Below are 69,311 nucleotides of genomic sequence, written 5' to 3'. Positions count from 1 at the left end.
GATCGTATTCCTTGGGAAATGGAAACTTTGCAGGTCGGGTTGGTCTGGGAGCCACCAATGAGTTCTGAATCAACACAGGATACAACTCTGTATAAGTCATAGGAATAGTATCAAAGCGGCGAGGCCTCTTTTGTTGTTTCCTTAATGTTTTATTCAGCTTCTTTCCTTGCCACTGATAACCTTGGCTTTGTCGAGGGATAGGCAAAGATTGTTGATCAGGAATTTTTGAAAAGGAGGGTTGAGGAAGATCCATAGGAGACGGGCCATAGGCTTCCACTTGAGCAACCACTGGATGATACAACCTTTGGGCTATAGGAGCTTGCACTTCTGATGCAATGATCGGTGGAGAGATTTTTCCACCTTTCAGTAAGACTTCCAGAATTCCCATGATATGATTCATCTGCTCCCTCAACTGGCCAACTTCCGCTCTCAACAACTTTTGGTCTTGTTGAAGTTCTTCCATAGTCTTGAGGAATCAGCTTCTAGTCAATGTTTCGAGGAATCAACTTGACGATTGAGGGTGACTGAATGAAAGAGACAGTTGGAATGAGGTATAAGGACAACATGGATGTATGCATGATGCAAATGATATGCAATGGCATGCAATATTGGATGTAAAGCGTGATAACAAAATAACCTATAGGAAGGCTCCTTGAGTTAGGATAGTTCTAAGTTCTTTACCCAAAAAATCCCCTCACAAGGTTAGCTCTAAAGTTTTTGGATATAACGGTTCCTAGAGGCACCCAAGCATGATCAGAATTTCATCATGCGACAGGTAAACCGTCTTATAACGAACTTCATGAATATGCAACCTCTAGGCGAGGTTATTGTATCAATCAGACAAGGAGTGCACCTTGGGGATCGATACATAACTTCTTTAGATGGAACGGGTTCTAAAGGTCCTTGGAGTTAACGGCCAAATCAAATTTTCGCCATGCGACAGGCGAACCGTCTTATGACAAATCTCATGAATGGGCCTCCTCCAAGTGGGGTTTTCGTATTAGCCATTCAAGGTGTTCACCCTGGGGACTAGCACTACACAACCACCTCCTAACTTATGTTTTTTCTCTTGTTTTTCAAAAGCTCGGGTTGAGAGCTTCACTCAAGCATCATTCCCATTCCCACAGATGAATATATATATAGCAATATAAATACAAGTAATAAAGCAAGAGTAAAGAAACATAAATAATACAAGAGTAAACATAAATAACACATGAGCACAAGAATAAGCATAAAGAACATAATTATAAACATAAAGAACGTAAGAGTAAGCAAACAAAGGCAAACACTTAAACATAAACTAAACTAAACTAGGGTTGACTCTCTTAAGATTTCTACTTTTCCCCAGCAGAGTCGCCAATTCTGTAGCGCTAAAAAAAATACTCGAGGTGTCTACACACTCGAAAAAGAACAGAGTCGCCACCGATCTTTATTTAATCCAATAGGAAAGGGAAAATGTCGAATAAAACCCATGAATAAAAACAAATGAATAAGACGGTCATCGCAACCAAATTAGGGTTCGGGAGTCGGTTAAGCAAGGGGAAGGTATTAGCACCCCTCACCTCCATCGTACTCGATGGGACCCATTTAGTTAGTTTTATGAATGAGTGTTTGCGTGATGTTTGTGTTCTTTAATTTATTAATCAAGAAAAGAAAAGGGGTTTTTATTTTTTATTATTGTGAAGAAAAAGAAATGATTTTTTATTATTATGAAGAAAAAGAAAAGATTTTTTTTATTATTATGCTCGCCAAGACGTTTGTATCTTGTGCCTACGTATTCCCTAGTGCAATGGGAAAGTCAGAGCAATCGTAGTTCGGAATAAAAAACTACGAGTTTGTTGGTTAATTTTATGAAGGATGTTTAGTGTTTGGTTCAAAGGATCAAAGGTATTCAAGAGGTGTGCACCCCTTGTCACTTAATCCCTTTGATTTAATTAAGAAAGATTTTTATTTAAAGGATCAAAGGTATTCAAGAGGTGTGCACCCCTTGTCACTTAATCACTTTGATTTAATTAAGAAAGATTTTTGATCGTTTGATTTCAAAGGATCAAAGGTATTCAAGAGGTGTGCACCCCTTGTCACTTAATCACTTTGATTTAATTAAGAAAGATTTTTGATATTTGATTCAAAGGATCAAAGGTATTCAAGAGGTGTGCACCCCTTGTCACTTAATCACTTTGATTTAATTAAGAAAGATTTTATTAATATTTTATTCAAAGGATAAAAGGCATTCAAGAGGTGTGCACCCCTTGTCACTTAATCACTTTGATTTGATTAAGAGAGATTTTTAATATTGATTCAAAGGATCAAAGGTGTTCAAGAGGTGTGCACCCCTTGTCACTTAATCACTTTGATTTAATTAAGAAAGATTTGTTAATCGTTTGATTCAAAGGATCAAAGGTATTCAAGAGGTGTGCACCCCTTGTCACTTAATCACTTTGATTTAATTAAGAAAGATATTTTTAAGTTTGATTCAAAGGATCAAAGGTATTCAAGAGGTGTGCACTTCTTGTCACTCGATCACTTCGATTTGATTAAGGAAAAACTTCTTATTTTATGCTTTAATCCAAAAGAATCGAGGTATTCAAGAGGTGTACACTTCTTGTCACTCGATCTTTCGGTATGGTTTACAGAATTTTTGTAAAAAAGAAACTCGACGTTGGATCGAGAAATTATTTGTAACGACTTGGCGTTGGACCAAGGTTTATTGACTTTGAATTGAATGAATATAGAATTTTTGGTATTTTTAATAAGATAAGAAATAAAATTGAATCTAAAAAAAACGTGTTTTTGGTAATTTTATATCAACTATCAATTAGAAATTAAAAGCAAACATTAATAAGAAAATAAAAACAATTAAGAGAAACTAATAATAAAAAGGGAGGAACAAAATGGGCTTAAACAAGTCAAAATGGAGGTGTAAACAAATATTGGGCGCTGGCCCATGATGTAGACCCGAGAAATTGGTTCAAGAAAATCCAAGACAAGGGGGGTGTGTTATTGTAACAGGGGTGTAGCAAAAGTAAATCGGATTGGGCTATGTAAGACCCGACCCATGTTAACAAAACTAAACTAGTAACCCTAAACAAATGAAAAAAGGTGCGGCCTACCTCTCCGTTAATCTCTCTGCTATTACACTGAACATCTCTTTCTCTCAGTGTAAATGACAACAACAGAGATCTTCTCCATCTTGCATCTCTCGCTCTCGCACAAACAACAAAGACATCTCTTCACCTCTCTCGCGATTCTCGGTTTCACACTCAAGAGTAACACTTACGCAGAGAACAAAAGCATATTATTAAGAACAAGCACACATCAAACATTCAAAATGTAAACAGAGATTCAAATCATTTTGCAACTACATCTAGATACACAGTTCACAAAGTTAAAAAAAAGTACCAACTCTGATTGTTCTCAGAGGTGAAGATCCACGGTGAGCTCGATTCCTCTCTTGAGCTTCTGTGTGTTTAATTGTTGCTGTTGTTCGATGATGAATGATATGAAGATGATGAAGGTTCGATGATGGACTTGATGACGAACGTGAACGGAGTTTGTTGTTTGATGCTGAGTTCGTGATGTTGAATCGAAAAACGAAATGGGTGAGACCTTTCTGAGTTTTGTTTATCGTTCTTTAATCTCTCTTCTTCTTCTACATTCTGAAGGGTTATGAGTTTAGGAAAATGATGATGATTTTGTTTTGGGTTTCAATGAATTCATGTCTGGCTGTGTTTGACAAATGATTTTGGTGATTGATGAACTATGGTTTTCAGTTTTGTTCTTGCGGCTGTGTATTATGATTGAGAAATGATGAACAAAATCTTTTGGTTAGCTTTTGCGGCTAGGGTTTTTTATGTGGCTCTGCCGTCGGGTTTCTTGCAGCCTCCTCTTCTTTTATTCTCTCTGCTCTGTTATATAGTGCATAGGTTTGGAGCAATTCTAGGGTTGGATAGAATTCAAATTTGGTCCGGAATTATATGTGGGAAGTTTGCAGTGAACTTTTATGTAACAGTTTTGGTTTTTTCCAATTCCTTGCAAGCTTTCACTTTTCTGTTATTTGTCATCTTTTGAAGTTCATGCTCTTGCCCTTGTGTGAAAAATGCTGATTTACTGCAGTAACTTCTGTTTTGTCTTCTACTGTGAACCGAAATTTTTGTGATTTGTAGTAGAAAATGAACTTTGGCCTATGATTGATCTTTGAATGATGTATGAGGCTTTGTTATTGCTTATGAGCATGATTGAAAAGCAAATCTCCTTTGAAACGATTCTGATTCCTTACACAACCCTAATGATGAACTTGTAAACTCTTCTTGAAAATGTCTTATATGTTCACATACTTTGAATCACGCATTCTAAACATCTCTTTCTCTTGTTTCCTGTGCAGCGGCATTGGGCATTGATGGTAGAGCAAGAAGAAATTTGAATGAAGTTTGAGCGAAGTTTGAAGATTGGAGACATTTAAAAGAAGAGGATTGAAGACAAAAAGAGAATTTAACTTTGTGTAACTTTTTATGTAAAGAACTTTGTAAACTTTGAAACTTGTAATGAATTTTTGCAAATGAATCTCTATCTTGAATATTGCACACAAATAAAACTTGAATTGTGATGTACAAATTTTAATTGAATGTAATACAAATATGGCCTTGAAATAAGATTTGAATGAAATCTTGTGTAAGAACAAAGATTAATCACCGAGAAGTATAACCTGTAAATAATAATGACAATCTTGCCTTCTCAAAGAAGTCTAAATTTTCAATTCAATTCCTTTTTAAACCAAACTTGCATAGTGAGCAAATAATTAATAACAATGCCTTGATCATAATACACACCCCCAAACATTATCTTTGTACCATGACCCAAACTTGTAACTTAATTAATCAAAATACATCATGATTAAGAATTCCAAATTCTTGCATATGACGCTCAATGAAGAAGAAATGAACCGAGAAACTAAGAGGCACAGTAAAACCCATCAATGATTCTTTAAACCAAAGACTTCTTCTATGGACAGTTCTCATCATATAAATCACCGTCTTTGAAAGAACGACTATGGCACGAATTGAAATTAGAATTTAAGAACAATTTAAGTCAAGAGACCTGACCTATAATAATTCAATAACTTCTATTATCTTTTAAGTATAATTAACTTTCGATCTTTGAAGATAACTTGTAGACAAACATCATTTATGATAGTGTGCAAAAAGAAACGTCACAAAGTGTTCAACGTTGAAGGAGATCTTTGAAATCTGACTCGAGAATCGGTGAAACGTTCAAAACAAAAGGTGAACCCTTGCTATGCAAATGATGCGGATGGAACGCGAGATTTTAGGTCAAAAATTGGGGTGCGACAGAGACCAATTGGTTTAACTGAATTTGCATACCCGAGTTGTCGTCGGGCTAGGACCGGATTGTAGTTAATTCCTCCTTGTGTGCCAATGAGAGGTACGTTGGCGAACTCCCCACAACTATCAATGGTTTCTGTACCACAGCGAGCCAAGGTATACCAATGAATATCATTATTAGTAAGAGACATAAGTCTTCGAGGCCAACGTAAGCCTTCTCGGTTTTCCGTGAAAATAGGAGACTTAGGTAGGTGTGAAACAATCCATTTGTACAGAAGAGGTGCACAACATACAATGATTCCACCACCTTGGCGATTCCTATGATGGATAGAGAAATACGTGTCACCAAGCAAAGTCGGAACAGGATTTCCAATCAGAAAGATCTTTATGGCGTTGATATCAACAAAGTCGTTGACGTTGGGAAACAGAACCAACCCATAAATGAGCAAGGCTAATACAGCTTCAAAAGCTATCATGCTACCAGTGTCAATGAAAACAAAGGCTTTCTTTATTAGAAACTGCGAAGTCAAACCCGGAAAATTTCCTTTGGTAGTCCAATTACTTTCTATTTCAGATTTCTTCAAGTGGATACTTGCTGCAATGGCTGGTGATTTAGGAATGGCTTCCAAACCATTGAAAGGTATTTTGTCAGACACAGGAATACCCAAAAGATCGGCGTATTCTTCCAAGGTTGGTACCAACTGATAGTCTGGAAAGGTAAAACACCGGTAGACGGGATCATAAAACTGAACCAGAGTTTTGAGAAGTCCTTCATCAACATGAGTGTTCAAGATAGGCAAAAGCTTTCCATGGCTTTTCCTAAAATCAGAAGGATTTTGTACAGAAGATGCTAACTCTTTCAGCCTTTCCACATTAGGCATTTTGAAATCATACTTTTTGGTATGCCTTTTTACCCACTCCATAACTTAATCCTATAATGTTTGCAAAGAAAATTCTCTAAATTTTTTTGGAAAAATCATGTTTTTATGGAAAAAGATGGGTTTTTTAATGAATGTATGAATGCATGGATGCGTGGATGCCACATATTCAAACATGGTAAAGCAAACATGGTAGTTCAAACATGGTAACGCAAACATGGTACTACAAACATGGTAATTCAAACATAGTACACATAGGTTTAAAGGTCCAGCGTCACGAGCATGAGGTCAGAGAACCAAATATGGGATAGTACTAGGGTTTATCACCTGCAAAACATGTTCTACTGATACGTCAGAGTCTACATTTTTCTTTCGGATATTACCGGCTTGCACAACTGAACTTGTGAGCTAGAAATATTCTCAAGAAAAACTCGTCTGAGTGTGGTTCTCCGCATGACAACTATCCAAGTCTTCACCTGGATCGTTTCTGCACCACGTCCTAATAAGGCCAGGATGGGTTGGGGTTCTACAACCAACTCAGCTTCTACAGTTCAATGAAAGCAATAATGTCTTCGCAACTGAACTTGCTAAACATATACTACAAACAAGGAACCTCCACTGAGCGGAAGGATTCTCATGCTGACTTTTTAAGGACTGAACTCCTTGTATGCCATACATGACTATACCCTCCACCTAATTCTTATGTGTACTTAATCCGGGTTAGGATTTGTCCATAATGTATCACTTGTAACAGAATCACACAAGTAACAGAACCAAGGAACCACACATGTAACAAAAATAAAAACATAACAAATAGAAATAACCCTTTCTTTGGAAACAATAAAAAGATGGTCCCCAGTGAAGTCGCCATTTTTCTGTCGCGGGCGAAAAATCGTTTTTGTTTCCTCTTTTTTGTGGATGAGACACCTGATGCCTTCTTTGGGCTCGAGTGCTCAAAAAAAATGATTTTTCTTTTGTACCGACCAAACTTTTTATTATTTCCAAAGGAGGAAAAGGAAAAAAGCTGCAATAACCTAAAAGTGGGGGGAGAGATCTTTGGGTAAGAGGGTTGGTTATACGAAGGGAAGGTATTAGCACCCAACGTATCTATAGTACTCTATAGGTTTCTTTGTTATGTTTTATTCCATTCTTGTTGTGGTGGAGGTTCTTGTGAAATAGGTGGGACCTAAGGTGTTTGTTTGATTATGCTCGCAAAGATCATCGCGATCCTCTGCATACATATCCCCTAGAGGGAATCAGAGCATCTGTAGCTCGGGGTCTACGGGTGCTAAGGTTGGAATGGTTTTTTTGTTTTTGTTTTGCTCGCCAAGGATCGACCTTGTGCCTACGTATTCTCAAAGGGATGTTGAGAAAGTCAGAGCAATCGTAGTTCCCACTTATGCTAGTGGAAGCAAAGAAAAATAGACAAATGTCGTCTAAATGCTAGATGTATCTAATCTATATCATCACATACATCTGTTTGTTTTTGTTTGAAAATCTTTTCATTATAAGCCCGGGGCCATGCCACTTAGGGTGCTTAGAATGATAAAGATGTTTTTGTTTAACCAGCCTTGTGGCAAAAGTTTCAATGAAGTCAGCCTTGTGACAAAAACTTTGATTAATCAGCCAGCCTTGTGGCAAAAGTTTCAATGAAGTCAGCCTTGTGACAAAAACTTTGATTAATCATCCAGTACGGTGGTAAAACAGTTTAATTGATTTAGCCAGCCTTGTGGCAAAAAGAAATTTGATTGATTAGCCAGCCTTGTGGCAAAAAAGTTTGATTGATTGATTGTTTGTGATGATATATAAGAGATACTCCTAGTATAGAGATGAAAAATGTCTAATCTCCTAGGGTATTTTGATTTGGATATTGGGGATGCTTATAAGAAGCCCGTGGGTCCTTGTACGAAGCCCAAGAGGAGGCTATCCGAGGGTCCTTGCATTGTAAGCCCAAGAGGAGGCTATGGGAGGGACAATCCGGGGTCCTTGCATTGTAAGCCCAAGAGGAGGCTATGGGAGGGTCACTCGTTTGTACAAAGCCCAAGGGGAGGCATGGTATAGTTGGTTTGAGCTCTTAGAGCGATTTCACCGGGAAACCATACTCTATGTCCTAACCTAAACTAGTGGAGATTCTTTGCACGAAGCCCAATAGGAGGCTATGGGGAACCTAGTGTTGTACTAAGTTGAATAAGCATATATAACACAAACACACATATGAACAAGTACGAACAAATATGCACAAGTACATGAACAGTTATATGAACAGTTATATATGACAAAGTGTGCGTGTATAATGGAGTTTATGAAGGAAATATACCTGTAAGCATGCTCCATTTGTATACACAGGGCTCGGGACTCACACTCGGGGAGAGGTCCACTTGAATTTATTCAAAGCTATGTAAACAGGTATTTACAAAGGGGCTTGGGACTTATACCTATATGGAGGCCCATGGTATATTTTTGGGAAGATTTAAAGAAACCTTCGTTTTTGGTTTGTTATTAAAGTTAAAAATCAAACTGATCGAGATATGTACAAAACAGTGTATGTATAAAAAGGCGTACAATGAAATACCTAATTTCATGTACTGGGTATGTACAAAAGGGCTTGGGACTTATACCTACGTGGAGGCCCGTGTTTTATTTACAAAACATGGTTGACTGTTTATTTACAGACGCGTTGTTTGAAAAAACGGTTTGAAGATTTGTTTTGAAAGAGTTTTCTGTACAAAGAAAAACTGTATAAAGAAAAGGAAAGGGACTTATACTCTCTAATATTCGAGAGGCCCATGTTTTATTTTCATAAAACATGGTGGATGGTTTAAAAAAGAGTTGAAAGATTTGTTTGTTAAAAAAACTGTTTGGAAGTTTATTTGGAAAAAAGTTTTCTGTTAAAACAAAAACTGTACAAAGAAAGACGAAAGGGACTTATACTCTCTAATATTCGAGAGGCCCCACTGTTTTGGAAATGAGTTGAAATGATTTGAAGGTGAATTGGTTACTGTTGTGAAAACAGTTGATTGAGTTTTAGGCTTACCTCGAAGGATGAGAAAATTGGATTTCTGAGCTTGAGGTGTTACCTTGATCTTCAAGTGATATGCTTGAAATAAATTATTTCATGATCATCCTCTGTAGCAAATGGAAGACAGAAAAATAGACAAAGCCAGAAGACGACAAAGAAACATATCTCGAAACCTTAAATGAATTGTAATTATTCAAGTGATCTGCAACAGTAATAAAAAATCAGAACATGAAAATTCAAATGATTAATTACATAAAGGTTATATGATGATATCAAATTCAAAAGAAAATAATCTAAGAGAAGATATATATTTTTTTTTGTGTTTTTTGAATGGAATTAAGTTAATTAATAAGATAATTAAACAAATAATTATACAAATAATTAAACTTAACAAGAAAAATAATTCTTTTTTATGTCACAAATTAGATTATACAAGTATAAACCTAAATATAAAAAGAAAATATTTTTGGAGTTTTTGATTGGTTGAAAATTAATTAATAGCAAATATTCACACAATTACTAATTAATTAACAAAATAAATTAATTATGAAGAAAAAATAAAATATTTTCATGTAAAAAATTAATTAAATATTTTATCAACCTAAAAGTGAAATTAAAATGATTTTTGGATTTTTGAAAGTATTTTTAATTAATTATGCAAAGAAAAACAAATTAATTAAAGAAATATTTAAACCAGGATCCTGTGTGGCGAGGCTGATGGTTTATGGTGGATCTGCAAGGCTCAGAGGCGTTGGATGAGAGTTTAAGTGGGATCTGATGGCCCAGAGGAGAGGTACATGGCAAGTGGCATGGAAAGCGAAGCACGTGAACCTAGAACAAAACAAAACGCGCGCAGCATTTGAATGAGCCAATCATACGTCGCCACGCCATCATCTTCAAGCTTCCTCCGTCGTTTTAGCTCTGCAATTGTAGCTAAAGGTTTTAGCTACAGTTTTTTTCCGTGGGTAAAGGTCCTGCAAATCAAACATTAAGGAAAACGCAATATAAATGAATTATAAGACCATGGTTCGGCTTAAAATTGTCCCCTGAGTTCAAATATGCCCTTAGTTTTTCCAGATTTTGCCTAAAACGAAGAATCCCAAAATTGAGCTTAAGAACCCTAAAATGGTGGATGCTTCAAACGGCCATTAAACTCAAATTAAAGCTCCAGAAATGATCAGAGCACTTAACCAAACACAAATATGGAATTATATCTTGTTAAAGATGCAGGTATGATGGAATTCGTGCTAGTTTTTGTTTGAACCAACCGTGGCTTCTGGGTGAGTGTTCTTGAAGATTCAAAGCTTGGAAATGATCGGGTTAGGTTCAGTGATACATGAGGAAGGTGTTTGAGTGTTTATATCTCACTGAATTGGCCTTGAACCTAAAATTCGAGTTTCAAGTTTTTCTTGAAAAATTTTGAATTGGGAGAGGTGAACTTTGGCTTTGAATTGGTTCTGTTAAGATTCCAACAACTTCTAAATGGTATTTGGAAGAAGTTTGGATGACTCCTTTGGTTAGAACTTGAAAGATTGGCAATTTGGCATTCTAACCTCTTTGAAAACTTAAGAACTTGGTAAAAATGGAAGAAGTGAGAAAACAAGTTCTTGGACAAGTTTTGGAGTCCCTTGCAAATGAAGTGAGGCCTCTCTATTTATAGACAAAGAGTTATGCATTGGAGGGCAAGCAAGTGGAAACAATCATAATTGCATTTGTGGAAAAAGATGAAATGGAATATTTTTCAAATGATTACAAAGCTTAACCATGGTTAATGCTTCTTATCTTCTTCAAATCCTATCTCAAATGATAATATATATATTGCATTGATTACTTCTTGCATTATTGGTCATATAGTATAAGAACTTTGTGAGAAAATGGCTTGAAATTTCATGCATAATGACCTCTAATGACAAAATTCAAAACCATGGCTACACTCCATATTTTTTCATGCTCTTGGACATTTTGGAAAGCTCATGTTACACACTTCAAAACCCTAGTTGAAAGTTTCTTCAAGATCCTTAAGGAAGTGGGTGAAAAAGATCCATGAACTTTGAGAAAAATGAAGTTTTAAGTGGATTTTTCAAAAAGTACCAACTTTGAAGCACCATATCTCTTAAATGGTTGATCTTATGGAAAAAAATTATATGTGTCAAAGTTGTTTATTGGATCAAAATCTACAACTTTCATGTTGGAAGTTTTTTTCAGTTTGTAGGTGAAATTTTGAGAAATTCCCTTCCAAAGTTTGGAAAAAACCATGCAAAACACTTAGAAAATTTTCTAAGTATGGAAAGTCAAACTTTTGACTTTTTGATTCTTGATTGATTTTCTTGATTTTTCTTGATCAAATGACTTCTCATATCATATAAAAACTTCAAAAGTCATGGTTGACCAAAATTCCCCAAAAGTCAATGGTGATCTTGTACAGTTGACTTTTTCAGACGAATCGCGTTTCTGGAGATTTCAAATGAAACATGCTATCCTCACCATATGAATGGTATGAATGAATCACATTGAAGCATTAGAGGATATTGAGTCATGTTTTGAGTTGTGGCACCATGTCCTGATTAAAAAGTCAGTTGTTCAGTGAATTAGGTCAAAAACCCTAATTGTCGACCAGATGAAATTGATGACTGTAGGTCTTGAATTGAGATGCAATTTCCATGGGATATTGTCATAGGGATTATTTGAAGATGATTGAAACCTTTGATTGACTTCCTGGGGATTTTTAGGGTTTCCCAAATGTGATCCCTGATTTCAGTCCCTGATAGTTCAAAACCCTGATCTGAGGATTTGTCTGATCAATCTTTGTGTAGGAGATATTCTGAGCCAATGGATTAGGTCAAAGTGATGTACTTGGGGTCTTGAGGTCTTGTCCCAAGTCATTGGGTCAAATCCTGAGCAAAAGTCAAGAGTATGCTATCTTCAGTCAAAACCCTAATCTGGTTGGTTCAGAGCCTTTGAGCTTGTTGAAATGAATCTCTGAGGACCAAATGTTGATTGTTGATGAAGATGATTCATTTGAGATGAAGGGAGAACAAAACCCTAATTGATTGTTACTTGTACTGATGAGTGATTTCCTGATTAAATCCTGTTGAGTCACAAGTAACAAACACAAGCTATGCAGTTTGTTAGAGATGCAAATGATGCATATGCAAATGATATGAGGTGGTATCTTAGGTCAAAAATTGGGGTATGACAGGGTGCCCATTGTTAATGGAGAACTTTGAGTCATCTTGTCAGATTGCTTTTGATTGTTTTGTATAATAGTTCAAGAGGCACACAGTAGTTGTGAAGTTGTAAGTTTTTAATAGAGTGCATGCTTAACTTATAGGGATATTACTAAGCAGCCTGTACATGTAGGTAATCATGATTGTGCCTAAAATACCATGCCTAACCAATAGCATTTATTTCACCTTTTCTGTTTTTGCATGCACTTGAAAAACCAACCTTTCGGTTCACAAGAAAAGTTGTAAAAAAGTTTAAATTTGTCTTTTCTACGCTTTCAGTTTTAAAAACGCAGTTGAAAATATAAAATGAACAAAAGGTCTGGGAGGGATCGAACCCCAGACCTTGGAGAAGAGAGGAGACTAAGTGCAGGTGCTGGACCACTAGGGCAAACGATGTATTCATTTGTTCACACGCATTCCACTTATAATATATAAACAATGCATTGTTTTTTATATGCAGCAAAGAGTAACACCTCTCAATTAAAAAATCACTAACCCACTAGCAATAGAAACTAACTCAAAAGCCAAAGCCACTATCCCACTAACAAATAATAAAACTACCTCATACAATGTTTTAAAATGTTGTTCTATTGCACATTTTGCTACACCTAAACTCACATGTGTGCTCATGTTATTTAAGAACTTTTACTTCGCCTTTCATTTATAACAATATTGCTATTTCTATATTTTTTCATTCTACATCTATTTTGTTTTTTTTTCCCACTTTTAGAAGTTTGTTTTTTCCTTCATCCTTCTTATGGTTTTTCTTTTCTTTCACAATCTTTGCAATATTATATCATACTAAATTATACTCTTATAAAGTTATTTTTCAATTCTTATTTTCTTATTTTTTTAATTTATTATCGTTTGCTAATTTTGTACTATATTGATTTTTGTAGGTTTAAACTTTGAATCATCACAAAATGTATTTTATTGACAAACAAATTATTGAAAAGGATGTATTGTAATAAAGGTTTGATCTTATATTATACTAAATTATACTTTTATAAAGTTGTTTTTCGATTCTTATTTTCTTAATTTTTTAATGTATTATTGTTTGCTAATTTTTTTTTATATTGATTTTTGAAGGTTTAAACTTTAAATAATCCCAACATGTATTTTGTTGACAAACAAATGGTTGAAAAGGATGGGTCATAATAGAGATTTGGTTAAAAGATTTATTGAATGATTTATTATCATATGCGATGATTCTTAACTTTATTTTTTAATTATGTTTATTATTCATACATCTAAATTTTAACAATTTCCAATAATTCCCTTAAAAATGTGTCCATGTTTTCAAATAATTTTTTGATAGTTTGTTTAAATTTTATTTTAAAAGATGGTAATTATTAATTGGTGAGTTAAAGAATAGAAATTATTTTAAAATTGAAAAATATGTACTTGAACGAATGATTCTATATGAAAAATTAATTATTGGTAATAAGGTGTATATAAGTTTGTCATTGACACCTTCTCATTCATTATTTTCTTTTAAATTTTAAGGGAGACAATTTCTTTTACTCATTTTATTTGCAATGATTATTAACAAAAGTTAAAGATAAATTTTGAAGTAGGTTGGAGTTTATATTACAAATTATATTTTCTCACATCAACAATCATATGTTGTCATTTCAAGAGTCGTATCATAGAATAGTATGAAGTTAATGATATCTATCTATAAAAGTAAAGATACTATTACCTTTAAATATCGTTTACAAAGAAGTGTTTCAAAGTTTAAAATAAATTTTCTTAATCTTAATTTATTGATCTTTAACCTTACATCAAATGTGGTTGACCTATTATTTTTATTCTATTTTATATATTTATTTACTTCTCTTTTATTTTATTTATTTTTAAATTGAAATAATGTTAAATATTTTATGTAACAAATCTATTAAATTTATAAATAAATTATTTTTATAATATTTTTATCATTAATAATTATTTAATAAAACATTTCCGTGCATCGCACGGGTAGACGGCTAGTTTGAAAAAGTAATTTTCAGTGTTGATGTATTTGAAAATGTAAAATGAACAAAAGGTCTGGGAGGGGATCGAACCCCAGACCTTGGAAAGAGAGGAGACTAAGTGCAAGAGCTGAACCACTAGGGCAAACGATGTATTCATTTGTTCACATGCATTCCACTTATAATATATAAATAAGGCTTCGTTTTTAATAGAGTGAAGAACAAATTTCTTTATCTGATCTTTTTTAGGATTTAATTCATTCAGTAGAGTGCATGCTTAACTTATAGGGATATTACTGAGCAGCCTGTACATGTAGGTAATCATGATTGTATCTAAAAAACCATGCCTAACTAATAGCATTTATTTTACCTTTTCTGTTTTTGCATGCACTTGAAAAAACAATTTTTTGTATGCAACCAAAAATAACACCAACACCCCCATGATTCCTTATAAATAGAACTTCTTGTTGACCCACCAATAATATTAAGACAAGTATGATTTTTTTGCAATTCTTTAAATAAATTTTTCGTATCATTTACCATTGATGTATTTAACAACATATTTTTAATTGAAATGCTTTATAAAGTATTCTGATAAATTGATTTCCAGAACATTATGAGTCCATAAACTCCATTGTTATAACGAAACAAAATACAAACTATGAAAACAATATTTTCCTAATGCCCTAAACCCTAATCACCAAAACGAAGCCGCCTGGCTGAAATGAAATTGCTCCAATCGTATGGTGCCTCGTCTTCATCCGAAGAACCGAAGATTTCCATCTTGATTACTCTCCTTGTTCGTCTTCTTCTCCTCCTCTTCCTCTTGTTTCTTCTTCTTCTTTGAGCAGACACCTCGACTGCATGTAACTGAGTCACTACTGCTCCGTGACCACCTTGTGGAACACCTGCATCTCCTGTTTGAACCAAATGAACTTCAGTTTGAACAACTTCATCGGTCTGTTTTTCTCCAGCTTCTTGGGTTTGATCCATATTGCTTCTTATTCCGCTACTTTCAAATGTACGCAACTTGCTGCTTCTTCTTCTTCTGTGTGAAGATTGTGGAAAATATAAGATGGTGAAAAACTATTTATAATAGTTCTTACACTTAATGATTGTACATTGGAATGAATGAGAATTTGGAAAGTTGAAAGCTCTTTAATGACACACGTTCTCTTGGAAGCTGAAACATCCTTAGCAGCTATTGGCATAACATAATCACGTTGGAGAAGTAAATGTGTTATGGGAAACGTTTCATCAAGGAAGCATGTGCTAATATTGGTTGTTTTGCAACTGTTACTGTTTTCCATCATAAATTTAATTAAACTTAAATTCTATAACAATAATTAAAGTAAACTTTTATTAATTATCAAAGTAAAATTAACATTTTTAAAATTTAAATTATTTATAAAAATTATGTATAAGTAAATAAATTGTTAAAAGAAAAAGTTGCAAAAAAAAAAGCATCATAATATTGTTGACCAGAATACAAAACAACTAAAACTAAAAATAAAATGAACAAAAGGTCTGGGAGGGGATCGAACCCCAAACCTTGTAGTAGAGAGGAGACTAAGTGCAAGAGCTGAGCCACTAGGGCAAACGATGTATTCATTTATTGACACGCATTCCACTTATAATATATAAACAATGCTTCGTTTTTTATATGCAGCCAAGAGTAACACCAACACCCCGTTGATGTATTTGAAAAATAAAATGAACAAAAGGTCTGGGAGGGAATCGAACCCCAGACCTTGGAGAAGAGAGGAGACTAAGTGCAAGAGGTGAACCACTAGGGCAAACGATGTATTCATTTATTCACACGCATTCCACTTATAATATATAAATAAGGCTTCGTTTTTTATATGCAACCAAGAGTAACACCAACACCCCCAATAGAACTTGACTTGTTGACCCACCAATAATATTGAGACAAGTATCATTAGTTTTGGTCATAAGTATCATTAGTTTTGGTCATATAATTCATCTAAAACTTTAAAATGGACCCCACAAAAAATAAGTGTTTTTCAAAAATAGATAGATTTAGTCATTTGGTATATACTTGTTGAATTAGATGGTAGATGTTGGTCTAAAGTTCAACCTTCAATATTAGAGTTTTTTTTTGTATTTTTAAAAAATACAAATTGTAAGCAAGTAGATGATATTTATAGATTAAAACTTGTATTAAAATAAAAAATATACATATATTTTCAAATTAATAGATATATTTATTTTTTATTTATTTTTTAAATAAATCCAAATTAATATCATGAAATTTTTTGAAATATGAAAAATTAAAATTAACTATACACATAAAACAAATTTTAGATATATTAATAGATAAAATAGACAAATAAACTACATTACAAGTATTCTTTTAAAACCTGAAATATTCAATATGAGTGCTTATGTTTTACAAGTATTTCAGCACCCAACATAACATTCAGTTTACAAAAAAAAACTGAGTATTCTGCAGCAATTCATTCACGACGGATCCTTTCAATGTCCTCCTGCGGTATCACCCCTACGCTCAACATAAACCATGATTTGTTCAACAGGTGGGTAACGGATGGCAAAGCGAAGTTTGTCACCAACCTGCACTTCAGCATGCCTTATATAGTCAAACCAAGCCCCACACAAATAACACTCCTTCTTCTTCGAACTCTTCTTAATCTCACAGTCATAGGGTTCATTATTGTCACAGTCATAGAGCTCAATATTTGAAAAGTTTCGCAGCTGGCAGCTGTCGATGACGTTTGCTGGAAGTTGCTGCAAATTAAGTAGAAATCATTATCAGCTTCAATACAATTCAAACACAATTGAAATAATACAACAGATCAAATTTTTTCATTTCCTACCATAACATTACTCCGCGTCCTCTTCACATCAACTACTTCTCGCGTCCACATCTCTTCGTCCTGATCCACAATTATAGGGCTATACACCCTGACACTGAAACAAAATCACAATTAACATGAATCCCGGACTCCGACACGGGACATATCATCGGACACGAGGACTCCGCTAATACAGAAAATATAGGACACAGACACGGCAAGAACATATTTTATATATTAATATAACAATGCAATGTACGTGTCATACGCGTGTCGTGCGAGTATCCATGTCCGACGCGGCGACACGCCTTCTGAATGGCGTGTCGGCGCTTCATACGAACACAATGTATAAAAAGGTCAAACAATTGCTTATGCAGTTACTTCAACACAATTCCAGTACACATATGATTTACCTCTCGCTATCCGATGATATAGTTGTGTATTCATGCTCATCTCTTTGAATGTCGTGGAGGTCCGGAGACTCCATGTTCTTACCCTTATGTTTGTGGCTGCAAGCAACACCACCTTCAGCGCATCCTTCTCTTTTAAGATTCCCTTTCTCTACCTCACCACTTACCTCACATTTCCTTTTTCCTTTCTCCATGGTGCCTTTTTCCTTCCTAATGTTGGAAGTATCCTCATGCAGACTATGTTTCCTGGTAGTGAGTTCATCATATCAGGGTCCAATAAAACACTTAATGGTTACAATCATACCAGCATCCCACTCAACAAGTAATGGCAAGGAGAAATTGGTTTTCATGTTATTAAAAATCATAAGTTAAGTACCTTTGGGATGCAGATGATGGCATCTCTCCTTGACCGTCTTTACCTTTAACTTTGCTTTCTTTCTTGTTCCTGGCGACCTCCTCCAACATTTGCTTCAAAACAAAGCTCCTTGTGCGTTTCCCAGGTATTTTCCTTTCTTGGGAATCATCCTCATCGCAGCTTCCTTCTTTCACCCTGCATTTTAACAAACAACCACTTCAATATCCGGTATCACATTATAGAAACACATTACATGAAAACCCGATATTGGAGAAGAGGAAGAACAGTTTAAGATCAAGGAATTAAACAAATTTTTGGAACAAACCTTCCCCATCCAACCATGGTCGTGTGTGTCCGTGAATCTCGCGCAATGCCGTTGGCAGTAGCAGTATCGATTGAAGATGCAAATAAACCCTAATTTCACCCTTACTTTTTATGCAAACTGACTTTCCTCTGTTTTTATTCTTTTAATTTTCATTGTTTTGATGTTCCAAAACACACAAACAAAAAAAATAGTTTTTCATTAATGGCAAAGTGGATTTATTTTCTAAATTATTATCTTATTAATTTTTAATTAATTTTATTCACAAAGTTATTTTCTTATTAATTATTAATTTTCTAAATTATTAATTATTGATTATTTTCAAAAAGTTATTTTCTTATTAATTTTTTTCACACAAATAACCATCATCAGTTGATTCCCTGACATGGTTAACACCCAGTTGACCATCACCTGCTCATCCGTAACATGGTTAACACACAGTTGACCATCATATGTTGAATCCCTGACATGGTTAACACACAGTTGACCATCATTTATTCATCTGTAACATGGGTAACACACAGTTGACCATCATCTGTTGAATCCCTGACATGGTTAACACAAATTCGACCATCATATGTTGAATCCCCGACATGGTTAACAAACAGTCGACCATCATCGGTTCATCTGTAACATGGTTAACATACAGTCAACCATCATTTATTCATCTTTTACATGGTTAACACACAGTCGACCATCATCTGTTCATTTATAACATGGTTAACACCCAGTCGACCATCATCTGTTCATTTATAACATGGTTAACACACAGTCGACCATCATTTATTCATCTTTTACATGGTTAACACACAGTCGACCATCATCTGTTCATTTATAACATGGTTAACACACAGTCGACCATCATCTGTTCATCTGTAACATGGTTAACACCCAGTCGACCATCATCAGTTCATCTGTAACATGGTTAACACACAGTCGACCATCATTTATTCATCTGTAACATGGTTAACAAACAGTCGACCATCATCAGTTCATCTGTAACATGGTTAACACCCAGTCGACCATCATCAGTTCATCTGTAACATGGTTAACACAAAGTCGACCATCATATGTTGAATCCCTGACATGGTTAACACACAGTGAACCATCATCAGTTCATCTGTAACATGGTTAACACACAGTGAACCATCATCAGTTCATCTGTAACATGCTTAACACACAGTCGACCATCATCTGTTCATTTATAACATGGTTAACACACAGTCGACCATCATCTGTTCATTTATAACATGGTTAACACACAGTCGACCATCATCGGTTCATCTGTAACATGGTTAACATACAGTCGACCATCATTTATTCATCTTTTACATGGTTAACACACAGTCGACCATCATCTGTTCATTTATAACATGGTTAACACACAGTCGACCATCATCTGTTCATCTGTAACATGGTTAACACCCAGTCGACCATCATCAGTTCATCTGTAACATGGTTAACACACAGTTGACCATCATCAGTTGATTCCCTGACATGGTTAACACACAGTTGACCATCATCTGTTGAATCCCCGACATGGTTAACACACAGTCGACCATCATCTGTTCGTTTATAACATGGTTAACACACAGTCGACCATCATCTGTTCATTTATAACATGGTTAACACACAGTCGACCATCATCGGTTCATCTGTAACATGGTTAACATACAGTCGACCATCATTTATTCATCTTTTACATGGTTAACACACAGTCGACCATCATCAGTTCATCTGTAACATGCTTAACACACAGTCGACCATCATCTGTTCATCTGTAACATGGTTAACACCCAGTCGACCATCATCAGTTCATCTGTAACATGGTTAACACACAATCGACCATCATCAGTTGATTCCCTGACATGGTTAACACACAGTTGACCATCATCTGTTGAATCCCCGACATGGTTAACACCCAGTCGACCATCATCTATTCATCTGTAACATGGTTAACACACATTCGACCATCATCAGTTGATTCCCTGACATGGTTAACACACAATTGACCATCATCAGTTGATTCCCTAACATGGTTAACACACAGTCGACTATCATCTGTTCGTTTATAACATGGTTAACACACAGTCGACCATCATCGGTTCATCTGTAACATGGTTAACATACAGTCGACCATCATTTATTCATCTTTTACATGGTTAACACACAGTCGACCATCATCTGTTCATTTATAACATGGTTAATACCCAGTCGACCATCATCAGTTCATCTGTAACATGGTTAAGAAACAGTTGACCATCATCAGTTCATCTGTAACATGGTTAACACCCAGTCGACCATCATCAGTTCATCTGTAACATGGTTAACACACAGTCAAACATCATATGTTGAATCCCCGACATGGTTAACACCCAGTTGACCATCATCAGTTCATCTTTAACGTGGTTAACACACAGCCGACCATCATCAGTTCATCTGTAACATGGTTAACACACAGTCGACCATCATCTGTTCAATCCCCGACATGGTTAACATACAGTCGACCATCATTTATTCATCTGTAACATGGTTAACACACAGTTGACCATCATCAGTTGATTCCCTGAAATGCTTAACACTGTGTTGACCATCATTTGTTGAATCCCCGACATGGTTAACACACAGTCGACCATCATCTGTTCGTTTATAACATGGTTAACACACAGTCGACCATCATCTGTTCATTTATAACATGGTTAACACACAGTCGACCATCATCTGTTCATTTATAACATGGTTAACACACAGTCGACCATCATCTGTTCAATCCCCGACATGGTTAACATACAGTCGACCATCATTTATTCATCTGTAACATGGTTAACAAACAGTCGACCATCATCAGTTCATCTGTAACATGGTTAACACCCAGTCGACCATCATCAGTTCATCTGTAACATGGTGTACACAAAGTCGACCATCATATGTTGAATCCCTGACATGGTTAACACACAGTGAACCATCATCAGTTCATCTGTAACATGGTTAACACACAGTGAACCATCATCAGTTCATCTGTAACATGCTTAACACACAGTCGACCATCATCTGTTCATTTATAACATGGTTAACACACAGTCGACCATCATCTGTTCATTTATAACATGGTTAACACACAGTCGACCATCATCGGTTCATCTGTAACATGGTTAACATACAGTGAACCATCATCAGTTCATCTGTAACATGCTTAACACACAGTCGACCATCATCTGTTCATTTATAACATGGTTAACACACAGTCGACCATCATCTGTTCATTTATAACATGGTTAACACACAGTCGACCATCATCGGTTCATCTGTAACATGGTTAACATACAGTCGACCATCATTTATTCATCTTTTACATGGTTAACACACAGTCGACCATCATCTGTTCATTTATAACATGGTTAACACACAGTCGACCATCATCTGTTCATCTGTAACATGGTTAACACCCAGTCGACCATCATCAGTTCATCTGTAACATGGTTAACACAAAGTCGACCATCATATGTTGAATCCCTGACATGGTTAACACACAGTGAACCATCATCAGTTCATCTGTAACATGGTTAACACACAGTGAACCATCAGCAGTTCATCTGTAACATGCTTAACACACAGTCGACCATCATCTGTTCGTTTACACAGTCGACCATCATCTGTTGAACACATGGTTAACACACAGTCGACCATCATCTGTTGAATCCCCGACATGGTTAACACACAGTCGACCATCATCTGTTCGTTTATAACATGGTTAACACACAGTCGACCATCATCTGTTCATTTATAACATGGTTAACACACAGTCGACCATCATCGGTTCATCTGTAACATGGTTAACATACAGTCGACCATCATTTATTCATCTTTTACATGGTTAACACACAGTCGACCATCATCAGTTCATCTGTAACATGCTTAACACACAGTTGACCATCATCAGTTGATTCCCTGACATGGTTAACACACAGCTGACCATCATCTGTTGAATCCCCGACATGGTTAACACACAGTCGACCATCATCTGTTCATCTGTAACATGGTTAACAAACAGTCGACCATCATCTGTTCATCTGTAACATGGTTAACACACAGTCGACCATCATCTGTTCAATCCCCGACATGGTTAACATACAGTCGACCATCATTTATTCATCTGTAACATGGTTAACACACAGTTGACCATCATCAGTTGATTCCCTGACATGGTTAACACCCAGTTGACCATCATCAGTTCATCTTTAACGTGGATAACACACAGTCGACCATCATCTGTTCAATCCCCGACATGGTTAACACCCAGTTGACCATCATCAGTTCATCTGTAACATGGTTAACACACAATCGACCATCATCTGTTCAATCCCCGACATGGTTAACATACAGTCGACCATCATTTATTCATCTGTAACATGGTTAACACACAGTTGACCATCATCAGTTGATTCCCTGACATGGTTAACACACAGTTGACCATCATTTGTTGAATCCCCGACATGGTTAACACACAGTCGACCATCATCTTTTCATTTATAACATGGTTAACACACAGTCGACCATCATCTGTTCATTTATAACATGGTTAACACACAGTCGACCATCATCGGTTCATCTGTAACATGGTTAACATACAGTCGACCATCATTTATTCATCTTTTACATGGTTAACACACAGTCGACCATCATCTGTTCATTTATAACATGGTTAACACACAGTCGACCATCATCTGTTCATCTGTAACATGGTTAACACCCAGTCGACCATCATCAGTTCATCTGTAACATGGTTAACACAAAGTCGACCATCATATGTTGAATCCCTGACATGGTTAACACACAGTGAACCATCATCAGTTCATCTGTAACATGGTTAACACACAGTGAACCATCATCAGTTCATCTGTAACATGCTTAACACACAGTCGACCATCATCTGTTCGTTTATAACATGGTTAACACACAGTCGACCATCATCTGTTGAATCCCCGACATGGTTAACACACAGTCGACCATCATCTGTTCGTTTATAACATGGTTAACACACAGTCGACCATCATCTGTTCATTTATAACATGGTTAACACACAGTCGACCATCATCGGTTCATCTGTAACATGGTTAACATACAGTCGACCATCATTTATTCATCTTTTACATGGTTAACACACAGTCGACCATCATCAGTTCATCTGTAACATGCTTAACACACAGTTGACCATCATCAGTTGATTCCCTGACATGGTTAACACACAGCTGACCATCATCTGTTGAATCCCCGACATGGTTAACACACAGTCGACCATCATCTGTTCATCTGTAACATGGTTAACAAACAGTCGACCATCATCTGTTCATCTGTAACATGGTTAACACACAGTCGACCATCATCTGTTCAATCCCCGACATGGTTAACATACAGTCGACCATCATTTATTCATCTGTAACATGGTTAACACACAGTTGACCATCATCAGTTGATTCCCTGACATGGTTAACACCCAGTTGACCATCATCAGTTCATCTTTAACGTGGTTAACACACAGTCGACCATCATCTGTTCAATCCCCGACATGGTTAACACCCAGTTGACCATCATCAGTTCATCTGTAACATGGTTAACACACAGTCGACCATCATCTGTTCAATCCCCGACATGGTTAACATACAGTCGACCATCATTTATTCATCTGTAACATGGTTAACACACAGTTGACCATCATCAGTTGATTCCCTGACATGGTTAACACACAGTTGACCATCATTTGTTGAATCCCCGACATGGTTAACACACAGTCGACCATCATCTGTTCGTTTATAACATGGTTAACACACAGTCGACCATCATATGTTCATTTATAACATGGTTAACACACAGTCGACCATCATCGGTTCATCTGTAACATGGTTAACATACAGTCGACCATCATTTATTCATCTTTTACATGGTTAACACACAGTCGACCATCATCTGTTCATTTATAACATGGTTAACACACAGTCGACCATCATCTGTTCATCTGTAACATGGTTAACACACAGTCGACCATCATCTGTTCAATCCCCGACATGGTTAACATACAGTCGACCATCATTTATTCATCTGTAACATGGGTAACACACAGTTGACCATCATCAGTTGATTCCCTGACATGGTTAACACAAAGTCGACCATCATCTGTTGAATCCCTGACATGGTTAACACACAGTGAACCATCATCAGTTCATTTGTAACATGGTTAACAAACAGTCGACCATCATCAGTTCATCTGTAACATGGTTAACACACAGTCGACCATCATCTGTTCAATCCCCGACATGGTTAACATACAGTCGACCATCATTTATTCATCTGTAACATGGTTAACACACAGTTGACCATCATCAGTTGATTCCCTGACATGGTTAACACACAGTTGACCATCATCAGTTGAATCCCCGACATGGTTAACACACAGTCGACCATCATCTGTTCATCTGTAACATGGTTAACAAACAGTCGACCAGCATTTGTTCAATCCCCGACATGGTTAACACACAGTCGACCATCATCAGTTCATCTGTAACATGGCTAACACACAGTTGACCATCATCAGTTGATTCCCTGACATGGTTAACACAAAGTCGACCATCATCTGTTGAATCCCTGACATGGTTAACACACAGTGAACCATCATCAGTTCATTTGTAACATGGTTAACAAACAGTCGACCATCATCAGTTCATCTGTAACATGGTTAACACACAGTCGACCATCATCAGTTCATCTGTAACATGGTTAACACACAGTCGACCATCATCTGTTCATCTGTAAAATTAGTCCCTATTCCTGACTTTTTTTCAATAGAAAACTAAAAAGGGGGACCAAAATCGTTGTTTTAAAAACAGGGGGACTAAAATCGAAAAAAATACAAAATAGGGGGACCAAAGTTACAATTAAAGCATCGAATCCACAGTACTTAAAAACTTCTCAATAGATTGGATTTATTTATGTGGTCCAATTCTCTCAATATAAAGTGGATGGCTTTGATCAATTTGGGTAAAATATAGATCTCATGCACGGTTGTGATCATTTTGTCACTAATAGATATCAACCGGTGATTTAATTTGGATGGCTGATTATATACTCCCTCAACATCCATCGCTGGACCCTATTATACCACTTTAATGTTGGCCACTTTAAATGGAGTTCGAGAATGTTACGTTTTGAAACCCTCTCATCCCAAATCCCTTTTCCATTAAACCATGTCATCTTCATATGTTGCAAACTCCGAAGTGTCCCAAATCCCCCAAATCCCTGAATGTGGTTGCAATAAACCAATGAAGTTGTTTATATCCAACTCAAGAAATAACCCTAAAAGGAGATATTGGAAATGTGCAAATGTGGAGGTGAGTTTGATTGGAAAATATGCTATACGATTTCGTCTTTTATAATCTGTATTATAAAATGGACTTGGTTAATTTATTAGTGAATATGGTTAATTATGATGTTTTTTAGGCAAGGCGATGTTGTAGTTTGTTCATTTGGGATGATGAACTTGATGGTCGACCTCCATATGATCGGAAAATAACCATGGATGCAAGAAATGTAATTCTGGATTCGCACGACGACGCAACAACACACAGTGGGTCAATATGTTGCAGCTGCTCAGAGCTTTTGAAGGATTTGCATTGCTTTGTTAAAGAACTTCGAGACAGGAGAGGAGAGCAGATGGAGATGAAACTGCAAAATGAAGGGAAAATGTCCAAGATTTTTAAGACTTTGTTTTTTTTTCTTGGATTATTATTGTCATTGCATATTTTAAAATGTCTGATTAATTTATCTAATGTAATTTCTGGAACAATAACCTAATCTATGGTTTTTAATTTCTAGGTTTATGTTTAAGTTACCAATGATCTAACTTATTTATTATTTTTTTAAGAAAAGAAAACTGATAATGGAAAATGAATACCTGTGTTTGTTTTTAATAAGAAAATGATAATCTTGATTAATTTTAAGTATTTAATATATTGAAAAAACATATCACGCCTATGACAAAGGATTCGATATATCATTACTTGGTAAACGTAACATTGCAACTTTTCATCTGACCGAAGATTTGGTATATCATTAGTTGGTAAAGGTAACATTGCATGCTTACTGTTCGGTTTTTAATCTCTCTTTCTTTTGCATTCTCTCTCACCGTTTAGCTGTCGTTCTTTGCGTAACATCCACTCCAACAACAACACTCGATTTCAGACAACATCATGTCTTCTTCAGATAGGTTAGTATCTGTTCTCTTCATTTTTAATTCATCTCTGCTTTTCTGATATCCAAATCGACAGGGTTTTTGAATACCGCGCAAATTTGCTGATTTAAATATCATAGATTTTACATACTTTAGGGCTTTTGATACAATCTTCAGGATTTTATAAACAATGTGTGTTGCATGTTATAATGTTGCAGAGCTGATAAACTCAATCTTCAACATTTTGATGAAAAGAAACTTCAACAGATGTACCTATGTCATAAGTTGTATTTGAAAAAACGATTGCTCCAGAAAAAAAGATCAGGAAATTTTATAGCTACGAAGAATTTTGTAAACAGTTGGTAGACGTGTGTAATCTTCGAGCAAAATACGGACTTGATCCACCAAAGGAACCTGCCAAGGAGCTCATTCAAAGTGCTCCAGTCAATACTGGTGTTGATGCAAGAAAAAGTTACCATGCATCTGTTTACAGAGCCTCTCTCCAAAATGATGCATCCAGGAGGTAACTCTGAAGTGTGTTTTATGAATATGAACATGTATTTTACCATAAAAACCTGTATGATTAGAGAGCAAGTAAGATAATAACGTTTCTTTACTTCATTGGACCATTTGTAGGAGTAATAAACACAGTAAGGTGTCGGGAATAGCGAAGGGAAAGGGTGAAGCTGGCGAGGGTGGTTCCAGAAAACATTGTGTGCAAGAGGTTACCAGTTCTACGATCAACGACAGGCTCTCCGTGGAGGTGGAAGTGTGTAATCTTCGAGCAAAATACAGACTTGATCCACTAAAGGAACCTGCCAAGGAGCTCATTCAAAGTGCTCCAGTCAATACTGGTGTCGATTCAAGAAAAAGCTACCATGCATCTGTTTACAGGGCCTCTCTCCAATCATCTGCATCCAGGAGGTAAATCTGAAGTGTGTTTTATGAATATGAACACGTATTTTACCATAAAAACCTATATGATTAGGGAGCAAGTATGATACTAACGTTTCTTTACTTGATTGGACCATGGGTAGGAGTAATAAACATAGTAAGGTGTCGGGAAAAGCGAAGGGAAAGGGTGTAGCTGGCGAGGGGGTTTCCAGACAACGTTGTGTGCAAGAGGTTACCAGGTCTACGATCAACGACAGGCTCTCCGTGGAGAAAGGAAAGAATAAACTTTGGCAGAACGAAGATAGGTTAATTCGTCCGACCCAAGGTGTGGTGATCAATGAGGGCATGGAAGGCAAACGCAAGAGAGGAGGTCATCGCGAAGTTGATGCCGGAGGTAACGGGAAACTAAAGGGTAAGGCTATAGGTTCTTCGGAAGCCCCCGATGCTCAAAGCGTCGACTATGAATTCACAAGTATATCATCCAACAACAATAGGTAAATCTATTTTGAACGTATATTATATTGAAATAAGTTGCTTCGATGTTGAGTTGGAAGTTTCTAAACAAAGTTTATATGATGTTTTGGCTTTGGTACAGGGTGTACACTACGATCATTGTGAATCAGGATGAAGAGTATTGGGTTAGAGAAGTGTTTGATGCAAAGAAGATGCGCAAGAATGTGATGGTATGTCTTGTTTTTATTTGATTTCCTATAACAGCAGAAGTCAGTTGTTTATTTTAAAGAATCTGACATTCTGTGAAAACCTTTGCAGCAATTTCCAGCAAATGTGATTGATAGTTGCCTTCTCCGCCAAATTTCAAACATTGTTTTACTTGACTGTGATAAGGGTGAACCATACTACTGTGAGATAAAGAAGAGGGAAGAGAAGAAGGAAACATATCTGTGTGGGGCGTGGTTTGATTACGTAAGGAAAGCTGATTTGAAGGTCGGTGACAAACTCCATTTTGTCATCCGATACCCACCGGTGGAGGAAATATTGGTATATGTTGAGCGTAGGGCTGCAACCCCATAGGGGCACCGAGGAGGATCATAGTTGCAATGGTTTTTTTGAAAGATACTATTTGTAATATTATAATTTTATATTGTAAACAATTATGGAAGTTTATTAAGTTTTATTTATAATGTTCCAGATACAATGTTAGTTGTGATGTGAAGTGAAGTATATTGGGTATTTTGTATGTGTTTGTTAAGTTTTAATGTAAGTGATTGTTATTGCTGGGAAATTTTATGGTTGACCCCAGTTTATTAAGATTGGGCCCTTTTTGTGGTTATATTAATCATAGCACATTCTGTTGTTTATCTGCATGATTTATATACTTTTTATATCAAAAAGTATTTGTACGGAGTAAGGATCCATGCAAAAACCCATGCAATGCTCAAAATTCAGGGGGTGCAAAAATGAAAAAGCATGAATATGCAAAGTATTTTCCGGATTAAGGTTTCTGTTACTAATGACCTAATTTATGGTTGTTGTTGTTCACGTTTCTGTTCCTAATGACCTAATTTATGGTTGTTGTTGTTGTTTATGCTTTTGTTACTAATGCCTTGATTTATCAGAAAACAAATTATTCATTTATAGAAAAAAGAAACTTCTCATCTGAAATATTTGTAGTGAGTAAACTGCTAACTGAATGATGCAAAATGCTAAGATTTAATTTAATATTATACACAAGAGATACAATACTTCATTACACTGCAAACGTACATAATGAAACTCAACATTTGATTCATTTCAACACCAAAACAGACAACATCAAAACAAACTACATACCAACTACTTAACAAAACATCAAAGAAAATTACTTTCCATCTTCAACCAAGTTTAATTATACGCCTAAAATTATTCGTATTACATCATAAAACGAACAAACATTCTTGTAGGAGGATCTGCCACAGTGCACTCAAGAACATCACCAGCCCTCAGACGAGTTGCTTTAACATACTCATACCAACCTAAGCAAAGATATCTCTCCCCTGGCCTCCTACCAGTCTTCAACACACATGGGTAAACAGCATCGGTATGAACATCGACAATGTCTATCTCAGTTTGCAACGGCAATAACCAATTGGCAGCAACATTAGATGGAAAGTGCTGCATTTTATATATGTTTCATAGCACAAAATCATTATCAATACATGCATATCTAACATACCAACATGTCGATTAAAATAACCGGTCCAGATTACTTACGAAAACATTCTTTCCTCTTACACAAGCAGCAGTGACACGATAATTGAATGAAATGCCATTTTCTTCAACCACGGGATCACCGAAATTTTCATCCATCTCTTCTTCACCTTCATCACTTTCAATGTCACTGAGATCAACATTCTGTTCAACCTCATCGTAAACGTAATTACCTAAATACTCAGCCCATTGTTCATCCATCCTTCAAAAAGATAAACATGCAACTATTAAAATTACAAAGCAAACAATGAAATTATACGTAAACGCAAATATGTAAGCAAATGATAAACATAATTACGTATCACTTGAAGTCACTGAGTGGGATTCACCACTGGACATTTCTCAAGAGCAAGAACACTTAACAATTCACTTTTATAACAAGATTTTTTTCCTTATGTTATTTTTTCCTCTCTTGGTGGTACTACTACTATATATATTGGAAAAATTATATAGGTATAGTTACACCTAACCTAAACCTCATTCAATGGCATTAACTTTAGGTGAAAAAAAATATTAATGCATGATGGTAATATAACCACTACTGCACTCATAGAATTAGGTGACTGACAGTAGAACATATAAACTGTATCAGTGTTGATTTGACTCCACTGAACTTACAAACTATATGCTATGACACAAAAAACCTATATAGATGCATGTATTCTAACCTAAACCTTGTCATACCACTAAAAATCACCTCCAAAGTCATGCCTGGTCAAATTACAGCTACTTATTTGCTCGTTCAAGTACCACCACTGTTCATCAGTCGTTGTGGCCTACCGAAACACGAACCCGAATTTTCCGCAACTGTCGTTGGATATAGTGGGATTAACGGTTGTACATGCATTGGATGCAACATCGGTTGTACCGCTGGCAACACGGGTTGCAATCCATACATTGCAGGCATGGGTATGCTTGTGCTTCCAACTTCCGCACGAGAAGTCGCTGTCACATTCGCGCCACGAGAGTTCGGTGGTTCTGTACATTTATTTTGCACACTACTTCCACCAATGCGACCTCTTTTTCCATTCTTGTTCTGTTTTAACAAACAAATTATTCTTGTGATACAAATAATAACACGTTATAATTAATACAGCATATCAGAGCTTGTATTAAAAAAAAACATAATACCTTCACAACCTGGCTGAATGAATCAGTTACTGGCCGCGACGTCATACCAACATTTTGTTCAGATGGCGCGTTTTCCGCAACCTGCAAATTATACAACAGAAACTACTATGTTTATCAAAAGAGCAACAGATTGACTCAAACGAACAGAATATAGCTTTCGAAATTACCGAACAACTCCTTGCATTATGAGTTCTACTGTTGCATTTAGAACATCGCCTAATAGATTTTATGTCATTCTTTCTTTTCTTTGGAGCACCTTTGCTATTCACAATATTTGGATCACCTACAACTGAGTTCGATGCCAAAATAGGATCGTCCGTACTGCAATACTTTTTGTGTAACTTCAGAATGTCACCCATTATTTCCCCATAAACACCTTCCCTTTTTGAAGCTTCATTGCAAAAGGCAGTAAATGCAGAACAATATGCACCAAACCGAGCTAGCTCAATCATTTTAGAATCATCAGAACCATTACAATTCATGTTCAAGTACTGAATTTTTGCATCCTTCGTCCATCTCGACAAAATCAAACCGGTGGGAATGAGACTAACATGTTCTTCCTTCATGACACCAAACATATGAGAACATGGAATCCCATGAGAATCCCATAACCTACACTCACATTGAAGTGTTTCACCATCATACACAACCTCTACGTCATAGTTATCACAACAATATTTTGTAAATCGATAAGTCTTAAATCCGTTGCGAATTAACTTTTCCTTAACAATCAATGATCCAGCCTTCACTATTTCATCTCTGACTTCCTTGAAAATCTCCATAGTATAAACATTCGCAGCATGGCTCTCAAGGGCACGCAGTTGAGTAGTCATCACAGGTTCTGAAAACTTTGATTTATAATCGGCAATCAGTTCATTGTTTCTATAAGATCTCATAGCCTGATCAAAATTGTGCATAAATTCAAAAATGCAGCCTTTCTTCCTGACATAACTCTTGATGACTGCATTGACGGCTTCACATTGAGACGTAGTTCTTATACGTCCAAAAAACTTCTCACGTAGATATGCAGTTGCCCATAGTGACCTGTTCTCGTACGTTTTTGCAACCCAAGGATTTCCTTCAAGTCCGTTTTCTTTAATTATTTTTGACCAAAACTCTTCAAATTGATCCTTTGTAAAATTAGAGTACATGGCTTTTTGAAAATCTTTCAAAAATGCCGAGTTCTTTACATTCTCAGACGCATTCTTGTTCAAATGCCAAGCGCATAAACGATGTGTCGCATCCGGAAACACCTGTTTTATAGATTCCCTCATCGCCCCATCTTCGTCTGTTACAACTGCTGCTGGGTATCTATTTTCCATGCACTCTAAAAAACACTCCAACAACCACTTATACGTCTCTGTCGTTTCATCTGACACCAACGCAGCACCAAAAATAACTGTCTGAGAGTGGTGGTTACACCCTGAAAATATAACCAATGGGTAGTTGTATTTGTTCTTCTTGTAAGTCGTGTTGAACGCAATCACATCGCCAAAACAAAAATAGTCAGATCTACTGCTTCCATCAGCCCAAAAAAGAGACTTCATTCGTCCATCCATGTCTACGGCATATTTACCATATAACATGGGATCAGTAGATGACTTCACAGTTAGATAATTTATAGCAGCGGCAACGTCACCATCTTTAATATTAGCACGCATTTTACTATCAAAATAATTGTACAGATCCTTCTTTGTAAACCCAACACGATCGTGTCCACCCTTCTGAGCAACCATGTACCCCATTATATGACAAGTTCTAATTCCATTTGACTGTAGACCGTCAATTTGAGCTCTATCTGCTGCAGTAATCTCACGATAAATGGGGTGTAAGTGGACAAACCTAGATGGTGTTAATTCATGGTTGTGAGCCTCTTCAAAACATGTCACTACATAAATATCCTTCTGGGGGTTGTAATGCACACGAAGCCTAGCGGGACAATTAGTGCGGGTCGTAGGTCTGTGTTCTCTTTTTCTATCAAGCCTCCTTAAGTGTTTTGTATCTCTTAGACCGTGTTTATTGCATACAAACTGCCTCATTATAATTGTTTGTCCATCCTCAGTCGATCTTGTCCTAACATCACTTTTCCTAATGGCAAACCCTTTACATTTAGCATACTTGAAATAAAACACATTAGCTTCATCAACTGTACCGAATTCCATAGCACGAATTTCATCAGCAGTAAGGGCATTAATTTTCACTGTTCTATCACCTACAACTGCATCAAATTCAACAAATTTTCACCGTGACTATCACCATCGCCATCGCCATCACCATCACTTGAACCTTGGTACGCACTGGACACCGAATTACTGTCATCCCGACCATTGTCGGATTCAGAATCAGATGTACCACTGTCACGGCATCGATAGTCGTACGAATCATAATGGTCGGTGTTTTTCATGGTAAACCTGAATTAACACATTTGTTAACACACCAAAAATCAACATAAATCACAGTACCTAATTTCCTATTCAAATCAAAGATACTTAACATAATTGAAATTTCCAAATCATCAAATAGGAAACCCATGTACAGAAAACAATTTCAAGCATCAATCACAATTCCTTATTACGTTATTAAATCAATCGACCTGATTCAAAGGTACCCACCAAAATTAAAATTTCGTAATCATCAAATATAAATCCCATGTAAATAAAACAAATTCAATCATAAACCCTAATTCCCAATCCTAAACCCTAATTCCCAATTTGAAATCAGTAAATCTTAACTATTCAAACAAATATAACAACCATTTTATCATTTACATTTGCAGCAGCGTGCTCAATACGAACCTGTGAATGGGACGCTTACTGTTGTGTTGAGTTTGCAGTGTTTGGAAAAAATGCCAAGATGAGACGATAACTGTTGCGTTGAGTTTGTAGTTGGGAAAAAATGCCAAGATGAGATGATGGATGAGGAATTTTTATTTTCAATTTCTGTTCACGATGATGAAGTGAGGGAGATGGAGATGAGTTGATTAATTTGTTGAGTTGATTAATTTGTTGAGTTGATTAATTTGTTTTAATTTAATTGATTTTGTCTATAAAAATATTACATTTTAAAAACAATATTAATATGTTAGGGACTAAGTTGCAATATATAAACTATAAAATTACCACAGTAAGTGTCAATAAGGTCATTTAATGCTTCAGTCCACTGTGGCACTATTAGGGCTTAGGGCTTAATTCTGATTGGTCAGACAGTGACTTCACCACTGAAGTCAAACGGGCGAATGCACTGTAGAATTTCCCTTAATATAAAAGTTGAAATAACCTAAACATTTCAAAATCATTGTAATCACAACGGTGTGTAGTGTTCCAGCTTGAGTTTCTTCGAAGGATCATGTCAAAAAGCTACGAAGGATGTGCGGTAGGAATAGACCTTGGAACAACATACTCTTGTGTTGCAGTGTGGGTTGAAGAACACAATAGAGTAGAAATCATACACAATGACCAAGGCAACAAGACCACTCCTTCTTTTGTTGCTTTTACTGATGAGCAAAGGTTGACCGGTGATGCTGCTAAAAACCAGGCTTCCACCAACCCAGAAAACACTGTCTTTGGTAACTTCTTTACTCCTTATACTAACATTTATTAGGTTAAGTATGTTTTGACGTTAAGTTGCATGCATGCACTTTTATTTGATTTTTGTCGAGTAGTTTAGTCGCCGAAATTCATCTTACTTAAAGATGAATAAGCAGAGTATTGTGGGTTCGAATCCCACTACAACATTTTAGGCTTTAGGCAACGAAAGTTTAGACAACGGCTGAAATCCGTTGCCTATAGGTTAATAGACAACGTTTTTGTACCCGTTGTCAGATTTTTATAATTACATTATTATAGTAGCAAAATCCGCCGCCTATTCTCTTTAGGCTACGCTTTTAAATGGTGGCCGTATAATAACCGTAGCCTATTCTCTATTGATATTTAAACCGTACTCTTTGCATGTTCAGATTTTAAAACCATATTTATTTTTCCTTCCTTTATTATTTGATTAATTAATATTTATTTTATGAGGGTTAATGGGAACAAAATTATTAATGTCTTTAAAACATGGTTAAGTATGTTGATTTGTTTCCTTTAATAAAATAAAATATTTTTTTATTATGGAAATATATTATTCTTCTCTCTTATGAAAAGAATATTAATTTGATGGATTATTCTTTAACAATGAAAAAATATATAAAAAAGGCTAAATATTTGTATTACTGATTCTAAAAAGATTATTATTATTTTATTAAATAAATGTTACTCTTATTTTATTTTAGAAAAAAAATGTAGAACGTAACAAAATAGTTTTAGCAATCAGACAATGAAAAGTTCATTTAATTCCAAAATTTATAATTTAAATGCAATTGAATTATAAATAATAATATTTTAATTAGTCTAATAAAAGTAACATTTAAAAACTCATGTGTAAAATTATCATATTACATACTTTAATTATATAATTAGGTAGTAAAAATGTGTCCACCTATATAAACATAGAGAATATAAATTAAAAATATATATTTCTTAATTTTAAATTTAATTTATCTTATTAGTTGACAATATATAATACGGAGAAGAGTATGAGTTCTTTTATAAATAAAACAGTCATTAAATTTAAAATTTATTGCAAACAAAAATTTGTTACAGATTTTGTTGTGATATGTAGGCCAATTATTAAGGGAAAATAATTTAAAATTAAAATAAAAATAGTAAATACTAGTAAATGATTTTAAGTGGGTCATAAACAAAAAAGAAACCCTACTTCTTATTGCAGAGGTGTTTAGCGCCTCCCCTCATTCTTTCTTTCAAGTTGAGATTTCCATACTCTTTCAACCCAGAACCCACAACTTCTCTCATTTCCAACCACTTTAAGCCTCATATGAAAAAACAAAGACCAGATCTCAGCTTTTCTCACCACTCTCTTCTCTTTCAAGTGATTAAAATTGGAAAATAAGTTGTTTGAAAAATGGGTCTGCTATAGATTTTTCATTTTGAAGCTACAATGATTTTTTAGATGTAAAGGTTTGTTCTTTGTCTTATTTATCTTCTCAAGAACAATTACTTTTTGTTGTTCCTCTGTCAGATCTCCTGTTACCGCAAACCACCATCCCAAGTCTGTTTGTGAGTAATATTTTTCTTCTATTTTTACTTTAAATTTTAAAATCATTTTTTATTTTTGTAAAATAGGTTATTAAACTATCGATTTTTGTTTAATTAGATTTACAATAATAAGTGATGTAACTATTGTTTTCTCTTGCAATGGCAGCTGGAAATGTTTATCCAAGATTCAAGTTGCTGGAGTTGATTGTAAACCAATAAAAAGTAATTATTTAATTATAATTAAATATTTATAAATTAAATTAAAAAATAAATAAAATTATTCATTAAATATATCCAAAGAATCTTGAAATACGTAACAGATTTAAAAAATTTAATAATTTCGTTAAAATAAATTTAAAAATGGTTAATTACATAGATTAAACTAATCAATAGGAATAGACAACGTTTTTTAAGCGTGGTCTATAAAACAACCGTTGCCTCTTCTGGCAAACAAAAACCGTAGTATATTCATATAGTTAGGCGACGCTTTTATCATTCTGTGGGCAAAAGTCAAAAAACCGCGGTCTAAAGGAATAGGCAACGGCCGCATATTCCACGCCTGGAAAACCGTCGCCTGAAGTCTTACGCTACGGTTTTTTGATATTAGGCTACGGTTTTTGATTGTTGCCTAAGCTCATTTTTGTTGTAGTGTCCGCGTCTCTGCTTAGAGTTGCCAACTGAATTGTCTTAACGAGACTACGTACACTTTTACTTTAGTGTAATGAACTTTTAATTTATATCAAAACTAGATGGTTCAGTGGTGATTGACACTGAACTTAGTAAGGAGAATTATGGTTGGATCCCCGCAACTGCGATCGGAGGGGGCTGGAACCACTTGATGTCAGAACTGACTCCCGAACCGGACTAAATCTGTGGTGATAAACCAAAAAAAAAAAAATCCTTGTAATACTAAACTTGTTAGAAACTAAGGACTAAAGGCTTTACTTCTTATTATTTCATTGCTATGTTTGTTAGACAAATGAATGATGATATATATTGAATATTATTTTTTCAGATGCTAAGAGGTTAATTGGTAGGAAGTTTAGTGATTCCGTTGTCCAAAAAGATATAATGTTGTGGCCATTCAAGGTTAGTGCTGGTGTTAATGACAAACCGATGATTATTGTTAAATATAAGGGTCAAGAGAAGCATCTATGTGTCGAGGAAATCTCATCTATGATTCTCACAAAGATGCGAGAGATTGCAGAGGAGTATTTGGAATCGCCGGTTAAGAATGCAGTTGTTACGGTGCCTGCTTATTTCAATGATTCTCAGCGAAAAGCCACTATAGATGCCGGATCCATTGCTGGACTTAATGTTATGCGAATAATCAATGAACCTACTGCTGCAGCTATTGCATATGGCCTTGACAAGAGAACTAATTGCGTAGGAGAACGGAACATTTTTGTGTTTGATCTTGGTGGTGGGACTTTTGATGTATCTCTCATTACAATCAAAGATAAAGTCTTTCAAGTTAAGGCTACAGCCGGAAACACTCACCTCGGAGGAGAGGACTTTGATAACAGAATGGTAAACTACTTTGTACAAGAGTTCAAAAGAAAGAAAAAAGTAGACATTATTGGGAACCCAAGAGCCTTGAGGAGGTTGAGAACTGCCTGCGAGAGGGCAAAAAGGGCCCTCACTTTTGTATTTAACACCACCATTGAGGTAGATGCTTTATTTCAGGCCATTGATTTCTCTTCGTCAATCACCCGTGCCAAGTTTGAGGAAATCAACATGGATCTTTTCAACGAGTGCTTGGAGACCGTTGAGAGGTGTCTGGTTGATGCGAAGATGGCCAAAAATAGTATAGATGATGTTGTCCTTGTTGGTGGATCTTCAAGGATTCCTAAAGTGAGGCAACTATTGCAAGACTTTTTTAAGGAGAAAGAACTATGCAAGAGCATCAATCCTGATGAGGCTGTTGCTTATGGAGCTGCTGTTCAGGCTGCTTTATTGAGCGAAGGCGTTAATAATGTCCCGAATTTGGAGCTGATGGATGTCACACCTCTGTCTTTAGGTTGGGGCATAAAAAATGATGTCATGGGTGTGGTGATTCCTAGGAACACTTCTGTTCCGGTCAAGAACACAAAATCATATGTTACAATCGAAGATAACCAACCGGGTGTCTCTATCAAGGTTTACGAGGGAGAGAGAACCAGAGCCAGTGACAACAACCTTCTTGGTTTTTTCTGTCTTTTTGGCTTACCCCCGGCTCCTCGGGGCTATCCTTTTAAGGTATGCTTTGATATAGATAAAAATGGTATTCTAACTGTTTCTGCTATGGAAGAATCTACCGGAAATACAAATGAGATTACAATAACTAACAACAAAGAAAGATTATCTAACGATGAAATTAAGAGAATGATTCGCGAAGCTGAGGATTATCGCGCTGAAGATAAGAAATTCTTAAGGCAGGCCAAAGTTATGAATGCATTGGATGACCTTGTTTACAAAATGAGAAATGCAATGGAGAAGAAGGTTATTAACTTGAAGCTCACGTCACAAGAAAACAAGAAAATCAATGATGCAATTACCATGGCCACAAATTTGATTGATGAGAAAGACAAACAGCGCGAAATTGATGTTCTTGAGGATCAATTGAGCGTTCTTGAGAATATGTATGAACACATTATGAAGTTGTAAGTGTAGTCTTGCATATTTTGGTGATTAAATGCAAACTCTATGATGATTACTTTTTAGTTAACAAGGTTTAATTTATTTAATCTAAAGCCATAACTTGGAAACTTCTTTTACCATTTCTGTTAATCTAGTGTTATCTACAAGTCTCTTTCATTGTTTTTTAGATCATTATTTTGTAGATATTTTTATTGGCAAATTCAGAAAATATGTCAGAATGCTTTGTTGTGTCAAAGAAGTCATTCTGCAAAGATTTCTCACATATCATAATTCTTGATGAATTTAATATGACCTCATAGTTTCCAGCAGCACATAGCTCATTGTATACAATTGAGGACTGTTATTATTTTATCTGTTTTCATACATATGTAATCAGCATTTACAGCATAGTTTGTTGTTAGTTTCCCTTCTATTTATGTATAATAGTTTTTTAACTTGTTTTTGCTAGAAAGTTAAATAATAATTTTTATTTTTTTCTTACGTTCAGAAAATTTTACTTTATATCCCTACAACTATACCTATACTTCAACAATTTTTCAAAAATCTCAATTTTACCCATTCATGTATTTAATCAATTTACGATTTTACTTTTTACTATTCACAAAAGAGTTTCGAAAAATTGCACCCCTACCCTGTGGTTTCGGAAGAATTTCGAAAAGACTTTTGACATGTATCTCAATGAACCAGAACATTGTAAACCAGTTTTGCAAAAAATGACTTTCGAAAGAGTTGACAAAAGAGTTTCGTTTTTGAATGAAAATTATTATACACCGCTCAAATGTGTTCCAGTTTTACTTTATACTTACCAGAACACTTTCTCAAAGTCATCTGAAAATATTTTTTGTTGTTAACTGGAATACTTACCTGAAGACTTCCGGACTACATTTTTTTTTCTTTTTTCAGCCATGAAAATATGCAACAAAAAAAATTAAATATGTATAGATACATTTGATGTATTCTCAACTACTCAAAGATTCGATTCACGAGAAGAGGTGATAAGATGGATTAAAGAGGTTAGAATCAGAAATAAAGTAATTGTTATTATCTCTTGTTCAGACACCGAAACAGGCAAGAGAGGAAGAAGTAATGAGGTGATATTTGGTTGTGAAAAATGTGGGAAATTCAATGATACAGATAGTTGAACACAAAGTGTGACTAAGAAATGTGGATGTCCATTCAAAACCAGGTCTACTTCGGTGAAAGGTGGATCTGGATGGAAGAATGATGTAAAATGTGGAGTTCATAACTATGATTTACCTAATAGGTTAGAAGGTCATTTCTTTGTAGGTAGATTGACCACCGATGAGAAGCAACATGTTGCTGATTTGACAAAGAGAGATGTTCCACCTAAACACATATTTCTTTCCTTGCAAGAGAGAGATCGTGAGACTCTCACTCAGATCACGCAAATTTATAAGCATAAGAGTGTGTTAGAAAAAGATATAAGAGGTCCTAGAAGTGCGATACAACATTGACTTAAGCTTATAGAGGATGCAGACTATGTTTACTAAAGTAGGAAAATAGATGAATCAAAAGTTATGAGAGATATTTTTTGGGCACATCCAGATTTAGTTAAGTTGTTAAACAGTTTTCCTATTGTGTTAGTTTTGGACAACACTTATTAGACAAAAAACATAGACAACCTCTGTTTGGAATTGTTAAAATGACATCGATCGATTGACATTTGTTGTTGCATTTTCTTATATAGAGTCTGAGAAGACACAAAGTTTTTGTTGGATGTTGGTGTCATACCCCAAAATTTGCCTCATTCATTTCATCTACAAAGAGTCAAAAGACTAGGGTTCCACCCAAACAACACTCCTAGCCAAGAGCCTCCTAAGGCCAGGGTTTGAGATTCTTTTAGGGGAATCAATAAGATAGGATTCTTAATCAAGGGTATGTGGTTCATAGTGACTTAATATAACTCCATGACAAAAGTCAAGGCACAACTCCAAAGGTTACCTGCTCAAACAATCCCAAGGTCCACAGTCAACTGATTCATACCTAAAGGTCAACTACAATCAAAGCATGACCCAAACCTCAGATCATTGATCAAACAACAAGCATAGAGGTGTATATCCATCATTTGATCAAATATTGATCATGATTCCATTAATAGAAACTCAGAGATGAACAAATATAGAAAGTTCAAATTAGGGTTTCTTCAGGAGAAAGTCAACCCAACTTTGACTGGGCATAACTTTCACATGGAACATCAAAAATCCCCCACTCAAAGCCTATTTTGAAGGAAATTGGACTCTCTACAACTTTGTCTCTCACAAGCCAGGGCTAAAAATGCTTCATTTGAGAGGTACAAAGCAAAAGATTACAGGTCATTTTCAGGCATCCTTCAAAAGCAGTCTTTTGTCAAAGAAGATATGATCAAGATAAAAGCCCCAAATGAAAAATATATTCCAAAGTGGCTTATAGAGGACCTCTTGGGGTTTCCAAAAAGTCTTAGAACTCCCTCATAGCTTAAAATTTGAGTGAGATATGATTGATCAAAGTTGGGTGATTTTTGGAGGTAAAATGTGAAAAAGAAGGTTCAAATTGAGAAACTTTGCAAATGGGCCTATGGTTTTTTGATGCAATCTTGGTCCAAAAGTCATTAGCATGCCTAAAAACACTTGCCACGAAATTTAGCATTATATTTGATTTAATATGATTTTTTTTATTTCATTTTTATGATTTAATTAAGAAAAAAATCAAATACTTTGGTAAGGAAGATATATTGATTGATTCCAATCAATATTAATGACAAAATATATTGCAATTTTTGTGACAATTGGATTGAGAAAGAATAAGTGAGGTTTTGGCCAAAATAGAAACTTGTCATTCAAGAATAAAATCAAATTTTCAAACTTTGGCAAGATTGGATTCCTAAAGATTCTTGATTGGTTTAAGTGACCTAATTCGTGCCCTATAAATACATAACCAAAAGCACATGAATGGGGGTTGGAGAATCTGAGCAGAACAAAGCTTTGGAGAACACAAAAATCTTCAAGAAATTGAAATTCGGTTTGCAAGAATTCAGAGGTTTTAACAAGGTTCAGAGGTTGCAAAAGCTTGCTCGTGGCATTTGGAACGTGTTTAGATTGTTACTCTGCCTCAGCACCCCCAGAATTACCTCATATTTGCCAAGGTAAGTCACTTCAAAAACCTCTTCGATCTGGACAATACAAGCATCCATATTAAAATCTAATTGCATATTGTTGTTTGGTTCACTGCATCGATCGTTTCTGGACTTGTTTTGTGGAGTTTGCATGTCTTAATCGTGTTCCGCCATTAGAGGTTGTTTTGAGTTTTAGGGTTTCATATTGGGGGTTTTAATTAGGGATAAAATTGGAGCAAATTAACCACAGGGTTGGGTTCGCGTGATTCATACGAGTAGGGTAGATAGGTCGCGAAGGATTTATACGCGAGCATGTTGTATTCGCTATTTTCCAAGTCTGGTAGCCATGAATGGATTCTGTAGTTAAATCGTAGCAAAAGTTACAGGGTTTTTGCAGGTGCCTTGGGGAAGATGATAACGTGTCATCACGTTAATGGACTGTTTGAAAACTGGCGCGCGTTTCCCTGTGTTCATGTCTTAATTGCATATATCTTTTACTTGTTGTGTTTGTTTAACACGCGTATATGCGTGGTGTGTTGGTCGTGTGAGCCACTGGTGAGGGGGAGGTCATGGTTTCGAGCCTCCCCTCCGCCTATTTATTTTTCTGAATATGTCTCTATGATCCTATGCGCTCCTCATTATGGCTTCTACCATAAACCCTCAAGATCTCACCCTTAATCCTCCACTCTGCCAGATCTAACGCCCCTGATCCAGTCCCTATAATATGAACCCTAATAACTACCTCATTGAATCAAAACCCTAAATAACTAAATAAATTTTAATTAACATACTTATTTTAATTAATTCTTTTAATATATTTATTTATTTAATAATAGTTATTTTTCATAAATAAATTAATATGTAATATTTATATTAAATGATAATTTGTTGTTCGTTCCGATTAAATCAATTAATCGCTATGATCAACAATAATTTTAATTAAAATGCTATTTAATTAAAATAAAATTAGTTTTTTATTTGGTTAAATGGTTGCAACTATTTTATTAGTTGTGATGATTAACCGTTCTTCTTCTCTCACTTCAATTTGTTATTATTTCTAATCGAATCAATCGATTATGAGGGGTAACAATACAAATAAATTCATAAAATTATTATAAAATACCTTAATTCATTATTATTGATAATCGAATCAATCGATTAAAATTGGTAGTGATACAATGGCAAATCTTTTAACTATGGTGATCGAATCTATTGATCATTGCGGTTAATAGTATCAAATCAGGGTTGTACGCCCAGACTTTAAAATACTTCTCAAATCCATTCAAAAATTATAAATTATCAAACTACGGTAGGCCACTCAAAAAGCCTCTAAAAAAACCATCTCAATCAAAAATCATAACTCTAAGGGCGTACAACCCTTCCCCGAACTACGTAGACTCTGATCCTCCCTAAGGAGGTACGTAGGCACTTGGCAACAAGGCGAGTCCCCTTCCTTCAAATCCTAATCATGTTAATCTAATTAAATTCTGTCTGTTACCCTTCTTTATAAACCCTGCCATGAAACCCTTATCTTTGAAATGTTAGCCTTTAGGAAAGGGTTGAGGGTGCCTAATACCTTCCCTCAACCTGATTATAATAACTTACCCCGGATCTTTAAAACTGCGTAGGGTTTCCTATTCGCCCTTCAGAATAGGTGGCGACTCTAAACCTTCGAATTTAAGGCAGGTTGCTACAGCTGGCGACTCTGCTGGGGAAACACATTAGGTTAATTATTATGCTCCTAAGGCTTGAGAGGGTTTAGGTTTATGGCGCATCTTTAGGGTTTGGCAAGTCTGCCATTTTTAGGGTTTGGGGGGAGGTTTATCTTTATAATAAATATTTAACTGTTTGTTTATTTATTTATTATTTTTTGGTTTTTATTAAATGTTACCTTATTGTACATTATATGCACTGTTGTTTTTTTTTATGTTGTGTTAAACCCTAAGTGTGGGAGTTAACTTTGAGATCAAAAGGGGACATGAATCGCCTACGAGTCTCATTGATAACTCCACTCGGAGTGGGTTGAGTATTCGGAAATGTCCAAAACGAGGCTTGACTTTGTTGAGGGCAGGACTGGATACTTGGCTGATCTCTCCGAGAACCTACCCCAAAAATTCGAACCTCATGGATAAAATGAGTTGTTCTAAAATCCGAAGAGACAAAAAGTCTCGGAGGCTACGAACGACCCCATGAGACCTTCTAGAACCCCCCATAAAAAGGTTGGCTCCCTAGAGCCCCCTACGTCGAACCTATGAACCTGGGTTCCTTGAAATATTATGTTATGATTTGTCTTGTATGTTTGGGTGTTTTTATATTTTTTGTGTATTGCTATGTTTTTTTTGCGTGTTTGCATGCATCATCCATCATTTGCATTCTCATCATGTCTTATCCGCAAAAAAAATATATACGCATATATATATATATATATATATATATATATATATATATATATACATTTGGTAAGATGTATTTCATTGGTGAATATGTAGGAAAGATGAGTACGAAGAAGACAATTGTCCACTTTACCGTTTCCACTCCAGATATCAAGAAATTGAAAATAATCAAAGAAAAACTACCATCAGGTGCTTTGGATAGGTTTGAGATCCGATATGGGAATATTTTGGATTTGCTAAGGGTAAAAGTGCAAGAGGAAGCTATCACCGCTTTGGTACAATTCTATGATCCGCCTCTTAGGTGTTTTACTTTCCAGGATTTTCAGTTGGCTCCGACCTTAGAAGAGATGGATGCTATGTTGGGTTTCTCAAAGATAAAAAAGGAATTCTATACTGATGTGGGTAAAGAAGTTGATTTTTCAGATTTGGGGAAGGCTTTGGGAATATCCGCTACGGAATTAAAGACTAATTATAAAACTGATGGAGATGTGGACATTTACTAGCTCTCTTGATCTTTGGTGTTGTTTTATTACCAAAGAATGTTGATTATATTGATCCTACCGCAATTCATGCCTTCACCTCTTTTAGACTTTTTGACAAAGATCCAACTCCGACTATCCTCGCTAATATTTATTATGCTATCCATATGAGGTATGAAAAGAAGAGAGGAATTCTATTTTGTTGTGTCCATTTGCTTTATTCTTGGTTGACTTCTCATCTCTACGAAGCTAGTTGCTTTATCAAAGAATTGACTAGAAACGATTGGTCTCAAAAATTGAGGGCTCTTAAAGCGGATTCTATTCTATGGTATGCAAAGAAATTAAATTCAGATAAGATTATTTACAAATGCGGAGAATTCAACAATGTGCCATTAATAGGAACTCTTGGTTGCATTAATTATAACCCCATTTTAGCATTACGCCAATTGGGCCATTCCATGGATAAAGAACCTTCCGAACAACGAATAAAAGAATTAATCTTGCATGACAATGGGAAAGGCGAACCAAGAACATGGAAGAAAGTAATTCAAGCTTGGAGGCATGTTCAAAGAAAAGACTTTGGGCCAAAGAATGTAATTGCAAAAGCACCTTACACCGCATGGGTGCAAGAGAGAGTTAGAAAGATCTTGCTTCCTTTTGTTGTTGATCCCGCATACAAGCCTGATTCTCCTAATCATGTTCCTCTATTCATCGAAGAGATAGAAGGGATCAAGGCTGCCCTAGAGGCGTCCCGAAATGAAAAAGAGAAATTAGAACTTGATTTGCATCAACTTACTAATGAAAGGAGCCAACTACGCTTTGACATTAAAGAGAAAAACCAAGAACTTCAAGCAATGAAGGAGGAGAATGATAGACAAAGGAGTAAAAGGAAACGTGCAACCGAAGGAGTTCTAAGTGCTAATTTTAATCTAGAAGCACATAATGAGAGGTTGGCACAAGCGGATATAGAAATTGCAAGGTGGAGAAGGCGCTATGAAAAGGCTTCCCATGACAAAGCGGAATCCGAGAAAAATCTAGAAGCTGTGGTCTTTGAATTAACGGATAGAACTAAAGATCAAGAGGTGGAAATAAGGGATTTAAAGTTTGATCTTCAAGAAGCCCGCAACTCTGGACAAGAAGAACGCACAAGAAGATTGGCCGCAGAAGAAGCACTTTTACAGCGCACCGATGAGCGTCATAGACCACTTCAGGCTATGGCCTTGCTTAGGCAATTACTTCTAAGGCAAAAGGAGTTATGCGAGGCTGCAAGGGATGAAGGGGATTATTGGAAGAGACAATACACAATTGTTTCTACAGCTTATGAGCATGTGAGCATGGTTCCCAAAATGCTTGAGGACTACGAAAAATGTCGCGATAATTATGACAAGTTGGTGTATTTGTGCAATGACTTAATCCTAGACATTCCAAAGAGTTTGGCGAAGGCGGAATCATCTCTTGTTATCCTTCCTAAAGAAGTCAAAGAGTTCATGGAGCTTTGTAGAGACATGGTGGACAAGTTCAAAGAAGACATCCAAAGGCGTTCTTAGTGTTATTCCGCTTTCATTGTTGCTTTTATCTTTATTTCAAGTATTTTGATTTTCAATTTCAATTTCTTATTTGTGAACCAACAATGGATTAGTATTTTCTTTTTAATAAAGTGTGTTTCTTTTCCGTTACTCATTGTTCCTATAATATTCACCAAAAAAAAATTTATTTCTCTAAAAAAACATATATATATATATATATATATATATATATATATATATATATATATATATGTATATAAAAAAATATAGTACATATGTAATAAAAAAAAAGGAAAAAGAAGAAAAAATATTACATATGTATATAAAACAAAATGTGTGTGTACATATATACAAAAAAAAAGAAGAGAAAAGGAGAATAAAATAGTATATAAATATATATATGTATATTATAATAATGTGGATAAGACGTGAACATTGCATAATCATAACATTCATAGCATGCATATCATATTTACTTTTTTTCCAAACATAAAAAAAAAAAAAACTATCTTCATCTCTAGTCACGCCATTGCAACTCGACCGCTAATTCAGACAAGATCCCAAAAGAAAAAGGCAATGGAACAATTGGAACAGAATCAAGCCGCCCTTCGCGAGGAAACGACCCAGTTGAAAGGCACTGTGGAGGAACTCAAGGGAAGAATGACCCAAATGCTGAGCTTCATGAAAGATCTTAAGGACAAGCAAGATAAGGCTAAGGAGGTTCAGGATTAGTATGAGGAGATACCTAACGATGGTAACCCGCTGTTAGGATATGTCAGAGGATCTGACCCTCATAAGGCAAACGCTCGCTCCTTTAAGAAGGTTACCACTACTCAGGAAGAGGGAGAGGCCTCTCAAGAAGGATTTGTTCCTGTTGCTCCGAAGGAAGGGGCGTCCCGCACAGTTCGCATTCCTGTCAACAACCCCCTTAGGGATGAAGACTACTTGGACTTGCAATATGGGGACAATGAGGATACAAATCAGGTCCCTCAACCCAAGCTGACTCCCCCTAACTCTGGGGATGATTCTAAAGATAGCGGACAAATCAAGGCGCTGGAGGAAAGGTTAAAGGCTGTGGAGGGATATGATGCCTTCGATGTGGATACCTTCGAGATGAGTTTAGTCCCAGATCTGACTATTCCACACAAGTTCAAAGTTCCTAACTTTGAAAAATACAAGGGGCTCACATGTCCAAGGAATCACTTGCGCATGTATGTGCGGAAAATGGCTGCTTATGCTCATGATCAGAAGCTGATGATACACTTCTTCCAGGACAGCCTAAGCGGAGCATCTGTTGACTGGTATATGCAATTAGAGAAGTCTCTTATCCGAAGATGGACTGACCTTGCTAATACATTCCTGAAGCAATACAAGTACAATTTGGATATGGCACCTAACCGGATGCAGCTCCAAAATTTGTCGCAAAAAAAGAGGAATCGTTTAAGGAGTATGCCCAAAGATGGAGGGAGATGGCTTCCCGAGTCCAACCTCCCTTGTTGGAGAAAGAGCTGGTAGACATGTTTATGGCTACGTTGCAAGGACCATACTACGATAAAATGGTCGGAAGCGTATCTTTAGGGTTTTCAGACTTAGTAGTTATTGGGGAAAGGATCGAGAATGGAATTAAAAATGGGAAGATACAAGGGGCATCTTCTGGATCTTATCAGTCGAAGAGGCCTACTCCTAACTTCCCAAAGAAAAAGGAAGGAGAAACTAATGTAGTGGTGCATCAGGAAGCTAGACCTCCTATGTCATTCCCACCGCAACAAAATAGGTTTCAAGGGCCCCAAAGGAGATTCGATCCGCTACCTACTTCCAAAAAGGAAATACTGAGATACTTGATAAACGAGTCCTTAGTAGAAGTCAAACCATTGGCGCCTCTTCCTCCAGGCAAAGTCACACCCAATTACAAACCAAATGAGAGGTGTGAATATCATGCCAATTCTCCTGGACATACCTTGGAGAAATGTTGGGCTTTCAAGCACATAGTTCAAGATCTGATTGAGTCAGGGGAAATCGCTTTTGACAAACCCATTGTGAAAACAAACCCGATGCAACACCATGATGGCACAGTCAATGCAATAGAAGTCGTTAATGAGCAAGAGTTGGTTCAACAACGGAACTCCCCCATAGATGCACTTAAGAGGTATCTTCTTATAAAGGGGTTTATCCTAGAACATAACGAAGCTTTCAAAGACACTTTGCAGAGGCTCATGGATCAAGGGTTGATTCAACTGAAGGAACACCCTGAAGAAGAGTATGTGGCTATGGTGGAAAGAAACGAGCCTTTAATGATACCCACACAAGGAGCAAGAAAGCCATTAATCATCTCATGCTCTAGACCACCATTGATGATACCTACGCAAGAGCACACTAAAATCATCCCAATCAGAGGACCATATCCTTTGGACAAGATGAAAGCAGTACCATGGGAGTACGAGGCTGATACCAATACTGCAGTATCGAGCATTGTTGGACCTGGGGGCATGACCCGTAGTGGGCGCATATTCAAAACTGCGCAAGCACAACCAACGCCTGATGAAAGCTCGACACAATCTGGTGAACAAGCTGTTATGAGACCGAGTAATGAGGCTGAGCCTAAGGATAAAGAAACTGTTAACAAGGATGCTGAGGAGTTCCTTGCCTTGATTAAGAAGAGTGACTATAGGGTGGTAGATCAGCTGCAATAGACACCATCTAAAATATCACTCTTATCACTACTGATACACTCCGAGAGGCATCGAGATGCTTTGATGAAGATTCTCAATGCCACCCATGTAACTAAGGACATCACGGTCAATCAATTCAATGGGATGGTGGCTAATCTGACTGCTGGGGCATGCCTGGGTTTCAGTGATAGTGAGCTTCCTCCACAAGGAAAGACACACAACAAAGCCTTACATATCTCCATACAATGTGGAAAGGCTCATCTGGCTAGAGTTTTGATTGACACAGGTTCATCATTAAATGTGATGCCAAAAGCTACACTCGACAAAATAGCCTTGGAAGGACTTGTGGTTAGACCTAGTCGTCTGGTGGTTAAGGCTTTCGATGGATCACAGAGTCCGGTGTTTGGAGAAGTGGACCTTCCTGTTATAATTGGTCCCCACACCTTCTGCATCAATTTCCAAGTGATGGAAATTGAACCAGCTTATACCTGCCTGCTAGGGCGTCCTTGGATTCACGCAGCTGGGGCAGTCACCTCCACCCTTCATCTGAAACTAAAGTTTGTGAATGGGAATTCCATAGTGACCGTCAATGGAGAAGAGGATATATTTGTCAGTAATCTGAACTCATACAGATATATTGAGGCTGGAGAAGGAGCGTTGGGTACTGCGTTCCAAGCACTGGAGATTGCAACCGCTGTTAAACTACCTGTGGAAAAAGTGAGAAGGGCGGTAACATCATGGAAAGATCTACAAGACGCGGATATAAAGGGCTGGGGCAAGCTACCAGAGGTCTTGGAGAAGAAATATCGCCTAGGGCTAGGATACCAACCGGCAAGGATCACAAGCATTAAGAAGGAGGAACAACAATTCCCTCCAATAATGCAGACTTTTGTGACCGGCGGGTATGAACATGTGGCTATGGTGTCCAAAAAGGATTCTCAGGAAGGAACGTCCAACTTCATCCGAGAGATCAGACCAGGAGAACAGCTTCAGAATTGGACAACCCTGGAGATACCGGAGATAGTTTTTATTTCAAAGTAATTTGCTTTTGTGTGTCTTATTTCCCTTTCAAAATAAAGAAAAACAATAACGCTCATGCCTCGCCCGAAGCATAGAGTTGGTTTGTAAGGGCCCCATTTACTTTCAAGTTTAAAAGTTTATTAATAAAATTGTCTTTGCATTTCGGTATTGAAAATATTGTCTGTTCCCGCATTTATTTCTTTTCCTTTCAAAATGACAAATAAATTTCTCGCACAAAAAGCACGTTCATATCTGCATACTAAAAAAACATAAAACGTGTGCAGATCACCCTCTAACACTACCGATAATAATACTGCTGAAACTCTGTACAAACTCGAGGCTCTCGTTAATCAGTCCGAAGAAGGGGGTGAGGAAGACGATGAACTTCCGAAGGAGTTGTCGAGGTTAATGGATAAGGAATCCAAAAGCATGCTCCCTCCACAAGAGGCCATCGAAACCATAAATTTAGGTACAGATGAAGAACCTAAGAACATTAAGATTGGGGCAACACTGAACGAGGACGTGAAAGCAACGCTAATCAAGCTCCTCCACGAGTATGCAGAGATATTTGCTTGGTCATACTGTGACATGCCGAGGTTGGATACGGATATCGTGGTACACACGTTACCTCTCAAAGAGGGATGTGCACCTGTCAGGCAGAAGCGCAGGAGAGTTTGACCGGATATGGATAGTAAAATCAGGGAAGAAGTGCTCAAACAGTTCGACGCCGGGTTTCTTGCTGTGGTTGACTACCCACCATGGATCGCCAACATAGTGCCAGTTCCTAAGAAAGACGGGAAGGTACGCATGTGTGTGGATTACAGGGATCTAAACAAAGCAAGTCCAAAAGACGATTTTCCACTACCGCACATAGATATCTTGGTGGATAATACAGCGCAAGCTTCGGTGTTTTCCTTCATGGATGGGTTCTCGGGGTATAACCAGATCAAGATGGCTCCCGAGGATATGGAAAAGACAACCTTCATGACATCCTGGGGCACTTTCTGCTACAAAGTAATGCCTTTTGGGTTGCGAAACGCAGGGGCAACATATCAAAGAGCCATGGTCACATTATTCCATGATATGATTTACAAGGAGGTCGAAGTATATGTAGACGATATGATTGCCAAGTCTTGCATAGAAGAAGAGCATATCACACACCTACATAAGTTGTTCGAGCGCTTAAAGAAGTACAAGCTGAGGTTAAACCCGAATAAGTGTACATTCGGTGTAAGGTCAGGAAAGCTATTGGGATTCATTGTGAGCCAAAGAGGCATAGAGGTTGATCCCGATAAAGTAAAGGCTATACAAGCAATGCCTGTTCCAAAGACAGAAAAGGAGGTGCGGGGTTTCTTGGGTAGGTTTAATTACATCTCAAGGTTTATTTCACATCTGACGGCTACATGTGAGCCCATATTCAAGCTGCTCAGGAAAGATCAACCTATCAAGTGGAATGACGATTGTCAAGTAGCCTTCGAAACTATAAAGAACTACTTACAAGAGCCACCGATACTCTTACCTCCCGTGCCAGGAAGACCGCTGATCATGTACCTCACAGTTCTCGAAAGATCCATGGGGTGCGTACTGGGGCAGCAAGATGAAACGGGCAGAAAAGAACACGCTATTTACTACCTTAGTAAGAAATTCACGGATTGCGAATCTCGGTATTCACCATTGGAAAAGACATGTTGTGCCCTAGCATGGGCCTCCAAACGTCTAAGGCAATATATGCTGAACCATCCCACATGGCTGATATCGAGAATGGATCCTTTGAAATACGTGTTCGAAAAACAGGCTCTCACGGGTAGAATCGCAAGATGGCAAATGTTACTGTCAGAATACGACATACAATACGTAACTCAAAAGGAGATAAAAGGGAGTGTACTGGCAGAACATCTTGCTCACCAACCCCTCGAAGAGTACCAATCCATGAAGTTCGATTTCCCCGATGAAAACATTATGCTAGTAAGAGACTACGAAATACCAGGACTCGACGAGGGACCCGAACCGGGTTTGGTATGGAAACTCATGTTCGATGGTGCCTCAAACGCACTAGGACATGGCATAGGGGCAATATTGACATCTCCTGACGACCGGTACCTACCCTTCACTGCGAGACTATGCTTTGACTGCACCAACAACATAGCAGAATACGAGGCATGCATATTGGGGTTGGAAGCTGCAATCGATCTAAGGATTAAACTACTTGAGGTGTATGGGGATTCGGCGCTGGTAATCCACCAAGTCAATAAAGAATGGGATACTCGAGATGTAAAGCTAATTCCATATCGAGACCTTATACTGGAGTTAATGGCTGAGTTCGATACAATTACTTTTACTCATATCCCGAGGGAAGAGAATCAAATAGCTGACGCGTTAGCAACACTTTCCTCCATGTTCAAGGTGACTTGGCCAAACCACGAACCACGAATAACAGTCAGACACTTCGATGAGCCTGCCTATTGTCTCACGATTGAGGAGCAATCTGACAACAAACCATGGTACCACGATATCAAAAGGTATTTGGAGAAGCAAGAATACCCAGAGAACGCCTCTACAATTGATAAGAAAACATTGAGGAGATTAGCATCTAAGTTCTTCCTGAGTGGAAACATCCTATACAAAAGGAACTACGACTCGGTGTTATTAAGGTGTGTGGACAAAAATGATGCCAAAGAGATTATCAGAGAAGTACACGAAGGAACCTTCGGAACTCATGCAAACGGACACTCGATGGCTAGAAAAATACTGCGAGCAGGGTATTACTGGTTGACAATGGAAGCTGACTGTTTCCAATATGCAAGAACATGTCACAAGTGCCAGATTTACGCTGACAAGGTACACGTACCGCCAAATCCGTTGAACGTTCTGAGTTCACCGTGGACGTTTGCAATGTGGGGAATTGACATGATAGGGGTGATCGAACCGAAAGCTTCCAACGGGCACCGATTCATATTGGTTGCCATAGATTACTTTACCAAATGGGTTGAAGCTGCCTCTTACACCAACGTGACGAGACAAGTAGTCACCCGGTTCATCAAGCATAATATCATATGTCGGTATGGGGTTCCAAACAGGATTATCACCGATAATGGGTCGAATATGAACAACAACATGATGAGGGAGCTGTGCGAGGAGTTCAAGATTGAACACCACAATTCTTCACCATACATGCCTAAAATGAACGGCGCTGTCGAAGCTGCAAATAAAAATATCAAAAAGATAGTACAAAAGATTGTGAAAACATACAAGGATTGGCACGAAATGCTTCCCTTCGCCCTACACGGTTACAGAACCTCGGTGCGCACATCTACAGGGGCAACCCCATTTTCCCTAGTTTATGGTATGGAAGCAGTCCTCCCCATTGAAGTGGAGATCCCTTCATTAAGAGTCATAGCTGACACAAAGTTAGAAGAATCGGAATGGGTAAAAACTCGTTTTGATCAGCTTAATCTCGTTGAAGAAAAGCGACTGACAGCTTTGTGTCACGGACAACTCTATTAGAAAAGGATGAAAAAGGCGTTCGATAAAAAGGTCCGTCCTCGAACTTACAAAGAAGGTGATATTGTCCTCAAGAAAATACTATTACCTCGACTGGACGCCCGTGGAAAATGGACACCCAACTATGAAGGTCCATATATTGTAAAAACGGTGTTCTCAGGAGGGGCATTAGTTCTCACTACAATGGATGGGGATGAGCTACCGCACCCAATCAACTCTGATGCGGTCAAGAAGTATTATGCCCAGCAAAGGCAGGATTACTGGACATAAGCCGAAGGCAAACTACGAAGGATAGGGGTTCGTGCAATCATCTACTTCTAAGGTCAAAGGATTACTGGGGCCCTCGATAACAAAAAAGAGCAACGGCAGTATTAATATCATTTCTATTTGTCATTTTCTCTCTTCGCATTTCTGTACACTCGCCAATTCAAGGCAATATCAATAAAAGTTCCCTTTTTGCATACTACGCTTTCTTTCTCATTTCAATACCATTTGCAAAGGATAAATTATTTTCATAAGCTTTAACTTGGATTTAACATGAGAAACTTGCAAACTTTCAATACAAAAGCAATTGGATAAAACTACGAAATCTCCGGAAGGCTACATACGCCCTACGCTGCGATCACTCTGATTTGATATAGCCCTTTCACAAAAAAAAAACAATGTCAATAGGTCATTCAAATACAATCCGAGCTAGGATTCACCAACACTTCAAAAGGGGCTAAACAAAGACAATGGGTGATAAGGAGATAAGACGTTGGAATTATCATACATGTTCATTGGCATACATGCAACATTTACGCGTGTAAACATTCATACATATACATTATACAAACAACAGGGGCATGCGCACGATGCATAAGCATGATGCATACGCATTTACAAAACAAACTTCTACACAGGTAAATTTACAATAACCCTCGCAAAGCAACCTAATGATGCAGGTGAATTTATCCGAACAAGGATTAAAGGATCCTAATGGTGCAGGTAAATTTGCGATAACCCTCGCAAAGGACCCTAATGGTGCAGGTAAATTTGCGATAACCCTCGCAAAGGACCCTAATGGTGCAGGTAAATTTGCGATAACCCTCGCAAAGCAACCTAATGATGCAGGTGAATTTATCCGAACAAGGATAAAGGATCCTAATGGTGCAGGTAAATTTGCGATAACCCTCGCAAAGGACCCTAATGGTGCAGGTAAATTTGCGATAACCCTCGCAAAGGACCCTAATGGTGCAGGTAAATTTGCGATAACCCTCGCAAAGGACCCTAATGGTGCAGGTGAATTTATCCGAACAAGGATAAAAGATCCTAATGGTGCAGGTAAATTTGCGATAACCCTCGCAAAAGACCCTAATGGTTCAGGTGAATTTATCCGAACAAGGATAAAAGATCCTAATGGTGCAGGTAAGTTTGCGATAACCCTCGCAAAGGACCCTATGGTGCAGGTGAATTTGCTATGAGCATAGAAAATGATCCTTCGGTGCAGGAGAATTTGTCCGAGTCAGGACAGATGATCTGAATGGTGCAGGCTAGTTTGTCACAGCTATGACAAATAATCATTTTGGTACAGGTGAACTTGCTAGAACTATGGCAAGCGATCCTTTGGGGTTCATGAGCTACGGAAACTTACTAAAACTATAGTAAGTGGGGTCCACAAACTACGAAAGGTTACTATCAATGATAGTAAGCTGATCACACAACTAACTACAAGTCCTCGCTATGTAAGACTCAGGCGTTAGCAGGACGGTTATTTCTCACACCCAAGCACTGGATAAATTTAGGGGTCTTCCATTATTTAATAACTCTTCGATCCGAACAACGTGAGATCTACGTATTCTCACGCCATTCGATCCAAGGTAATTAAATAGGGGAAGCTGTCATACCCCAAAATTTGCCTCATTCATTTCATCTACAAAGAGTCAAAAGACTAGGGTTCCACCCAAACAACACTCCTAGCCAGGAGCCTCCTAAGGCCAGGGTTTGAGATTATTTTAGGGGAATCAATAAGATAGGGTTCTTAATCAAGGGTATGTGGTTCATAGTGACTTAATATAACTCCATGACAAAAGTCAAGGCACAACTCTAAAGGTTACCTGCTCAAACAATCCCAAGGTCCACAGTCAACTGATTCATACCTAAAGGTCAACTACAATCAAAGCATGACCCAAACCTCAGATCATTGATTAAACAACAAGTATAGAGGTGTATATCCATCATTTGATCAAAGCTTAATCATGATTCCATTAATAGAAACTCAGAGATGAACAAATATAGAAAGTTCAAATTAAGGTTTCTTCAGGAGAAAGTCAACACAACTTTGAATGGGCATAACTTTCACATGGAACATCAAAAATCCCCCACTCAAAGCCTATTTTGAAGGAAATTGGATTCTCTACAACTTTGTCTCTCACAAGCCAGGGCTAAAAATGCTACATTTGAGAGGTACAAAGCAAAATATTACAGGTCATTTTCAGGCATCCTTCAAAAGCAGTCTTTTGTCAAAGAAGATATGATCAAGATAAAAGCCCCAAATGAAAAATATATTCCAAAGTGGCTTATAGAGGACCTCTTGAGGTTTCCAAAAAGTCTTAGAACTCCCTCATAGCTTAAAATTTGAGTGAGATATGATTGATCAAAGTTGGGTGATTTTTGGAGGTAAAATGTGAAAAAGAAGGTTCAAATTGAGAAACTTTGCAAATGGGCCTATGGTTTTTTGATGCAATCTTGGTCCAAAAGTCATTAGCATGCCTAAAAACACTTGCCACGAAATTTAGCATTATATTTGATTTAATATGATTTTTTTTATTTCATTTTTATGATTTAATTAAGAAAAAAATCAAATACTTTGGTAAGGAAGATATATTGATTGATTCCAATCAATATTAATGACAAAATATATTGCAATTTTTGTGACAATTGGATTGAGAAAGAATAAGTGAGGTTTTGGCCAAAATAGAAACTTGTCATTCAAGAATAAAATCAAATTTTCAAACTTTGGCAAGATTGGATTCCTAAAGATTCTTGATTGGTTTAAGTGACCTAATTCGTGCCCTATAAATACATAACCAAAAGCACATGAATGGGGGTTGGAGAATCTGAGCAGAACAAAGCTTTGGAGAACACAAAAATCTTCAAGAAATTGAAATTCGGTTTGCAAGAATTCAGAGGTTTTAACAAGGTTCAGAGGTTGCAAAAGCTTGCTCGTGGCATTTGGAACGTGTTTGGATTGTTACTCTGCCTCAGCACCCCCAGTATTACCTCATATTTGCCAAGGTAAGTCACTTCAAAAACCTCTTCAATCTGGACAATACAAGCATCCATATTAAAATCTAATTGCATATTGTTGTTTGGTTCACTGCATCGATCGTTTCTGGACTTGTTTTGTGGAGTTTGCATGTCTTAATCGTGTTCCGCCATTAGAGGTTGTTTTGAGTTTTAGGGTTTCATATTGGGGGTTTTAATTAGGGATAAAATTGGAGCAAATTAACCACAGGGTTGGGTTCGCGTGATTCATACGAGTAGGGTAGATAGGTCGCAAAGGATTTATACGCGAGCATGTTGTATTCGCTATTTTCCAAGTCTGGTAGCCATGAATGGATTCTATAGTTAAATCGTAGCAAAAGTTACAGGGTTTTTGCAGGTGCCTTGGGGAAGATGATAACGTGTCATCACGTTAATGGACTGTTTGAAAACTGGCGCGCGTTTCCCTGGGTTCATGTCTCAATTGCATATATCTTTTACTTGTTGTGTTTGTTTAACACGCGTATATGCGTGGTGTGTTGGTCGTGTGAGCCACTGGTGAGGGGGAGGTCATGGGTTCGAGCCTCCCCTCCGCCTATTTATTTTTATGAATATGTCTCTATGATCCTATGCGCTCCTCATTATGGCTTCTACCATAAACCCTCAAGATCTCACCCTTAATCCTCCACTCTGTCAGATCTAACGCCCCTGATCCAGTCCCTATAATATGAACCCTAATAACAACCTCATTGAATCAAAACCCTAAATAACTAAATAAATTTTAATTAACATACTTATTTTAATTAATTCTTTTAATATATTTATTTATTTAATAATAGTTATTTTTCATAAATAAATTAATATGTAATATTTATATTAAATGATAATTTGTTGTTCGTTCCGATTAAATCAATTAATCGCTATGATCAACAATAATTTTAATTAAAATGCTATTTAATTAAAATAAAATTAGTTTTTTATTTGGTTAAATGGTTGCAACTATTTTATTAGTTGTGATGATTAACCGTTCTTCTTCTCTCACTTCAATTTGTTATTCTTTCTAATCGAATCAATCGATTATGAGGGGTAACAATACAAATAAATTCATAAAATTATTATAAAATACCTTAATTCATTATTAGTGATAATCGAATCAATCGATTAAAATTGGTAGTGATACAATTGCAAATCTTTTAACTATGGTGATCGAATCTATTGATCATTGCGGTTAATAGTAACAAATCAGGGTTGTACGCCCAGACTTTAAAATACTTCTCAAATCCATTCAAAAATTATAAATTATCAAACTACGGTAGGCCACTCAAAAAGCCTCTAAAAAAAACCATCTCAATCAAAAATCATAACTCTAAGGGCGTACAACCCTTCCCCGAACTACGTATACTCTGATCCTCCCTAAGGAGGTACGTAGGCACTTGGCAACAAGGCGAGTCCCCTTCCTTCAAATCCTAATCATGTTAATCTAATTAAATTCTGTCTGTTACCCTTCTTTATAAACCCTGCCATGAAACCCTTATCTTTGAAATGTTTGCCTTTAGGAAAGGGTTGAGGGTGCCTAATACCTTCCCTCAACCTGATTATAATAACTTACTCCGGATCTTTAAAACTGCGTAGGGTTTCCTATTCGCCCTTCAGAATAGGTGGCGACTCTAAACCTTCGAATTTAAGGCAGGTTGCTACAGTTGGATAAGCTAAAACAATTGTTTGTGAAGAAAGATTTGTGTGCACAAGTTGTTTTGACAGATATAGATCTTTCTTTGATGAAAGCAATTGAAGTTGTGTTTCAAACGACGATTAATTTATGTGAGATATTGGATCAAACTCTACTATAGTCGAAGAGTAGGTTCTTGATTCGATAATTCGATGGGATATTAGCATGTCGTCGAAGTTTGTTCGCATGATGTAGTAGAAGTTTGCTAGGTTAGCATGTCAAATTGGGCCTATTTATTAAGCTCAATTGTTTAAGTTAGCTTGTTTTTAAGTTAGCTTGTGTAATGGGTCTGTGTGTAAAAGCCCACTAGTTTAGTGTATTAGTTTTCTTATAAACAGCATACTAGTCTCTCATCATTGCATAATGAAAATCCTAATTAAGGTGAGAAAGGTTATTTGTTATTCTGTAACACTTGTAATCTTGTTTCAAAGAGAAAATAAAGAATAGTAGTTTATAACTAATTCACCGTGTTCTTCTTGCTTTCCTTTTTCTAACCTTGTGGGTTTCTTGCTGATAAAGAAACCGATTATACTTTATTATTCCGACATCATTTTTACAACAAATGGTTTGGCTAAAAGGTTTATTTCGACAGCTGCATATCTGATAAACAGATGTCCTTCGACTGTGTTATATATGAAGACACCTGGAGAAGTTTGGTCGGGCATCCACCAAATATTGACAAACTTAGAGTATTTTGCTGCTTAGCATATACTCTCATTAGGCAAGACAAGGTCGACCCTAGAGCTCTAAGATGCATGTTCATGGGATACCCTGAAAGAGTCAAATCTTGTGGGCTATGGTGTCACCAGTTGAGATGTATTTTTCAATGAAGTTGAGATGGCTTTCAAGAAAATTGATGACGTTGGTCGTAATGCAGAGACATCATAAGAAGATCTGGAACAAGAAGAGATTCTTGTTAAGGTGGAGCATGTTGATGTTGAATTGTGTATTCCAAATCAAATCGTAGAATAAGCACAAGATGTTGAAGATACTAAGGAAGTTAAGGAAACTGTCGATGACTACTTGGTGACAAGAGATAGGCCGAGAAGATTCATCAAGCCACCTGAGAGACTTAGGTATATAGATCTCATAGCTTATGCATTAATCTCTGCAAGTAAGGTTCTAGATGATGAACCTAAAGACTATAAGGAAATTATGAGGATTTGAAATAGGACTGAATGGCTAAAGGTTATGGATGACGAGATGAAATCTCTTCATGACAGTCACACTTGGAAAATCATCAAGAAACCTGTTAGAGTTAAGTTAGTCAGTTGTAAGTGAATTTTCAAAGTCACGGAATGAATCAAAGGAGTGACGTCGAAGAGATACAAGGCAAGATTAGTCGCAAGGAGTTTCGCATAGAAAGAAGGTGTCGACTTTAATAATGTGTTCTCTCCTGTTGTAAAGCACATGTCCATTCGAATATTACTTGACATGGTGGCACAGTTCGACCTAGAACTGGAACAAATGGATGTGAAGACTGCTTTCTCGTATAAAGATCTAGATGATGAAGCAACCTGAAAGGTATGCAGAAAAGGGAAAGGAAGATTATGTATGCAGGTTGAATAGATCTTTATATGGACTGAAACAATCTCCTTAACAATAGAATATGAGATTTGATAAGTTCACGGTAGACATAGGTTTCATTAGAAGTTAGTTCCACCACTATGTTTACTTCAGATTTCAACCTGGAAATTCATTTGTTATATTGTTGCTTTATGTGGATGATATCCTTATAGAAAGCAACAATGTTGAGAATGTAATGAAGGTAAAGGTTAAACTCGATAAAGAGTTTGACATGAAGGATCTGGAAACTGCATCCAGGATTATTAGGATTGACATCCGAAGAGATATGAAGCAGTCGAAATTATGCTTATCTCAAAAGGCATAGCTACGGAAGATTCTCGATAAATTTGGTATGTCGAATTCAAATCCTGTTGTGACTCTGAAAAACCCTCAATTCAAGCAGAGTATAGATCAGTGTATCAGTACTGAGGTTGAAATAGCTTATATGAATAGCATCCCTTATGATAACATGGTAGTTTATTTATGTATGATATGGCATGTACTTGACCCGACATAGCATATGCAATAAGTCTTGTAAGCAGGTATATGACGAATCTTGGAAAGGCTCATTGGCAAGCATTGAAGTGGATTCTAAGGTATATAAATGGGTCTCTAAACAAATTCCTAATTTATGGTGGAGCATATGATGAAGATAGTAAAGCTGTAATCGAAGGGTATGTCGACTCTGATTATGCAGGTTGTATGGATTCTAGAAAATCTATTTCTGAATATGTGTTCACTATATTTGGCACAACAATCAGTTGAAAAGCGAAACTTCATAATGTTTTTGCCTTATCAATCCCTAAAGTGGAATATTTCGCTATCACTGAAGCTGTGAAAGAAGCATTATGGCTTGAAGGTTTTGCTAAGGAGTTGAAATCTCAAGGTCAAGTTATCACTATTAAATGTGATAGTCAAAGTGTTATACACCTGTCAAAGAATTAAACCTATCATGAGCAAACCAAGTACATCGATGTGAGGCTGCATTTTGTCAGAGGGGTAATCAAGTGTGAAGAAGACCAAGTACATAAGATTTTTGATAGATCACAATGCTGCTGATATGATCACCAAGACATTTTCAAGTTGCAATTTTTTCCGCTGTATGTTGTAGATAAAGTTGCATGAAGAACGCTAGTTTATTCTCTTGATGTTATAGAGTTTGTTCCAAGGTGGAGATTTGTGAGATATTGGATAGTGGAAAAGCCCATTAATTTAGTGTGTTAGTTTCCTTATAAATAGCATACCAGTATCTCATTATTGCATAATGGAAATCCTAATTAGGGTGAGAGAGGTTATTTGTTATTTTGTAACACTTGTAATCTTGTTTTAAAGAGAAAGTAAAGAATATCAATTTATCACCAATTCATCGTGTTCTTTTTGCTTCCCTCTTTTCTACTCTTGTGGGTTTCTTACCAATAAAAAACCGATTATACTTTGTTATTTCGACATCGTTTCCGCATAATAACAATACCTTTAGGTATTATGTTTTAAATAGAATTTTATTCATTTTTCAAAAAGAAATAGAATTATCTATTTAAAAGGAAATAAACACAATAAAGATTAAAAATATTACTGTTTTGGTCCCCTTATTGTACTTTGTTCACGAAATCAATCTCTCTATTTTATTTTTAAAGATCTTTGATCTCATCCTCTAACTTTTATAAAAAAATATGTAAGGTGTAATTTTTTTTGATTACATGACACTTTTTATGATGTGACATGAGATTTATTAATTTTTCATTAAGTTTTTTTTTAAATTTATATGAAATTAATTAGTAATTGTAATAACATACCAATTGGGCTTAAGGCTAGCACATTTCTCAGACACAAAACAAAAGCTTTTGTAATACTTTGTTTATGTATGATATATACAATTAAATTAAACACAACTCACACGATGTGAGACTTGTTGTGTAGGCATTTTACTCCTATTAACTAAACAAATAATTCTATCAACAATCAGTCATTACAGGTTTTTTGTTATTCATTATTTATCTCTCTAATGTCTTGCAATTAATCATGCACATTGGTAGGATATTAAGTTTATGTTCCTTTGATAACACTGCAATTAATCTTTCGGAATTTTTCACTTTTTCTTCAATATCATTTTTTAAGTTTTTCGATATAGAAAAAAGTTCTTGGATACCAGAAGACTACAACAACTCTTCTGATTCACATATTACACATCAGAACAGATTCAGTTAGTCCTCCGGTTTTACAATTTAACTTGAATTATTAGAATAATCTTCCGGTTTTTATACTGCATACCAAAACTCATTTGCAATGTCTTTCGATTTGGTGAAATCTTCACCGAAAGTCCTTAACAAAGTGTTCCGATTTTTTGAAAAGTTAATGCATCTGAACTCTTTCAAAATGCATTTTGGTTTGAATTTTTTTAATTTTCTTTATGTGTTTTTTGTAATTTTTGCGGTGGCACAAACACAAGGCAGGGACAGTAGGATTCCAGATTGTAGTATAGGACGGGGAACTCCATCGATGTTGTCAGGTGAGAAAGAACATATTGCTGCTTCTGCATCCGTACCACTGCTGGGTAGCTTTTCGAGAGGGTCGTATGATACATCTCTTCTGGTAAAGTACAAGCATCGTGTTGTTTGCCATTTATGATACGGTGAGGCAAGTAAATTGTTGTTTCAAAGCAAGATCACTGTCGGTCAAAATCACTTGTGGACACAAATCTTTCCTCACAAATAAATGTTTCAACTTGTCCAACACCCAACAAAAATTTTATATCAGCTCAGTTTTTAAATAATAAAATGCAATACCAAATGTGAATTTGGTTGATATCATGCAAACAATTTCAAACAGAGGTTGTCTATATTTGGTTGTCTTGTAAATGTTATCAATAACTAACACAATAGGACAAATATTCAACAACTTAACTAAATCTAGATGGCCCAAAAAATATCTCTCACAACTTTTGAGTCATCTATTTTTCTAATCCAGTAAACATAACATGCATCCTCTATAAGCTTCAAAAAATGTTGTATCTAACTTCTATGACCTATTATCTCTTTTTGTAATGTGCTCTTATGCTTATACATTTGTGTGATCTGACCCGAGTGACATTCTTCGGATCTCGCTCTTGTAAGGAAAGCAATACGTGTCTATCAGGTAAACCATGATTATGAAGTCCACATCAATCTTTTATCTAGGCCCATCTTTCGTCGGAGTCAATCTGATTTTGAATGGACATCCACATTTCTTAGTTGCACTTTGTATTCCACTATCTATATCCTTGTATTTTCTTTATTTATTACAACCAAATATTACTTTTTGCTTCTCCCTCTCTTGCTTGTTTCGTTATCTGAATGAGTGATAATAACAATTACTTTATTTCTGATTTCAACTCTTTAATCCACTTTATCACCTCTTCTCGTATATCAAATTTTTGAGTAGTTGAGAATGCATCAGAGGTATTTACACATATTTGATTTTTATTGCATATTTGTAGAGAAATTATCAAATCTGCAACATAAAAAAATTGTAAAAAAATTAAATTGTAAATCGGTTATGTTATTAAAAGAGTTTCGGTACAAAAAAAACACGCACCAAATATCTTGTGTAAAAGACTTCCGATACAAACAAAACGAAACATATTTAGAAAGTGTTTCGTCACACTAAAATTTATAAGCCAAAATCGAAACTCTTTTTGCAAGTCTTCCAAAAAGTTTTTTAAATACAAACCGGATATCTTTTTTAAGTGATCCAATACATAAAAATATGTATCATAACTCATTTTCAATGTCTTTTGTGATACTGATGCGTAGGGGTGTAATTTTTCAAAAGTCTCTAATGAATAGTAGAAAATAAAATAGTATATTAGTTAAAAAATTGGCAATTTTGAATAAATTGTGGTGATATGGGATAAGTGTTATGAGATAAAGTTTTCTTTGATTTGTTTTATTAAGGGTGTTATTTTCTCCCATAAAAAATTGTCTTTTGTGATACTGATGCGTAGGGGTGTAAATTTTCAAAAGTCTCGAATGAATAGTAGAAAATAAAATAGTATATTAGTTTAAAAAATTGGCAATTTTGAATAAATTGTGGAGATATGGGATAAGTGTTATGAGATAAAGTTTTTTTTTTATTTGTTTTATTAAGGGTGTTATTTTCTCCCATAAAAAATTGTTCTTCTGGCAGAATTCTAAGATCTCACTACAAAAAATAAGCTCTGTAGCGACGTGATTTCCATGCCACAAAGTGGAATATCACGTCACAACACAAAATTAGCGACGTGGACATATATATCGTTTGGGAGAGCGTGGCAACTTGGTTGTGTCATGATTATCACGTCACTAAATAGTGACATGGAAATCACGTCGCAACGTGATGCATAGACCCTAACAAATTTTTTCAATTGGAACAGACAGCGCCAGGAAAAAGTAGGAAGGCACAGAACACGGAGAAATGTTGTGGCGTGGAAAGCATGACACAAACTAGCGACGTGGAAATCATTTCACAAAATTTCTAATTAATATAAAAGTGTAGCGACGTGATAAACATGTCACTATTTAGTCAGGGTCGATCCTTTGAATTTGGGTGCCCTGGGCGAATTAAAAGAGTGGTGTCTCAAAAATTGTTTTTAACAATAAATACATAAGAATAAAATAAATAATTGAATAAAAACACATTTTCATTTGCCATTGTGCAAAATGAATACAAGTATGGATCTTTGAATCAATGTTTATACTACATCAAAACATAAATCACTATAAAGAGACTTATTCTTCTTCTTCTTGATCCGATCTTTTTTTCTATAAAAAAGTTTACCAAACCTTTAAAATTATTTAAATATCGTCCTCTTAGTATTTTTTATTGTAAAATCATTAATAATTTGCTCATACTCAAGGTTCTTCAAAAAATTATTTTCAATTGAAATCAACGCAAGACTATTTAATCTATCTTGTAACATAGTTGATCTCAAATAAGATTTTAATAATTTTACTTTAGAAAAACTTCTTTCAGCAGATGCAACACTGATAGGAATAGTCAATATTATTCTATAAGTTATGCGTGCATTAGGAAAACAATTAAAAGTATTTAAAGAACTCAATATCATATAGCTTGATTTTGATTCAATTGTTAAAACTTTTCTAATAACTTTGAATTCTTCAAACAAAATTCCACCATCAAGATCAAGAGAATCGTCATGTTTTAAACAAGTGTCACGATGTTTACAACATGTTTTCAAGTCCCTACCAGATAATGATCTAAGCCTTTCAATACTAAACAAGAATTCAAAAATATTTTCATATGTGCTATACTGCTCAAATCTTCTATCAAGTGAACCAATTGTTTGATCTACAATATATAAGAAATAGTTATTTCGGAAAGACTCTTCAGCAGACTCAAGATTCAGTTGCGTGAGTTGAGACGGATTTTCATCATAGTATTGTTTTTAGGGGATTTTCATCATAATATTAATTGATTTATTTTAGGGGAATTAATTGATTTTATTCTACTTTATATTTTATTTATGAGAAACTAAATTCTTTTATTAATTTTGACATTGTAGTGCCCCTATAATTTTGTTAGTCAGTATTTTTCAAATATAATATTCTAGCAAGTATTTTTATATTAGGGGTAAGAAAAATTTTGGTGCCCCTAAAATTATGGGGCCCTGGGCTCCCGCCCCACGAGCCCATGCTCAGGGCCACCCCTGTATTTAGTGACGTGTATATCACGTCACAAACGTTAAATTTTAAAAAAAAAATTATTATTATTATAAAAAAGATTTTATTATTAATATTTTTATTCAAAATTAATAAATATTAATAAAAATATTTATTTTATTGAAATAATAATAATAAACAAAATGCTATAATATAATAAACAAAATACTAAAATATATTGAACTTATAATATAATAAATAAAATATTACATAAAATTAAATTATCCTACACAATTTCAAATTTAAATCAAAATAAAATTAATTCTAAGGGTCATCTGGATCGGAAAAATCCTCAAGGTTCATATTTTCATCATCATTCTCTCGCTCATTTCGAACCACTCCTACGTTTCCACCAAACGGTTGACTACCACTTCTTTGTTGGAATTGCATAAATAATCGCATTTGCTGCTCCATCTCTGCTTGTCTCTTCGCCATTGTCTTTATTTTTTGTTGTTGCCCCTCCATTTGCGCTTTTAGCGCCGCCTCACGTTGAGCTTGCTCATCCATTTGGGCTTTTAGCGTCGCCTCACGTTGCGCTGACTCACGTCTCGCCTCAGTTAGGGCCAATTGTCTTATTATTTCCATTACTTGTGGTGTCAATTATGCTGGACGTGGCGATCCTTCCCCATCTCTAACTTTTTGAAATAAAGTTCCAACGGATAGAAGTTTGCCACGCGTGGAACATGTCGCTAGTTGCGAGGTGGAAAGCATATCGCAATATTTTCAACGGATACTTTATTAATTGATTACACTACATCAAGTCAGACCAAATCATTTCAAGGTTAGGGAATATTCCCACTAAAGTGTTGCGACGTGTATACCATGACACAACTTAAATTTTCAAAATTTCAAAAATTCCTCCATCAAGTTTTTAGGGATTTTAATATTTTCAAATTTTATTTAAAACCAACGACATTATTAACATGTCGCAAATTTATTTATTTTATAAAAAATCTCTGACTCCCCCATTTTTACATTATCTTTAATATTTTATTCGTAAAAGATGTTGTGGCGTGCTAACCACGTTCGCAACTACAAAATTATAACCTCGTTTTTACCACGTCACAACATCACGTGGGTGGGAACACATTTCTTCTAGTGTCTATTCAAAAAATTATGAAATTTAAAAATTACTTAGATGATAGTTAAAATGACCCCAAGAAGCCAACCAAGTATCCTAAGATTTATTTTCATTTTGATTTTTTTATTAAAAAGAATTTTATGTGCTATATACTAAGAAACCTATCAAGCCATGCAGAAATAGAGTTACATAGAAATCACTAAGATATAAAATAACTAAAATGAGTAGATTACAAAAATAGAATGTATCACATGCGATATATTTTGAAAATGGTACATTTATTTTTAAAAATTGAAAAAATATATATTATAATATAATGGAACGAAATTTAATCTACCTACATTCTTATTTGTTAATTATAAGTTGAAGTGAAAATAAATAAATAAATAAATAAATAAAACAGTCCCATAAGTATTGTCCATTTCTCTTGCCATTTATTGGTTTTTTTCAAAATCTGATCTTAGTTAATTTATATCTATTAATTAATGTTTTACAAAAACAAACTTGATAATGTCAATAATGTATTGAATTTGTATATTATCGAATTATCAAATCAAACAAACCCAAAAAATTTCTCTCTAATTTTACTAAAGAATAAATCATTATTTATGTTGAAAACCAGTCCTTGCTTGTGAATAAAAACATGAATAAGGTCAATTGTTGATGATCATTATAATTAAAGACATTATAGTTCATATCAATAACATAATATCAAAACAGATCCTTGAACTTTACTCCATTCAGTCCGATTCATGCTATTCAGATTTTTCAACTTTGTATTCTACTCCATTTGGTTAAACTGATCCATCTTCTACTGTAAAATATCATTTCCAAGGCTTTAACTGTTGTCTGCAATCATAAAAAATTTAAGAAACTATAGACCATCAGAATTGTTTTTCAACTATATTTCTCAGTAGCAATCATGATGTCATATATTGACATTAAGAAAACAAATATTATACAATCTTAAAAAGGTTTTACACAAACTTTTCAAGTGTTTCTTAGTCAAAACCAACATGAGTATTAGCAAACTAAGTAGTATAAATTTCACCATAAAACGGTGCTTCAAAAAATTGGACTGAAACCAGTACCACCAGTGTATGTCATTGGGTCTCGACACTCCTAGGTAATATGGTAAATTAAATTTCACCATCAAGTTCTCACTTCTCACACTCAAAACTCAAAAGTTGTGTCTCTACCTAATTTCAGCCTGGACATAGTTTTATCAATCAATTTCGGGAGAAATGTAGCAACTAGCAAAGGACCTTAGAATCTAAAAAGATGACAAATGAATGCAGAACGCAAGTGTTATAGAGATGTCAAAGCTTTTATTTTAATTAACAAGGAATATCAAGTCACATACATACACATGGCGTGCTATATGAAATCGAACAACATGCTATAATTGAAATTTTCTATTTTCTCTTGGACAGTAACTAACTAGCCGAGATATATAACAAAAACATACCTGAAAAATTTGATTGCAATTCTTCCTTCCCTTCCCATTGCTCATATTGTCAACTTATTATCTATTTTTATGACAGGGATGTGAGCAATGTTGGACCAATGTTCCCCTCTCTGATTTTCATACTTTGCTTTTAACAGACGGCAATTACTAATGATCAGTCGCTTAAGAGAAGGGAGGCCTTCTTTTGGCAATGATCCAAGTCTTTGACAATAATCAAGCTCCAGTATTTCTAGAGAGGAAGGTAACCTGTCCGGCAAGGACTTAAGTTTTGGGCAATCTGAAAATTCCAGTGATTTCAGATAGGAAGGAAACATGTTTTCTGGCAATGATCCAATCTTAGAACAATTACTAAATTTAAGATTTTTAAGAGAGGAGAGGTGTTGCAGTCCATTTCCTGGTAAGGATTTCCTTTTAGAGAAATCATGTATTGACAGAGACACGAGAGAAACCGGCAGCAACTGCTCCTTCAACAAGGTGTAAACAATACCATCACCTCGAATATCCAAATTAGACAGAGCACTAAGGTTTTGGAGACCCAATCCGGTGGAAAATGATTTCGTTCTCAAGGATTGAATGAAAATTGATCGTAAGTTGGGAGGGAGGGTAGCTCCTTCATACCATGGTAATGATGGTAATATGAGACGCAAGCTTTCAAGAGCAATGAGGGTGTCCATCCGTTGAGGAAGTGATATAAGTGAATTACGTTTGGGGGTGTCCATCCTTTGAGGACGTGATATAAATGCATTACGGTTGGAAATATCAAGTGATTGCAGGCTCGACGGGCAATGGGAATAAATTTCTGAAATAAAAAAGCATTGCAGTTTCTCACAATCTGAAATGTAAAGACTTTGGAGCACAGGGAAGCCATTCAGTGGGAAGGAGGTAAGTGCATCACAAGATTGCGCTAAATCCAAAGACACGAGTGATGTGTACTTGCTCCATGTTTCAGGAGGCAAGAATGCTAAATTCTCACAGTTAGAAATACTTAGTGACTGCAGAGAAGTGGGTAGACCATCATCCGGAAATGAAAAGAGAGATGGAATTGAATAGAGTTCCAAGTGTTGAAGAGAAGTGGAACTCATAAACATTTAAGGTAGAGACAACATCATCCTACTAAAGTTCCGTATTATTAAACGCTGCAGAAGACATGCAGAATTACTTTCAAACAACGACCATTCAGTGGACTCTAAAGAATGCACCTCTAAAGATTTTACCAAGGAAAGGCAATGCAAAGTAGATGGTGTAGCCAACATACCGTCACACTGAAATATTGTAATTTCCTCTATGGAA

At 36.1% G+C, this 69,311-nt stretch overlaps 6 protein-coding genes and 1 pseudogene across 6 annotated transcripts; 3 read left to right on the top strand and 4 right to left on the bottom strand.

Annotated features, from left to right (window-relative positions):
• Positions 1-25,592: 25,592 nt before the first annotated feature.
• Positions 25,593-27,967, top strand: LOC131633727 (uncharacterized). The gene is made up of 5 exons (XM_058904414.1): positions 25,593-25,736; positions 25,846-25,972; positions 26,888-27,098; positions 27,212-27,499; positions 27,613-27,967. The coding sequence occupies exons 1-5, from the start codon at positions 25,593-25,595 to the stop codon at positions 27,965-27,967; spliced, it is 1,125 nt and encodes a 374-aa protein (XP_058760397.1).
• Positions 27,968-27,977: 10 nt separating this feature from the next.
• LOC131633728 (uncharacterized) lies at positions 27,978-28,706 on the top strand. The gene is made up of 2 exons (XM_058904415.1): positions 27,978-28,152; positions 28,241-28,706. The coding sequence occupies exons 1-2, from the start codon at positions 28,009-28,011 to the stop codon at positions 28,499-28,501; spliced, it is 405 nt and encodes a 134-aa protein (XP_058760398.1). The 5' UTR covers positions 27,978-28,008; the 3' UTR covers positions 28,502-28,706.
• A 472-nt stretch (positions 28,707-29,178) lies between these two features.
• On the bottom strand, positions 29,179-30,016 carry LOC131633726 (uncharacterized). Its single transcript, XM_058904413.1, has 3 exons — positions 29,976-30,016; positions 29,681-29,879; positions 29,179-29,581 (listed from the first exon to the last, which is right to left on the bottom strand). The coding sequence occupies exons 1-3, from the start codon at positions 30,014-30,016 to the stop codon at positions 29,339-29,341; spliced, it is 483 nt and encodes a 160-aa protein (XP_058760396.1). The 3' UTR covers positions 29,179-29,338.
• A 376-nt stretch (positions 30,017-30,392) lies between these two features.
• On the bottom strand, positions 30,393-32,039 carry LOC131633730 (protein FAR1-RELATED SEQUENCE 9-like). Its single transcript, XM_058904416.1, has 3 exons — positions 30,976-32,039; positions 30,809-30,889; positions 30,393-30,713 (listed from the first exon to the last, which is right to left on the bottom strand). Exons 1-3 carry the CDS (start codon positions 31,957-31,959, stop codon positions 30,420-30,422), a joined length of 1,359 nt encoding a protein of 452 aa, XP_058760399.1. The 5' UTR covers positions 31,960-32,039; the 3' UTR covers positions 30,393-30,419.
• A 96-nt stretch (positions 32,040-32,135) lies between these two features.
• Positions 32,136-32,970, bottom strand: LOC131633725 (protein FAR1-RELATED SEQUENCE 5-like). Its single transcript, XM_058904412.1, has 2 exons — positions 32,296-32,970; positions 32,136-32,231 (listed from the first exon to the last, which is right to left on the bottom strand). Exons 1-2 carry the CDS (start codon positions 32,968-32,970, stop codon positions 32,136-32,138), a joined length of 771 nt encoding a protein of 256 aa, XP_058760395.1.
• Positions 32,971-34,153: 1,183 nt separating this feature from the next.
• On the top strand, positions 34,154-40,016 carry LOC131633724 (heat shock 70 kDa protein 18-like). Its single transcript, XM_058904411.1, has 3 exons — positions 34,154-34,373; positions 36,917-38,543; positions 39,728-40,016. The coding sequence occupies exons 1-3, from the start codon at positions 34,154-34,156 to the stop codon at positions 40,014-40,016; spliced, it is 2,136 nt and encodes a 711-aa protein (XP_058760394.1).
• Positions 40,017-66,937: 26,921 nt separating this feature from the next.
• Positions 66,938-69,311, bottom strand: part of LOC131633720 (putative disease resistance RPP13-like protein 1) — a 5,102-nt pseudogene continuing 2,728 nt past the window's right edge.

Source organism: Vicia villosa, unplaced genomic scaffold (assembly GCF_029867415.1).
Source record: "Vicia villosa cultivar HV-30 ecotype Madison, WI unplaced genomic scaffold, Vvil1.0 ctg.001170F_1_1_1, whole genome shotgun sequence".
NCBI classification, from domain to species: Eukaryota; Viridiplantae; Streptophyta; class Magnoliopsida; order Fabales; family Fabaceae; genus Vicia; species Vicia villosa.
The sequence above is the reverse complement of the archived record's forward strand: the minus strand, read 5'-3'. Positions and strand labels throughout refer to the sequence as shown.

Excerpts from the sequence above, each read along its gene's own strand:
- LOC131633727 (XM_058904414.1), top strand. The coding sequence starts at position 25,593 with ATGTCATCTTCATATGTTGCAAACTCCGAAGTGTCCCAAATCCCCCAA. Across the intron at positions 25,973-26,887 it reads CGACGACGCAACAACACACA|AAAAAAAGATCAGGAAATTT; the intron begins GTGGGTCAATAT and ends CGATTGCTCCAG. Across the intron at positions 27,099-27,211 it reads CAAAATGATGCATCCAGGAG|GAGTAATAAACACAGTAAGG; the intron begins GTAACTCTGAAG and ends GACCATTTGTAG.
- LOC131633728 (XM_058904415.1), top strand. The coding sequence starts at position 28,009 with ATGTTGAGTTGGAAGTTTCTAAACAAAGTTTATATGATGTTTTGGCTT. Across the intron at positions 28,153-28,240 it reads AGATGCGCAAGAATGTGATG|CAATTTCCAGCAAATGTGAT; the intron begins GTATGTCTTGTT and ends AAACCTTTGCAG.
- LOC131633726 (XM_058904413.1), bottom strand. The coding sequence starts at position 30,016 with ATGTCCAGTGGTGAATCCCACTCAGTGACTTCAAGTGATAC. Across the intron at positions 29,880-29,975 it reads TCAGTGACTTCAAGTGATAC|GATGGATGAACAATGGGCTG; the intron begins GTAATTATGTTT and ends ATCTTTTTGAAG. Across the intron at positions 29,582-29,680 it reads TAAGAGGAAAGAATGTTTTC|CACTTTCCATCTAATGTTGC; the intron begins GTAAGTAATCTG and ends TATAAAATGCAG.
- LOC131633730 (XM_058904416.1), bottom strand. The coding sequence starts at position 31,959 with ATGTACTCTAATTTTACAAAGGATCAATTTGAAGAGTTTTGGTCAAAA. Across the intron at positions 30,890-30,975 it reads ATAATGCAAGGAGTTGTTCG|GTTGCGGAAAACGCGCCATC; the intron begins GTAATTTCGAAA and ends TATAATTTGCAG. Across the intron at positions 30,714-30,808 it reads CATTCAGCCAGGTTGTGAAG|AACAAGAATGGAAAAAGAGG; the intron begins GTATTATGTTTT and ends TTGTTAAAACAG.
- LOC131633725 (XM_058904412.1), bottom strand. The coding sequence starts at position 32,970 with ATGGAATTCGGTACAGTTGATGAAGCTAATGTGTTTTATTTCAAGTAT. Across the intron at positions 32,232-32,295 it reads ACTATTTTTGTTTTGGCGAT|GGTGTAACCACCACTCTCAG; the intron begins GTGATTGCGTTC and ends TTATATTTTCAG.
- LOC131633724 (XM_058904411.1), top strand. The coding sequence starts at position 34,154 with ATGTCAAAAAGCTACGAAGGATGTGCGGTAGGAATAGACCTTGGAACA. Across the intron at positions 34,374-36,916 it reads CCCAGAAAACACTGTCTTTG|ATGCTAAGAGGTTAATTGGT; the intron begins GTAACTTCTTTA and ends TTATTTTTTCAG. Across the intron at positions 38,544-39,727 it reads TATGAACACATTATGAAGTT|GTCTACTTCGGTGAAAGGTG; the intron begins GTAAGTGTAGTC and ends ATTCAAAACCAG.